The sequence below is a fragment of the Oncorhynchus nerka genome, linkage group LG26 (genome assembly GCF_034236695.1).
Source record: "Oncorhynchus nerka isolate Pitt River linkage group LG26, Oner_Uvic_2.0, whole genome shotgun sequence".
Classification (NCBI taxonomy): domain Eukaryota; kingdom Metazoa; phylum Chordata; class Actinopteri; order Salmoniformes; family Salmonidae; genus Oncorhynchus; species Oncorhynchus nerka.
In genome coordinates, this window is record NC_088421.1 from 19552587 (window position 1) to 19619247 (window position 66661).

At 43.9% G+C, this 66661-nt stretch overlaps 3 protein-coding genes, 2 non-coding genes and 1 pseudogene across 5 annotated transcripts; 3 read left to right on the top strand and 3 right to left on the bottom strand.

The window, feature by feature from the left end:
* Nucleotides 1-4850: 4850 nt before the first annotated feature.
* LOC115110644 (envoplakin-like) lies at nucleotides 4851-17842 on the top strand. Its single transcript, XM_029636468.2, has 21 exons — nucleotides 4851-4984; nucleotides 7288-7387; nucleotides 7701-7855; nucleotides 8014-8137; nucleotides 8443-8574; nucleotides 8671-8712; nucleotides 8901-9170; nucleotides 9312-9407; nucleotides 9501-9611; nucleotides 9714-9860; nucleotides 9981-10135; nucleotides 10227-10324; nucleotides 10475-10647; nucleotides 10757-10935; nucleotides 11084-11222; nucleotides 11370-11563; nucleotides 13127-13277; nucleotides 13392-13475; nucleotides 13594-13701; nucleotides 13822-13914; nucleotides 14027-17842. The coding sequence occupies exons 1-21, from the start codon at nucleotides 4941-4943 to the stop codon at nucleotides 17522-17524; spliced, it is 6093 nt and encodes a 2030-aa protein (XP_029492328.2). The 5' UTR covers nucleotides 4851-4940; the 3' UTR covers nucleotides 17525-17842.
* Nucleotides 17843-25634: 7792 nt separating this feature from the next.
* LOC115110646 (serotonin N-acetyltransferase-like) lies at nucleotides 25635-28231 on the bottom strand. Its single transcript, XM_029636470.2, has 4 exons — nucleotides 28146-28231; nucleotides 27434-27720; nucleotides 26975-27129; nucleotides 25635-26796 (listed from the first exon to the last, which is right to left on the bottom strand). The coding sequence occupies exons 2-4, from the start codon at nucleotides 27582-27584 to the stop codon at nucleotides 26380-26382; spliced, it is 723 nt and encodes a 240-aa protein (XP_029492330.1). The 5' UTR covers nucleotides 27585-27720; nucleotides 28146-28231; the 3' UTR covers nucleotides 25635-26379.
* A 539-nt stretch (nucleotides 28232-28770) lies between these two features.
* Nucleotides 28771-46554, bottom strand: LOC115110645 (sphingosine kinase 1-like). The gene is made up of 5 exons (XM_029636469.2): nucleotides 46079-46554; nucleotides 37039-37188; nucleotides 34043-34137; nucleotides 33769-33884; nucleotides 28771-32451 (listed from the first exon to the last, which is right to left on the bottom strand). The coding sequence occupies exons 1-5, from the start codon at nucleotides 46503-46505 to the stop codon at nucleotides 31581-31583; spliced, it is 1659 nt and encodes a 552-aa protein (XP_029492329.1). The 5' UTR covers nucleotides 46506-46554; the 3' UTR covers nucleotides 28771-31580.
* A 2301-nt stretch (nucleotides 46555-48855) lies between these two features.
* Nucleotides 48856-48927, top strand: LOC115110938 (small nucleolar RNA R38). Its single transcript, XR_003860698.1, has one exon. It is a non-coding gene; the product is annotated as a small nucleolar RNA R38 (small nucleolar RNA).
* A 167-nt stretch (nucleotides 48928-49094) lies between these two features.
* LOC115110939 (small nucleolar RNA SNORD49) lies at nucleotides 49095-49167 on the top strand. The gene has a single exon (XR_003860699.1). It is a non-coding gene; the product is annotated as a small nucleolar RNA SNORD49 (small nucleolar RNA).
* Nucleotides 49168-49639: 472 nt separating this feature from the next.
* LOC115110647 (fas-binding factor 1 homolog) lies at nucleotides 49640-59346 on the bottom strand (annotated as a pseudogene).
* Between the last annotated feature and the right edge of the window lie 7315 nt (nucleotides 59347-66661).

A 66661-nucleotide genomic window follows, 5' to 3' on the forward strand; every position in this document is an offset into this window, starting at 1 on the left:
TTGCTCATTCAAATATTTCTATATTTATTTTGTATTTATTTTTATTTTGGGGATTTGAGTGAATTGTTTTGTATTGTCAGGTATTACTCCACTGTTGGAGCTAGGAACATGAGCATTTCTCTACACCCGCAATAACATCTGCTAAATATGTGTACGCGACCAATAACATTTGATTTGATATTCACTAGACAGTTCCCTAAAATAGGGGCCTGGGCAAACAGGGGACCCTTTTGATGTTTTCAACGATTAAGGGGAAGCCCTTGTTTGCTTTGTTCCCATAACCCTTGTAGTTCAAGCCCTGCTCTTCAGGGTTACATACCTTGACTGAAATGTGTTCTCTCTGTAAATTATTTGTGTGTTCTTGGCTGAGCCTCTCCCAGATGAATGGCAGCCAGGCTTGCACAATGTGCAATTTAACCAGGTATGTGTTCTGCCCTGTGGTGTAGTTGGATAGGGGAGGGGTGGAGAGGGGTCTGGTGGGGTTTCATGTTAAGTCAGTAAATGAGATTGGACATTTACAATGCTATAATATGCAGCCCCGGTAGCTCACACCTTATGACCACATTAGGAAAACCTGAACTTTGAAAGATGCTGCTGCTGCTTTACTCAGAGTGAGTATTTTTTAACTGGGATTATGAAGTGAGATAGGCCTACATCTTTTTTAAATGAATGATAAACGGACTAATCTGGGTTTGGCGGATGCCAGGAGAACGCTACCTGCCCCAATGCATAGTGCAAGCTGTGAAGTTTGATGTAGGATCAATTATGGACTGGGACTGTTTTCATGGTTCGGGCCCCTTAGTTCCAGTGAAGGAAAATCTTAAAGCTACAGCATACAATGACTTTCTAGTCGATTCTGTGCTTCCAACTTTGTGGCAACAGTTTGGGGAATGCCCTTTCCTGTTTCAGCATAACATTTCCTCATGCACAAAGCAAGGTCCTTACAGAAATTGTTTGTCGAGATCGGTGTGGAACAACTTGGCTGGCCTGCACAAAAGTCCTGACCACAACCCCATCAAACACCTTTGGGATGAATCGGAACGCTGACTGCGAGCCAGGCCTAATCGCGCAACATCAGTGCCCGACCTCACTAATGCTGTCATGGCTGAATGGAAGCAAGTCCCCACAGCAATGTTCCAATATCTAGTGGAAAGCCTTCCCAGAAGAGTGGAGGCTGTTGTAGCAGCAAAGGAGGGACCAACTCCATATTAATGCCTATGATTTTGGAATGAGATGTTCGACAAACAGGTGTCCACATACCTTTGGTAATTTAGTTACTGCCAAAATATAGAAAACCAGTATAGAGTCTAAATAGAGGGTTTGGTCACCACGAGCTGCCAGGTTCAATGCGCCTTGGCATAGTTCTACAAGTGTCTGGAACTCTATTGGAGGAATGCGACATCATTCTTACACGAGAAACTCCATTATTTAGTGTTTTGTTGATGGTGGTGGAATCAGGAATCTCTCATAGGTGTTCAATTGTGCTGAGATCTGGTGACTGAGACACACACACCCCCTTTAAACCCCCTATGTATCTTTGAGACCCCTCTTAAAAAGTCATGGTAACCAAAATAATAAACGGGCCTTTTTATACATGACCCTAAGTATGATGGGATGTTAATTGCTTAATTAACTCAGGAACCACATCTGTGTGGAAGCACCTGCTTTCAATATTTACATTTACATTTAAGTCATTTAGCAGACGCTCTTATCCAGAGCGACTTACAAATTGGTGCATTCACCTTATGACATCCAGTGGAAAGGCCACTTTACAATAGTGCATCTAAATATTTTAAGGGGGGTGAGAAGGATTACTTTATCCTATCCTAGGTATTCCTTAAAGAGGTGGGGTTTCAGGTGTCTCCGGAAGGTGGTGATTGACTCCGCTGTCCTGGCGTCGTGAGGGAGTTTGTTCCACCATTGGGGGCCAGAGCAGCGAACAGTTTTGACTGGGCTGAGCGGGAACTGTACTTCCTCAGTGGTAGGGAGGCGAGCAGGCCAGAGGTGGATGAACGCAGTGCCCTTGTTTGGGTGTAGGGCCTGATCAGAGCCTGGAGGTACTGAGGTGCCGTTCCCCTCACAGCTCCGTGGCAAGCACCATGGTCTTGTAGCGGATGCGAGCTTCAACTGGAAGCCAGTGGAGAGAGCGGAGGAGCGGGGTGACGTGAGAGAACTTGGGAAGGTTGAACACCAGACGGGCTGCGGCGTTCTGGATGAGCTGTAGGGGTTTAATGGCACAGGCAGGGAGCCCAGCCAACAGCGAGTTGCAGTAATCCAGACGGGAGATGACAAGTGCCTGGATTAGGACCTGCGCCGCTTCCTGTGTGAGGCAGGGTCGTACTCTGCGGATGTTGTAGAGCATGAACCTACAGGAACGGGCCACCGTGTATCCCTCATTTACTCAGGTGTTTCCTTTATTTTGGCAGTTACCTGTAGTTCCCTCTTCATTCATCACTCTTCACTTTTTGTATCTTTAGTATCTTGCATGTTTCTCTCCTGGCAAGTTGCCGTTGGTCAGGAGAGTACTGTACCCAATATGGAAGTGAGCCAGACACACCTACGTCAAGCCTGATGCTCAACAGCATGCTAAACCACAGCTTTGACTCAGCCATAGACATCACATTATGAGTTAGTAGCGTTAATATAACTCAGACATAAACTCCCACCTCCCACTTTTCTATTAATTGCACATGCTTGTGTAATTATATACCAGGCGGTGTCAGAAGAAGGTCCTAAAAATGGTCAAAGACTCCAGCCACCAAAGTCATAGACTGTTCTCTCTGCTACCGCATGGCAAGAGGTACCGATGCACAAAGTCTGGAGCCAATGGGACCCTGAACAGCTTCTACCCCCAAGCCACAAGACTGCTAAATAGTTAGTTAAATCGTTAACCCGGACTATCTGCATTGACCCTTTTGGCACAAACTTTTTTTTACTCATTGCGTATGCTGCTGCTATTGTTTATTATCTATCCTGTTGCCTTGTCACTTTATTCCTAGTTATGTGCACATGTCTACCTCTAATTACCTCGTACCCCTGCACATCAACTCAGTACTGGTATAGCCAAGTTATCTTTACTCATGGTGTTTATTATAACTTGTATTATTACGTGTTATTATTTTTCTTCTATTATTTCTCTATTTTCTTTCTCTCTGCGTTGTTGGGAAGGGCCTGTAAGTATTTCACTGTTGTTTACAAGCATGTGATGAACACAATTGGATTAGATTCTTTTGATTATGAGGGCACAATGCACATACACTCATAAATGTTTATCTATCTACTGTCAGCAGAGGACCCAGCTCTTCCCTCAGCGGTAAGTGTACACTGCATTCCTCTCTGAGACCTTGACTCCTTATACTAGGGGCGGCAGGTAGCCTAGTGGTTAGAGCTTTGGACTTGTAACCGAAAGGTTGCAAGATCCAATCCCCAAGCTGACAAGGTAAAAAGCGGTCGTTCTGCCCCTGAACAAGCATTTAAGCCACTTTTTCTTGGCTGTCATTTAACATAAGAATTTGTTCTTAACTGACTTGCCTCGTTAAATAAAGGTAAAATATATATATAAATACAAAGAGTGGTAATTCAACAGGGCGTGTGTCTAATAATCACTCAGACTCAGAAGCCTGGGGAACTTTAGCCCACTGTACTGTAGTGTCTGAGGCTGTACCCGATGGCTAAGCAACAAACAGAATACAATGCAAACCAGCACGACCACTCACTTTAGTCTGCACAGTTTTGACTTCCTAAAATTTACATTTACATTTACATTTAAGTCATTTAGCAGACGCTCTTATCCAGAGCGACTTACAAATTGGTGCTTTCACCTTATGACATCCAGTGGAACAGCCACTTTGTCTTTTAAGGGGGGGGGGAAATAAAGGATCAATGGTGATGTCAAATGCTTGTCACGTTTTGTTTATTATCTTAGGTTGTTGTAAGATAGGCCTGTTTTAACTTGTCCAGTTTCACTGCACCCTTTCTGTAGTGGGCTAGCGTGTCAGGCCAAAAACAACATTTAAATAGGTGTCATCACACTACTACAAATAGCTATTACATTTTCCTTGCATATTTTTGTGATATTATTACTACCCACAGATCACACCCCCTTAGTCTGATACTCTCTAAACATTATTGACCTTCACTGTTTGCTTGTTGGGTGGATAGAACAGTTGGGATGTGGTGTGCCCAACCTTCAATAAAGGTGTATGTAGTAGTAACTATTACGATTCTTGTTGGATATGTTTTCATGCAGTGTGAACTTTGGGCATTGTTTGGCATTACACTATAGCCTTTTGGTGTTCTGGCATTTCATCCCAAATATGTCTAGAATCTAGATATTCTGGTTGTAATGACAACTAATCAGTGGTTTAATGTCATTACTAGATCATTTAATCTCCAATGTTTCAAGGTGGGAATGAATTTAGATTGGTTTGATTGAAGTCAGTAAATGTGAGTGAATAGCACCCTGGAATCTAACAGGGGACTGGCCCTGCCACATTCCAGTGTTTCTCAATTGGAAGTCTATCAATGAGGAATCACACTGTTATAATAATGTGTATCTCTTAGTGTTGATTCCCTTGATTTAGAAAAGCAGTGCCCTATTCAACATTGTCTATAACAAAACTATCTTTATTGATTATGCCCAGGTAAGGCAAAGTAAATATATTAAAAGATAGGAATGCAGGTGTGTAGGAATGGAGAGAAAGTGAGAGAGAGACAGAGAGAGCGAGAGAGAGAGTAGGATGGAGAACAGGAGAGAGGAACAGGTCTACCCGGTCTGTTCCTCTGGTCTAGTGCCTTCATGATGACACACCTGTTCATTGGGGTGGAGCTGAGGCAGGTGGCTGCTCTTTAACTAGAGAGAGGAGACACGGCTAGAGAGAGAGGTACAGTGAGGAGTAAGGTCATTTCACTGGGACTGACAGAACGCACAGCCTCCCAGGATGTTCAGCAAGAAGAAGGAGTACGACCTGGTGAAAGTGGCCCAGTGAGTTTGCCTGAACTTTGATGTGTCATGTTTCCTTCTCTTTTCTCTGTCTCTTATTTCTCTTTTTCATTTCATCTCAGCCTGCTTGTATTCCCTGTTGGGCGACCTGGAATCTAGTCCACTGCACATGTGGGCATTTGTTGACTGGTCTTTTCTATGTCCAACTTGGAATGATAGTTTATTTTAAGAGTCTGCAGTTTTCCATGAAAATGCAGGAGATGATTTAGATGAAGTATCAGATTTGATCTATGAGCACTTAGTATACGTAACGCCTCATTGCTACCTTACATAAGCGTAAAATCAATCTTATCTGCCACTGATTGATGATGAGACAAGACAATCATTTCTGTAGTAACTGTCACAATCTGTTAACTTTACTGAGAAAAGAGTAATCTCACTGGTTTTTTGGACTGTGTTGTATGTAACCACTGATGTGTGCCTTTAGCAATAGGGTGTGACATTAAGGTGCATTGATCTTCCACATTGCTCTCAGTATTCAAAGATGGCTGCTCTGACTAATTATGTAGACAGAGCAAAAATAGCTCTGATGGATAATACTATGTTACACAAAGGTGGCCTGGCCCGGTAACAAAGAGCCCAGAGCACATTAAAGCACTGTTTGAAGAAGTGTGATCTCACAGAAGTGAGTGACAGACAGCAGATGTGGAATGTGTTTCGGTACATCGCTGGAAGGCTCAGGATTTATGTTTATGTAGAGAAGAGGGTATGTACTATGTGTTCTGTTGCTTAAACAGGTTCTATCAGATTTGTGTATATACAAAATTGCATAGAGATTAATAGATTATATGTTTTTGTGAAATATGTACTATGTTCCTTTCAAGTGTGCCTTGATAAATCAATAATCTGAGGATTATGTTTCAGTTCCTTTACATCACTGAACACTGTGTCCCTCACCACATGCAGGAACACCCTCCACATCACTCCTACACTGGGGTGTGTCTTGGAGCGACAGGGTGTAGAGTCTGGATCCTTTTCAGCTCTCTATCTTATAGAACCAGCAGGGTGACTTTTAGGTTTCCCTTTAGTGTCTGCCTGTCACACTCCTACTCACCCTGACATGTGTGTGTGCTGTTTGCTTTGGTACGGTAGCTATACATTATCTAACTCCTTTTAACCTTCTTTAGGATGTGACAGGGTATGAAAGGATGTGTCTGCCAAACCTAGATGGCTTCTACAGCTATGTGGACTTTGTCATTTTACCACATATACTAACAGAGATAAGCAGTTGCCTTAATGACTCAGAACTTTCAACAAGGCATGTATGAGATACTGGACACCACAATGTTAAAACAGTAAATCTCTCCCCCCACTATCACTATTCACTTATTGTCCCATTGGAATGTAATTGCATTCATCAGCTATTAACTTAGATCAAAGCAATTCATGGGGACATCAGTAGAATTCCATGTGCTATGTCACCCATTCACGGTACATTCCTGAGGACACTCCTCAATAATCCATCAATGTGAGGGTGTGTATGAATAAATAGCTGACTTTCATAACAGCGACTACGAGTAGGAATGACAGAACAATAAGTACAAGAACATACAGACTTAAAGATGTGTTGATTGCTAGATGAGTGTAGATGATTGACAGTCCTTTGTGGAGTTGGATGGGGGAGGCTGAGGAATACTTTTTGTTCTGCCTGAGTCTGGTTCTCATTTTGATTATTGTACCAAACCTGGAGTCTGGTTCTCATTTTGATTATTGTACCAAACCTGGAGTCTGGTTCTCATTTTGATTATTGTACCAAACCTGGAGTCTGGTTCTCATTTGGATTATTCTACCAAACCTGGAGTCTGGTTCTCATTTTGATTATTCTACCAAACCTGGAGTCTGGTTCTCATTTTGATTATTCTACCAAACCTGGAGTCTGGTTCTCATTTGGATTATTCTACCAAACCTGGAGTCTGGTTCTCATTTGGATTATTCTACCAAACCTGGAGTCTGGTTCTCATTTAGATTATTCTACCAAACCTGGAGTCTGGTTCTCATTTTGATTATTCTACCAAACCTGGAGTCTGGTTCTCATTTTGATTATTCTACCAAACCTGGAGTCTGGTTCTCATTTTGATTATTGTACCAAACCTGGAGTCTGGTTCTCATTTAGATTATTCTACCAAACTTGGAGTCTGGTTCTCATTTAGATTATTCTACCAAACCTGGAGTCTGGTTCCTGAACATTCAGGTTGCTCTACTGATCTCTCTTAGATAGGGCTACTGGTTTCAACAATGTGCCAATTACACTGATGTGAATGGAGGTTTTTCTTTTCTCTTCCCAGGAGCCAAGGTAATGATGTGGCCGTGCTGGTGGCGCGCATGCAGATCAATGCAGACCAGGTGGAGAAGAATGTGCTGTGCTCTGAGGAGCTGATGGCTGTGGTAAGAGGTCCTACCATCCCTACCCACACACTGCCTGTATATGTAATTACACAGTTATACATACACTTTTACCTAACACGTTACAATGCCCAACTTAATGAAATACGCATCCCTTAATTCCAAGCATTTCGCTACACTCGCATTAACATCTGCTAACCATGTGTATGTGACAAATAACATTTGATTTGATTTGATTTGATCCCTTAATTCCACTTGATCAAGTAAAAACTTTTCAATCCCCCCACAGATATTTTATCAATGTGCAATTCAACACAAATGTGTCATGATGAGTGGCTTTCCGTTTCTGTTCCAGGACACAGTGAATGACAAGAAGGACAGGCCCTTACTGCACCAGAAGGAGAATACAGAGATCCTAGCTGAGGCTGAGGGGCTGCTGAAGGATCTGTTCCTGGATGTGGACCGGGCCAAGAAGCTTTCACACCCACAGGCTGGAGAGATAGAGATTGAGTGAGTTCCAGCAAGAACACACACACACACACACACACACACACACACACACACACACACACACACACACACACACACACACACACACACACACACACACACACACTCTTTCCCTCTTTCAATATGCCTCTTATTTCTCCTTTTTATCTGGTCCTCAGTGTGAGAAGCCTCCATGACCGCTGGTCTAAGGACTGTACCATGTACCGGGACCTGTATGAGGCAGTGCAGGAGGTGGAGCTCACTCCCAGGATTGACTGGTCTCAGGTGCTGGAGGAGAAACAGGTGAGCCTGCCATATCCTTGGTAACACTCTATTCAAGACCAGTATGACCGTAGACGGTACTGTCCTGCTATTATATAACAACTTTGGTTGACCACCGCTTTCTGCTGGTGCAACCAAACCTTTGGTATTAGCTCCTAGTTGCTTGGAGGAACATATCTTTCTGAATGTAGTAGTAGTGGTACAAAACTTTATTATCCCCAGGGGGAAAACAGCCAAGCAAAGTTAACAAGACATGTGGTTGAGGTAAACATACAGCTGAACTCTAGAGGATTTACTATACCTGTGTGTTGTGTTGTGTGTTATAGAAGCAGATATGTGCAGAGAGGTACGGGCCCAACCTGTCTGATGTGGAGAAGCAGATTGCCTCTCATAACATCCTGCACCAGGAGATCGAGGCCTACGGCTCCCAAATGAACCGCAGCAGCACTGGCTCTCCGGTAACGACTACAAAGCACTCGGCTGCTTTCTTCATTCTGAATCTCACCAAAACTAGGGATAAACAATGATTATCATGGTTTGTTTTCTGTCCACAGGCAAAGTTGTCTACCATTCAGAGACAGTACACAGATCTCTTGGTGAGTCCAGAAGTTATGTAATACATATGTGTGTGCATTAAAGTATGGCTCTGACATGTCAAAGGGGCTCAGAATGCTACACTGTTGTGGTTGTATTTGAACCTTTGTGCCTGTGCTATCTCTCCATCGTTGACTATAAGATAGTCCAGGTGTGACTGATCTGTCTCTCCCCATGCTGTGTGGTGCAGGAGGCCTCCCTGTGGAGACACAGGTACCTGGCCTCTCTGTATGACTACATGCAGGGCTGCAGTAAGGAGCTGGTCTACCTGAGCGAGTACCAGGAGAGGATCCTCAGGAAGGACTGGAGCGACCGCATGCTGGACCCCCCAGGGGTGCGCATGGAGTACGAGAAGTTCAAAAACAACACTCTGCTAACACATGAGAGCGAGACCAACCAGCTACAGATGGATGGAGATCGTCTCGTTGAAATGAAGCACCCTGCCAGCTCCACAATACGGGTATGTTTATATGGCTACAAAATATAAACCTTTCCCATTGTAATAGCTTAAGTACAGGACATTGAGTTACTCACCACATGTGTTACTCACCACATCATCTACTCTGATCTTCCCTGGGGCAATATGCTTGGTTTGTCTCAGGCACACAGCGACGCATTGCAGAATGAGTGGCAGAGCTTCCTAAACCTGTGTATCTGCCAGGAGGTACACCTTGACAACATAGACAACTACAGGAAGGTAGTCATCTCTTAACCCTGGGAAAGGACGTTTCTTATGGCTCGTTGTCATGGCTCAATGTAACATTGCTCCTATGTGTGTTCCTACCTACAGTACCAGCTGGATGTAGAGACCTTGTCTGAGTCCATGAAGAGACTCAACTCTAATCTGGACCCCAAATCACTGAACAACAAGAACAACCCAGAGATCCTGCTACAGCTTGAGGTGAGATTTGGTTTATTCTTTGTATCTAAGTTCAGTCGTTTCTATGACGTAAAGCATTATTTCAATATGTTCTCTAATATCTTCTGTACCTCATATCCTCAGGGTGATGAGAGAGCGATAGAGAGGAACGAACAGCGCCTCGTAGCCCTGAGGGAGTTCAGCAGCACCATCGCCCCTCTGAAGCTGCGGCGTCTCCGCCCCACCAAACCCACCCCTGTGGTGTCCCTGTGTGAATGGACCAATGGAGAGGTAGAAAATAGCTTCATGGAATAGCATTGTGAGAGTTCTGAGAAGTTAAAGGGCAAGCTAATGTCCTGTCAATTGACAGCTGTAGCACAATATCATGATGCAAACTCCTGTCACCCTTAGGACTCAGTGTCTCAAGCAGAGAAGCTCATGCTAAAGTCCAACTTAGACGATGAGAACTGGGAGGTCCAGACCAGCACTGGGAAGACCAAAACCCTGCCTGGGGCCTGCTTCTTGGTCCCACCGCCAGACACGGAGGCCCTTGAGAAAGTGGAAAGGTAAAGAGAGAGAAAAAAAGACTCCTTATTACAATGACCCAAAACTTAACCACCATCCCAGGCGAACTGTAATGTGTGTTTGTGTGTCCAGTCTGGACAGAGAGCTTTCTAACCTGAAGAGAAAGAGAACTACTCTGATGGCCTCCCTGAGGAGCCCCGGTGTGGAAGTGGTGCGCTCAGTGAGAGCAGGTGAGTGGAACATCACCCCACTTGCTAAGAACTTTAGCAGAAATCACTAAGTTTGAACTCACAGTGGGACCCTAGTCGATACAGGGGACTAGACTAGTGTGGCCCTCTCCTGTTCCCTTATTTCTCACTGTGCCCTCTGCTTGTCCTCAGCCCCTGTGGCTAATGCCCAAGTGGATCCAAAGACCACAGTGCTGGCCAGCCAGCTGGACAAGATCAGCAAGAACCTGGACCACAGTGAGAAGGACATCCTGAGCCGGCTGAGGGCCCCTCTGGATCGCAGTGACCCCACACGTGACCTGGCCAACAGACTGAAGGAGCATGAGGTGAAGGGATTGTTTTTTATTTCAGACCACTGCAGCCTGCTACATAGCATCATTATAATGGACAGTGTGGTTCCAGAGTGTGATATCCATGGTGTGTTTTGCCCTGCAGAGGGCCACCCTGACTGTTAGGAACCTGGAGGCAGAGAAGGCAGTGGTCCAGAGAGATATGGATCCCATCCTAGCCCAGAAGCACCTTGGGCCCACCACCTCCGCCCTGTCCCTCAAACTGAGTGGTCTTAACAACAAGTTTGACGACACCAATGTCCTCTGTGACCTGTACAACAAAAAGTAAGAATTTAGTTTACAATGTGAAATAAATAAAAACCTATGTAAAGGTTGTGTTAGCTATATGTTCAGATTTTTTACTTGTTTTTATTTTATTTACATCCAATTGCTCAAGATTATTCTCACTCACTAATTTTTTTATCTTGACCAGAGCCACAGCTTCCATGTTCTTGGAGAGGCAGATCAATACGGTGGACAACTCAGTCTCTGGCTTTGAGGAGCTGCTGGCTGAAGATGCTGCCATCCCTGATGTTCCCAATGTCCTCCAGACACGCATCCAGAAGCTTCAGGTAACAGTATTTCAGTCATATGACCACTTAAAGTTCATCACACATCATGTCATTATGATGGACTCTTTCAAGTTGCAGTGTGTTTTGTTTCGATTGACCCATCCTCTTTGATCAGTCCCATGTGTTTCTCCCTTGTCCTACAAACAGAACATGCGCAAGGATGTAGCGTTAAAGCAGGACGAGATGCTGAAGCTGAGCAGGGACTTGGAGTCCACAGAGCAGCTGAGCAGCTCCCTGCAGAAGGGCTTCCATGAGTACTGCCCAGACATCCGCCGCCAGCAGACAGAGGTCAAACACCTGAAGAACCGCTATGCCAACGTCAACAGTCAGCTACAGGAGAGGTGAGAACCCAATCTGTTACACAGCCAAACTCAGCAAAAAGAAACGTCCCTTTTTCAGGACCCTGTCTTTCAAAGATAATTAATAAAAATCCAAATAACTTCACAGATCTTCATTGTAAAGGGTTTAAACACTGTTTCCCATGCTTGTTCAATGAACCATAAACAAGTAATGAACATGCACCTGTTGAAGAGTTGTTAAGACACTAACAGCTTACAGATGGTGGGCAATTAAGGTCACAGTTATGAAAACTTAGGACACTAAAGAAGCCTTTCTACTGACTGAAAAACACCAAAAGAAAGTTTCCCAGGGTCCCTGCTCATCTGCATGAACGTGCCTTAGGCATGCTGCAAGGAGGCATTAGGACTGCACGTGTGGCCAGGGCAATAAATTGCTATGTCCGTACTGTGAGATGCCTAAGACAGCGCTACAGGGAGACAGGACAGACAGCTGATCATCCTCGTAGTGGCAGACAACGTGTAACAACACCTGCACAGGATCGGTACATCTGAACATCACACCTGCAGGACAGGTACAGGATGGCAACAACTTCCCGAGTTACACCAGGAATGCACAATCCCTCTATCAGTGCTCAGACTGTCCGCAATAGGCTGAGAGAGGCTGGACTGAGGGCTTGTAGGCCTGTTGTAAGGCAGGTCCTCACCAGACATCACCGGCAACAACATCGCCTATGGGCACAAACCCACCGTCGCTGGACCAGACAGGACTGGCAAAAAGTGCTCTTCACTGACGAGTCGTGGTTTTGTCTCACCAGGGGTGATGGTCGGATTCGCGTTTATCATTGAAGGAATGAGCGTTACACCGAGGCCTTGGAGAATTTGGAGGTGGACGGTCCATCATGGTCTGGGGCGGTGTTTCACAGCAGCGTCGGACTGAGCTTGTTGTCATTGCAGGCAATCTCAACGCTGTGCGTTACTTGGAAGACATCCTCCTCCCTCATGTGGTACCCTTTCTGCAGGCTCATCCTGACATGACCCTCCAGCATGACGATGCCACCAGCCATACTGCTCGTTCTATGCGTGATTTCCTGCAAGACAGGAATGTCAGTGTTCTGCCATGGCCAGTGAGGAGCCCGGATCTCAATCCCATTGAGCACATCTGGGACCTGTTGGATCGGGGGGTGAGGGCTAGGGCCATTTCCCCCAGAAATGTCCGGGAACTTGCAGGTACCTTGGTGGAAGAGTGGGGTAACATATCACAGCAAGAACTGGCAAATCTGGTACAGTCCATGAGGAGGAGATGCACTGCAGTACTTAATTCACCAGATACTGACTGTTACTTTGATTTTGACCCCCACTTTGTTCAGGGACACATTATTCCATTTCTGTTAGTCACATGTCTGTGGAACTTGTTCAGTTTATTTCTCAGTTGTTGAATCTTGTTATGTTCATACAAATATTTACACATAAAATAAACGCAGTTGACAGTGAGAGGACATTTATTTTTTTCTGAGTTTTTATGTCACAGTTATATATGTCTTGTGTCTGTAGTTACTTCTGTGGTCTATGATATACTGATGCTTAATAAAAAATCTATTGTTATAGAACGGTTCTGCTACAAGAGGCAACCAATAAGAATCAAGGCTTCCAGAGCTCTGTCCAATCATTGAACTTATTTTTGACCAACCTGCCTAATAATACGATCAATCCAAGTGATGGACTTTCTCAAATTAACTCCAAGCAGAACTCTCAGAAGGTTTGTGGGTTTATTTTTGTGTTATTTTATCTCAAAAATTGTCCCTGCTATGAACATCGTTAGTTTTCTGCAGTACATTCTCTTGTTCTTATTGTGTGTTTGCTTTCTTTTCAGAGAGTGGTGGAGGATATAAAAAGGAAATCAGATGATGTGGGTTTAGCAGTGAAACAGTCCCGTGACTTGCAGAATGTCCTCAATGTGAGTTTAAAAAAAATACATATAATCAGAGCTACCATTAAAAATGTCCATATCAGTTGAAGGGTTTTGGTCAATGTTGTTCTTAAAAGAGAAAATAAATATTCACCATGTCTCGTAGGAGTATGAGGCCAAATCTGATAAGTACCGGGGTACACTGAAAGATGTGGATGATGAACATAGCAAAAGACGTCACACATCCGCCATGGCTGACGCTGTGCTTAAAAAGGTATTGTGGACCTGAGAGACTGCAACAATCCTCATCCTATAGTTGACTTAATTTGCATTCAAGTTTGGGCATTGATTCAAGATCCATGATCTGACTAGAGGCTGCATGTTTCTGTTTCAGGAAAGAGCTCTACTGAACCTCTACTCAGAGGTGTCTGCAGAGAATGATCAGCTTCTCAACAAGATGGGATTCGCTAAGAACATAATTGCCCAGGTATGACACAATTACTTTGTAAAACATCAACACAGTGGATTCTGTAATTCCTTATAAAAAAAACACTAGTATAGGTTAAACTATATTGTCCACTGTTACCTGCTCTGAACAGAATGAAGAGAAGGTGAGCCAGGTGGAGGTGAAACAGCAGCGGCAGCTGCAGAGCCAGCAGAAAGACCTGGAAGAAACAGACGTTCTAAAGAGAGAGCTGGCGGATGAGACCACCAGGCGCTCCCATGCTGAGAATGACCTAGCAACATACAGAAAGAGGTTTATTTCACTGAAAAGCCGTAGAGGTGTGGAACGAATGGAGGAGAGGGAAGTTGTGCAGTACTACCGTGACCCCAAACTAGAGGGTGACCTGGTGTCCCTGAAGAGTCGAATCCAAGATGAGACTATAAAACACTCTGGCACCCAGACAGAGATAAAGGTTGTCAATGAGAATATCATCCGCCGGGAGACTGAGCTGACAAATGTCACACCTAGGCTGTTGACCAGGGTGTTGACTGAGTTTGAGAGGGACCCCCAGCTTGACAAGGAGGCCACCAAGCTGAGAGAGGAGATGCGCAAGCTGGAGCAGGAGGTCCAGGTGAGAGATACAGAGACGGTCCACATGAAGACTGAGATCACAGTTCTGGCACAGAAGAGACCGACTATCAAAGAGCGAGTAGTGAAAAAGGAGGTGGTGAGACTAGAGAAGGACCCGGAGATGCTGAAAGCAGTTCTGACCTTTCAGACCGAGATCTCAGAGGAGGGGTTAAGATCCAAGTCCCTCAATGATGACATATTCCGCACTAGGAGCCAAATCAACACACTTGAGAGGATCATTCCCACTATCCAGCCTAAGATTGTTACCAAGGTGCTGAAGAGGGTGGAACAGGACCCAAAACTCATTGATGAGGTTAAGACTATCCACACCAGCCTGGAAGAGGAGAACAAGATGAACAGTGATTTGATGAAGGAACTCACCATCCTCCAGATCCGCTACAGTGAAGTGGAGAAGGTGCGGCCCAAGCTTGAGGTCAAGGAGATCGTCAATGAGATCTACAGGGTGGACCCTGAGACAGAGGTGGAGCTGGTGAGGCTAAGGAAAGAGCTGCACGACTCTAATCGAAACCACACTGATCTGGAGAAAGAAATCGACTCAGTTATGGTAGATCTTAAAACTCTGCGTTCCCAGAAACCCAAGTCGGAGTACAAGGAAGTGACCCAGGAAGTGATTAAAGAGGAGAAGAGCCCAGAGGTCATCAGGGAAATCAAGAGGTTGAATGACCAGGTTTCACTTCTGCGGGTCTCATATGACAGCACCCTGGATCTGCTGAGCCGCCTGCGCAAAGAGAGAGATGAATGGAAGGTCGAAAAGTCTAAGTTAGAGACAAAGCTTGTAAACAAAGAGGTAGTCAAATACGAAAATGACCCCCTACTGGAGAAGGAGGCTGACCGTCTGAGGAGAGATGTGAGGGAGGAAATCCAGCAAAGACGCAACATGGAGGAAACTGTCTTTGACCTGCAGAACAAGTACATCATGGTGGAAAGGCAGAAACCAGAGGAGAAGATTGTGATGCAGGAAGTGGTGCGTCTTGAGAAGGATCCAAAACAACTTCTGGAGTATGAAAAGCTGAACAAGAACTTGGATGAAGAGGTTAAATCCCGTAGAATACTGGAATTGGAAGTTCGACAGTTGAGAGTCCTGGTTGAGGAGAAAGAGAGAAACTTGGCACTGATGGACGACCGGCAAAAGAAAATCCAAGTAGAAACAGAGCTTAGACAGATCAAATCTCGCATCCTTGAGCTTGACAATACCCCTCAACCCATTGCGGAGAAGATCATTATTGAGGAAGTCCTCAAAGTGGAGAGAGACCCCAAGCTTGAGAAACTAACCAGTGGCTTACGCACAGACATGGATATGGAGGAAACCAACATCAGTCGGTTGGAAAGGGACATCCGAAACCTGAAGATCAAGTTGGACATCTTGCGCAAGGAAAAGTCCATTGAAAAGACTGTATATAAAGAGGTGATTCGGGTGGAGAAGGACCAGAATGTGGAGGCTGAGAGGGACCATCTCAGAGATCTAGTGTTGCAGGAAAGAAGTTCCAGACGGGATCAAGAAGATGAAATCCAGAGACTTAATACCAAAGTGACCCGGCTCCAGACCACAAAGTCAAGCAACTCTCATGAAGAAACAAGCATCACCCTCAATAGAGATTCCCTGATGAGAGAGAAGGAAAATCTCCTCAAAACACTGAGGACTTTGGAGTCTGAGAAACATGATTTAAGCATATCGTTCCAGCTGCAATCCAAGCTGATGAGTGAGAGAAACCAGACGAACAGGCAAAGGGGCTTCAAGATGGATTCTGAGGTACAACGTCTAGAGAAGGACATCCTGGATGAAAAAGACCGGATACACCAAAAGGAGACCTACATTATGGAGCTGCAGAACAATCTTAAGAAAGATGACCACTCTGAGACACACACCAGAGAGACCAACCTCTCCACTAGAATCAGCATCCTTGACCCCGAGACTGGCAAAGACATGTCCCCATATGATGCCTACTTAGAGGGTCTGATTGACCGCAACCAGTACATCCACCTTCAGGAGCTAGAATGTGACTGGGAGGAGATCACCTCAATGGGTCCAGATGGGGAGACCTCGATTCTGCAGGATCGCAAGAGTGGAAAGCAGTTCTCTGTCAAGAATGCTCTAAAGGATGGCCGCTTGACTCAGTCCGATCTGCACCGCTACAAGGAGGGTAAAATGCCTATCTCAGAATTTGCTCTCCTGGTCGCTGGGGATTCCAGACCAAAGCCTTACATTGGTCCAATCGCAACACCAAGGACACCGACAAATACCACTGCGGCATCTTCTTTGAGCACAATGCCATCATCACTAAGGTCTTCCTACTCAAGTCTCACAAACAATAGATACGGCAGCAGTAGCAACCTGAATATTTCTAGCGGTGATGAGCTCTTCCCAATCTCTGGGGTGCTGGACTCCACCACCAACAGTCGTATGTCTGTACGTAGTGCCCTGACTCGAAACCTTATTGACCCAACCACAGCCCAGAAGCTCCTGGAGGCACAGGCAGCCACGGGTGGCATCGTCGACCTCAACAGAAAGGACAAATTCTCTGTTCACAAAGCAGTTGAGCTGGGTCTCATTGACAAAAGTCACATGCATCTGCTGCTGAATGCTCAGAAGGCCTTCACTGGAGTGGAGGATCCTGTGACTAAGGAGCGTCTCGCAGTAGGGCAAGCGGCTGAGAAAGGCTGGATACCTCAGGATAGTGCCGTGAGGTACATGGAAGCACAGTACCTGACTGGGGGGCTGGTGAACCCCCATAAAGCTGGTCGCATCAGTGTCCAAGATGCTCTTAACACCAAGATAATCAACAGCACAGTAGCCAAGAACCTCCAAGACAAGTCTGCCCACACCAAAGAGTTGATTGACCCCATCACGAAAGAGAAGATCTCATACAAGGAGGCAATGGATCGCTGCAAAAAAGATGTCACTACAGGGCTCTTGCTGCTCCCTGCAGCCTCCAGCGGTGACTCCAAAGATGCACCATCATACTCCAACTATCGATTCCCTGGCTCCTACAGCCAAGTCTAGACATGTGGCTGACACACATGCCAGATCTAGAGAGATGCTACAGTTCCAGGTGCTAAATAGAAATTCACATCACAACAACACAAACACATGTTCTTATGTCTTTATGGTAAAGGTAGAACATTTTTATAGTTCTGATTGTTGAAGTCAGAAAATGTCTAGGTTGTACTGTACACATTTACCTGTTCTTTATTGATGCTATGATTCTCAAGAGTTGCTGTACACATAATTTAAATTAATGTTTGGTGAAGAGCTTTCTTTGATTTGTTTTTCAGTATTGTGAGAGCCATTTCTTCCAATAAACTTCCAAATAAGCACTCATTACATTTTTCAAAACAAGTGTTGGTCTCTGTGTATGATTACTCCTATATGGTGGTAATTGTTGAAGTTCAAGTTGTTTATTTGTCATATGGACAGGAACACATTGTGGTGTACTGTACACAGTACAATGACATTCTTACTTGCATGTTCACCTTTAAACAATGCAACAATAATAGAAAAAGTGAAAAATGAATCAAATCAATTTCACATCTGTGACCCAGCTGAGACCACATGATAACATGAGGATGTCCGTGTTTTGACATTCTCACGAGATGGCAGAACCATACAACAAGGTAGCATGCTAATAAAATACACAGTGGATTTCATCTGGAGAGCTTCTGTGCTGCTGTGTGTCCAACCGGAATGGGCCGCTATGCCAGTAAATAAGGATCTACAGATGTAAATGTCCCTCCCCTTGTCCTGGTGAGAGGTGAAAGGTGTTGTGGGGACTGGTGAGAGTCCCCTCTGATGGGATGTTTAGTAAACAGATTAGTTGGTTACAGACAGGGCTTTATGGGATTACTGGACATGAGCCTGCCTGGGGGAGGAAGTGGCCCCCTCCTGTAAGTGGAGTCTTAAAATGAGGTTGTAAAATTAGTGACCTGGTGCCATAACTGGTTAAAATGATATAGGGATTAAAAACAGAGCGATTACAAAACACAGCCTAGCTATGAGAAGAATGCATTTGACAATGGTGAATTTTTCCATTAGGTCCAAATGTTACATTGTATTTTGCACTGGTTGGTGAAATGACTTACTGTGGTTCCATGCTGTGGTAGATGATCCCTAAATTCCAAAATTGAGAAAAATCCATCCAGCAACAACTTGAATGCCCTGGTTGGCACATTGATCATTGTAATACTGTTCTTTTAAACAGCAGTCAAAGGTCTAAGGGACCACTTTGTTGGTTTGTCCATGCTGTCTGAATAACTGTCATGACTGAAACGACACAAATTATGGTGTACATTATGACGACAACTCACTCATTCACTAGTAGTACGGAAGATGGTGTGGCATGGAATCGTCCGTCCACCTCAATGAATGTACAGTAAGTATCACGACTCAGGAGAAGACCCAGATGCAGACAGTTCGAAGTAACAAAAGTTTATTACAAAAACGGGGCAGGCAAACGACAGGTCAAGCAGAGGTCAGTAATCCAGAGCAGAGTCCGAAACGTACAGAATGGCAGGCAGTGTCAAGATGGAATAAAGGGATCGGGAGACAGTCGTAGGAATGCGTAATAGGGTTTTTGATTGACCCAAATTACAGAGTGCCATGTAAAGGCACGGGGACGAAGACCAAACAAACACATATACAAACACACATACAAAACACAGGGTAGAAACCAAAACAAAAGAGCGAGGAGTACCTTGAATAAATACACCGGGACGGGACCCGTAAATCATCTGTGCAATACAAGCGGAGCGAAAGCCAAAACACAGCACAGGTACTCACACGACCAACGGACATTGGAACAATAATCGACAGCCCAATGGTGTGAACCATTGAGGAGGTGGAGACAAGCATAAAGACAGGTGAAACAGATCAGGGTGTGACAGTAAGTTGTTTTCAGTCATTGTAAACAAAGCATAATGAATGACGAAAGTAATTGCAGGCCCTTTTGTATTACTGTGTGATTATTGCCATAATGCCATACCACGGTCTTTGGCACTGATCCTGTGTCCACTGCACACAAGAGGAAGCATTTGCACCACTCTGTTTCCACTGTTGGGATGAATAGGCGTCACTGACACCTGTCTTTCATTGAATACAATTTAGTGCCGCTCACGCTTCTAACTCTGATGGCTGGGGGAGTCGACCTTCTTTCATTGCTGTGACCTCAGCAAACACATCATACAGCAGCACTCCTCACTAACGGCTAGAAAATATCCCAACACTATTACATCCAGAGCAGCAAGGGGAAATGCACACATTTCTAACCAAAAGGATGGAATTAGGTGATCTGTGGCTAGAATTAGTTCAAACACACCATAGCAGTGTTTACATGGCTTTGTTGACATTTACATTTACATTTAAGTCATTTAGCAGACGCTCTTATCCAGAGCGACTTACAAATTGGTGCATTCACTTTATGACATCCAGTGGAACAGTAGTGCATCTAAATCTTTTAAGGGGGGTGAGAGGGATTACTTTATCCTATCCTAGGTATTCCTTAAAGAGGTGGGGTTTCAGGTGTCTCCGGAAGGTGGTGATTGACTCCGCTGTCCTGGCGTCGTGAGGGAGTTTGTTCCACCATTGGGGGGCCAGAGCAGCGAACAGTTTTGACTGGGCTGAGCGGGAACTGTACTTCCTCAGTGGTAGGGAGGCGAGCAGGCCAGAGGTGGATGAACGCAGTGCCCTTGTTTGGGTGTAGGGCCTGATCAGAGCCTGGAGGTACTGAGGTGCCGTTCCCCTCACAGCTCCGTAGGCAAGCACCATGGTCTTGTAGCGGATGCGAGCTTCAACTGGAAGCCAGTGGAGAGAGCGGAGGAGCGGGGTGACGTGAGAGAACTTGGGAAGGTTGAACACCAGACGGGCTGCGGCGTTCTGGATGAGTTGTAGGGGTTTAATGGCACAGGCAGGGAGCCCAGCCAACAGCGAGTTGCAGTAATCCAGACGGGAGATGACGAGTGCCTGGATTAGGACCTGCGCCGCTTCCTGTGTGAGGCAGGGTCGTACTCTGCGGATGTTGTAGAGCATGAACCTACAGGAACGGGCCACCGCCTTGATGTTAGTTGCCTTACTGGGTTGTTGTTCAAGAGAAATACACTGTTTGTGTCAGCTCAGATGGTAAACAAATTCTACTCAATTACATCATATAGGTGAGGTGGAGATGACATCACACTGTTAAACAAAGGAACTGATGGGCCACGCTCAACGAAGTAGGCCAGTGTTTTTGAGAGATGGGCCCAGATTGCAGAGGGGTCATTCACATAGAGCTCAGTGAGCAAAGTAAAGCAGCATCACCAAAGTGAAATGCCTGGATTTCATTGAATTTACACAGGTAATTCTCTGCAAAGTCTATATGCACGATCGCCTCTTTCTGCAGTTTTTTTTTAATCTCTGAGGATTGGTGTCAACAACAGACACTACAGTAAACACCCACACATTGGGGCGGCAGGGTAGCCTAGTGGTTAGAGCGTTGGACTAGTAACCGGAAGGTTGAAAGTTCAAACCCCCGAGCTGACAAGGTACAAATCTGTCGTTCTGCCCCTGAACAGGCAGTTAACCCGCTGTTCCTAGGCCGTCATTAAAAATAAGAATTTGTTCTTAACTGACTTGCCTGGTTAAATAAAGGTCAAAGAAATAAAAAAAATGTACACTTGTTTCCCCAACTTTTGTCAATCCTTTGAAGAAGTTATCCAGTAGAGTGCAGTGTGCCACCTTTTCTTTTACTGACAAATGTACAGGGACTTTTTTTTTTTTTTCCTATCTTTGTTTTCCACTCAAACCATGTCTTTTCACCAGCATTAAAGGCAGATATTTTATTTGGTTGGCAAAGGGAGCACTCTGTACATGCACTCTTCAGGTTCTCACTGCACAAAGACTCAAGCTACAGCTGATCACTATTGTAGTTTTTCCACCATGAACTAAAGGTTGGTGTGGGTTTTGCAGAGATGTGTCCTTATCATGGACTGTTTCCTTGACAACCCAAAAAGGAAGTATTTTGCAGAATTCCTAGGACATTTTAATCTCTGAATAGTCCCTCTTAAAATTCTGACGGTTCTGAATTGTGCCATTTAAGAGCTTCTGCTGGTTCCTTGTATCCTCTGTCCTTGTTGCTTCTACTGTTCATAGAATCGAGTGATTTTTCTCTTGTGGCTGTTCTAATTTGCCCTCGTTGCTTTTGCTGACAATCCAAATTCACTGTTTGCAGCTTTTCCGTGGCCATCCTTTTTCAGGATGTTGCTTCTAAGCATTTTTGAAGCCACTTGTTTGTCCTCGGCACTGCACATGCTTTGGTACTTTTGCTTAAACTCTGCAATAATGGCATTTTGAAACAAAATCCTCAAGTTATTCAGAGTTCCCTTCATTTGCGGTTTTGAATTTGGAATATTGTCTCCATTTTCATCTGATTATACTTATACTTTTTTTTTTTTGTTGTATTTCTCAGTTTTCAGTGAAGCTTTATCAAGTTTGACATTTGTCATACAAAGAGCCCAATGTTTTTGAGCGACCTCTTCCAACCTTTTTCCTTCCAGCAAGTATTCGACTTCTCCCTGTTGCAGACATCAGGGTGTGCATCAGGGGCAGGTAAGTTAGGGGCATGTATTTTGCCCTCTGGCTGCAAGTCATCTGGTGACTGGCGTGTTCCCTGATGGGTAGGTCTCCAATTTCAACTGTTGTTTAACATCTGCTATTCTGTTGGTTGCATTTCCATGGTCTTTCCTTGCTTCTTTGTTTTCGCTTTTTCAGATTTCCCCCTTTTTTTTAGCATCTCTCCCTGTCTTTTTGCTGATGTTCCTGGTATTGTATAGGATCATTTATTTTTTATTTTGTTTCGATGTCGGTGACCTCTTTTAGATGCCACATAAAACAGCAAATAAATGTTTTCAACTTTTGCACACATTGGAGCATTTCCTAGATTAAATGAATTTGAAATATTAAGGACATGTATGGTGGTGGTTGTCTCCCCTTTGTAGATGGGATTTAAAGAATTTGTCATGATAAAATTTTAGGATGAAAAATCGGATCATGGTATAATTGAGCTTAATTTGTAGATCTGGTTCTAAATAAATGAGTGAGGGGAGTTTATTTCCTTGTGCCAGATTTACCCTTCCGTGTGGGTTCAGTTGTTCACCTGGCAGGTCTGTGGAAGAAGACTGACAGGGTGACAGTATGCCTTAATTGGGGAAAATGTACTCTGGAAGGCTTTGCCTTCTCTCCAATAAATAAATGATCAATTTAAGCAGGTGTAATAATACACTTAATGTAAAAAGACAACACTAATATATGGCAGTCAGTGCTTTATTTCCACTCAATTCCAAAATATTACTATTTCACCCTCACCAAAATGCACAGTCAGGAATTATGACAATCTGTAACTTTCAATTTGAGTCAAAAGTTAGCCCCTGCACTTTACATTTACATTTTTGTAATTTAGCAGACACTCTTTTCCAGAGCGACATACAGTTAGTGCATTCATCTTAAAATAGCTAGGTGGGACAACCACAGAGGTGGAAGAACAGAGCACTCGGGTTGGGGTGTAGGGTTTGAGCATAGTCTGAAGGTAGGGAGAAGCAGTTCCTCTTGCTGCTCTGTAGGTAAGCACCATGGTCTTGTAGTGGATACGAGCTTTGACTGGAAGCCAGTGGAGCCTGCCGAGAAGCGGGGTGACATGGGAGAACTTGGGAAGGTTGAACACAGGCAAATCAAATCAAATCAAATTTATTTATATAGCCCTTCGTACATCAGCTGATATCTCAAAGTGCTGTACAGAAACCCAGCCTAAAACCCCAAACAGCAAGCAATGCAGGTGTAGAAGCACGGCTGTGGCATTCTGGATAAGTTGCAGGGGTTTGATGCAGGGGTTTGATGGCACAAGTGGGGAGCCCAGCCAACAGTGAGTTGCAGTAGTCCAGACGGGAGATGACAAGTGAATGGATTAGGACCTGCGCTGCTTCCTGTGTGTGGTAGGGTCATACTCGATGGATGTTGTAGAGCATGAATCTGCAGGAGCGGGTCACTTATTTGATGTTTGCAGAGAACGACAGGGTGTTGTCCAGGGTCACACCAAGGTTCTTTGCACTATGGGAGGGGGACACCGTAGAGTTGTCAACCATGATGGAGATGTCTTGGAGTGGGCATGCCTTCCTTGGGAGGAAGAGCAGCTTCGTCTTGTCAAGGTTTAGCTTGAGGTGGTGGGCCGACATCCAAGCTGAGATATCTGCCAGGCATGCAAAGATGCGTGTCGCCACCTGGGTGTCAGAAGGGGGAAGGAGAAAAGTAGTTGAGTGTCATCCGCATAACAATGATATGAGAGATCATGTCAGAATATGACGGAGCCGAGTGGCTTGGTGTATAGAGAGAAAAGGAGAGGGCCTGGAACCGAGCCCAGGGGGACACCAGTAGTGAGAGTATGTAGTGCAGACAGAGATTCTCTCCATGTCACCTGGTAGGAGCGGCTTGTCAGGTAGGATGCAATCTAAGAGTGTGCAGAGCCTAAGACGCCCAGCCCTGAGATGGTGGAGAGGAGGATCTGATGCTTCACTGTGTTAAAGGCAGTGGACAGATCTAGGAGGAGGATGAGAACAGAGGAGAGAGAGTCAGCTTTGGCAGTGAGGAGAGCCTCACTGATACAGAAGAGAGCAGTCTCAATTGAGGGACCTGTCTTGAAGCCTGACTGACATTCTGAGAGAGCTAGCGATAGAGTTGGTCAGAGACAGCATGCTAAATTGTATTGGAAAGAAAATAAAGAAGGGATACCAGTCTATAGTTTTTGATGTCAGAGTGGTCAAGTGTTGGTTTCTTGAGGAGGGGAGAGACTCCGGACATTTTTAAGTCAGAGGGGAGGCAGTCAGTGGTCAGGGATGAGTTGATGAGGGAAGTGAGAAGGTCTCCACAGAGATGGTCAGGAGAAGGGGGGATGATCGGGCAGGTTGTCGGGTGGCCGGACCCCACTAGTCTCAGGACCCCACTAGTCTCAGGATTTTATCTGGAGATAGAGGGGAGAAAGAGGTCAATGCGTAGCATAGTTGTTCTGTGTCAGTGAGACCAATAGACTCAATAGGCTGAGTGAATGAGGAGCTGATGTCATCAACCTTATTTTCAAAGTGGTTGACAAAGTAATCTGCAGAGAGGGATGAGGAAGGGGTGGAGGATTAAGGAGGAAGGAGAAGGTGAAAAAGAGTTTCCTAGGGTTAGAGGAAGAAGCTTGAAATTTGAAGTGATAGAAAGTGACTTTCGCAGCGGATACAGAGGAGCAAAATGTAGAGAGGAGGGAATGAAAGGAGGATTGGTCCTCCAGAAGTTTAGCTTTCCTCGATTTTCGCCCTGTTCTGTATGATCGCAATGATTTTCTCAGCAATGGAACTGGAGGGGAGGGCTGAGCCGGCCGGGAGGAAAGTAGACAGTACGAGTCATAAGATACGGAAAGGGAGGAAACTAGGGTTGAAGAGGCAGAATCAGGAGACAGGAGGGAGAAAGATTTAGCAGAAGGGAGAGATGATAGGATAGATGAGGATAGAGTAGTGGAAGAGAGAGAGCGAAGATTGAGACGGCACATGACCATTTGGGTAGGGGCTGAGTCAGAGGAAAAGGAAACAAAATAATGATCTGAGACCTGGAGGGGGGTTGCAGTGAGATTAGTAGGCGAACAGCCTCTAGTAAGGATTAGGTCAAGCGTATTGCCTGCCTTGTGAGTGGGAGGGGTCCGGGAAAGGGTGAAGCCAGAAGAGGCAAGGAGGGGAAGAAAGAGGTGGAAAGAAATTAACCGAAGGTAGACGTAAGTAGGTTGAAGTCGCCTGGAGATATCAGGAGTCCTCTAGCTATAGATTGAAAGCTGCTGTCCAGTCGTCTTTGCTGTCCAGTAGCTGGCCATGTTCACGCAAGCTTTAGTTCTGGGTCGTGAAAAATGGTAGGCTGCGTTTACACAGGTAGCCCAATTCGGATCTTTTCCCACTTATTGGACCAATAATTTTGCAAAAGATCAGAATTGGGCTGCATGTGTAAACACAGCCAAAGTATGCATATGATGTTGTACATTCTTATGAATAAATATAGTTAAATGAATCAACAGTAAATTTAATTATTATACTGAAGTCATGCAAATTGAACATGCTCAGAACGTTAATACATTATCATCTTTATTATATTTTTTAATAACAAAAACAGTACAAAAACATATTTATTAAAGATATGATTGGTTTCAAGGGTAAGACAGGTTCTGGTAGAGTAAGAAAATATATTACATGGTTTGATTAACGCTCTGCACATATGACCCAAAGGGAAATTAATAGACAAACAGTTTCAGTAACAGATTAATCCAAATTGGTGTGGATGTAGCCTACTTTTGTCATTGTGTGAAAATGGGCTTGTTAAGTCACTAGATCTACTGGCAGTCCAATGAAAGGATCCTCTTGTAAATCCTCAGACGTTTACAGTATACCTAATGCCCACTAATAGAGATAAAGAGGCACGGTTGAGCTGCTAAAGCCTGGTAGTCAGTGACGTCAGTCCATATACCGTCAGAGAGGAGGGGGCTTGCAACCCAAACCTTCAGACAAAACTTACAATAAATAAAACGGTAACATTTGCAGTAAAAATATAATCTCACACAGAAGTCACACAATATTTGTTCTAACATTCATTAGCATGTAGCTAGTTAACATTGAAATATTCACATATTAAATTACGTTAGGTATCTGAAATTAAAACATTGTAATAAAGCTTAAAGACTCCCTGCATTGGTCATGCATGTATGGTGTGCACTTTAGACTACCATCTTAGATATAAATGTAAATGTTTACATCACTTTATTTTACATCATAGTTGATATGTACAACAGGAATCTAATATATAACTGAGTAAAAAAAGATTTACACATCAGCAGACTCAGGCTCAGTCCTCTGAGTCTGTTCCTCCAATAACAATGCAGACTTACTCCTCTGAATCGGTTCCTCCAATAATAACACAGTCTGAGGAAAACCAATAGCTTCACTGTTGCGCCGCATCAGGGCATGGCCCCTCACAGGATACTGCATCTCTGTGAAGGTCAGTGATGCCACCGTGATGGAACAGCGGCCCTGCACCTTGAAGCCAGACTTCTGGTAGAAGGGAACCAGGAAGTCCTCGCACATGAGCACTGCACGGCGCACATAGGGCAGGCAGCGTAGGTACTGCAGGTAGCGCCACATCAGGATAGGGCCCTTGCCCTGCTGCCGGAAGGTCCGGTGGACCGCCAGCACATGGATATGAACTGTGGAACCTTTGGGCTTGTGAAGAGTTAGGGCGTCCTGCAGCAAAGGAAAAATGCAAATGTAGCTCAAGTAGAGTTCATTCAAGAATATGTATGGTGATGTAATACTGAGCACCTGATTGAGAAATAATATCAGTGAGCTAATAAAAACACAGTAAGATATAGAGTAAATGACCTATGAATCAATAGTATATAACATCATAGAAGTTTCTTACTAGGGTGAGTCTGTCCTGGTCCCATTGGGACCCAATGATGAAGGCTACTAGTCTCCCCTCCTCAAACCAGCCCATGGACAGCTCTGGACACAGCGTGAGGAAATGACGCACCTCATCAAGGTGGAGCGGGCAGTCTCCTGACACAGATATAAAGGCTGGCGGAGGAAAAGAGAGACACGTTTTCATCATCCTTGAACTCACTGTATTTAAGAGTGCCAAGGCGGATCCGTATCAGTGCATTAAACCTATAACAAGGGATTAATACAAAGTGTTATGGAAAGGAAGAGACAGACTGGCGCGCCCAGTCAACGTGCGTAAAGCCCAAGGAGAGGCTGTTGGCACGAGTTTTACGCGCGATTTGAGTACCCCTGATAACGCTCATACATTGTATATTCGTGCCATTAATTCATAACACATAATACATACAAACATTTATAACTGAATTTATGGACAACTTACCCTCTTTCTCGATTTCGAACACGCTGATGGCATCTTGCGTGTTGAGCGGTCGGAACTCGCTTGCTGGCAATGTGTGTCTTCTTTGGCGCCCAGGAGAAACAGAAGGGGATAGGCGCGGTTTCAGGAAAGGCAAGGCGCCCACTAGAGACATTTTACAACTTTTATAACTCCGGTTGGATTACTTCGATATTCTTCTGTTCCTTCTATTGTTGTTTGTTTGCACAAGTCTTCTCTATTGGCTGTTACACGAAGGCTAATCTTCAGTTTCCTCCTCTTGTTGGGACAGCCTGTGCACAGATGACCAAGAGGGAGTAGAATCCGTATTTATAGGATGTGGTCCATGTACATGTGAGTCATTTGACCATTTAGAATATGAATAGTACGACGTCGGTGCTCATGAACGAAATAATAGCATTTGAAGCGATGGAGAGTGGAGAGCAATTAACTAGAACCAGAAATTAAGCGACCTGAGGTCTGCTGCTTTACGCACAAATGGCAGTGTTGTGACAACCTGTTTATTACTTGCCTAGAGAATTAATGTACCACAAAATAGAGAATTAACACACTGAATGTAATGAATTTACAATATGTTTTTTCCTCTGCCATTCGATATTTGTTTGCCATGATATGCAGATACTCATATGCAGATACTCTGAATTTATATGGTAACCAACAAGAGCACTGTAACTGAAAATAACGTTGCTTTACTTACCTGATGCAATCTCACCCGAACACTCTCTCTACCTGCCTTATTGTCTTATCTCACCCTCTCTTTCTCCTCCCTCCTCTCTCTCTTGCGTGCCCTGAAAGACGTCCACCTCTTCATTATAAAGCCAGTGGCTATTACTATGTCACGTGACAGATTATAGAAGTTGTTTCCACAACTCGGCGTATTAGCTTCTATCGTCATCCCTTGAGTTTGACTGACACATGGCAAAGTGGATATTCTCCTGTATATTTGGGAGATATAGTAGGCATGGGGTAATTGTGGTCAACTCTTGCTCCAGCCAAGTTCTCTATACCGGTCTGCTCAGTATAGGCCTACAAATGATATTATTTAGTGGTTACTCTCTCAACAGGTGGATATTTAGAATGGGTATCCATGGTTAGAGGGAGAGAAGCTATCAGCAGTACTGACATTGGAACACTGCTATCATAAAGATAAGATTAGTCTGGTCCTACAAGCAGAACTTTAATAAACCCTCAAATACACAACACCTGTAATGGACAATATTAAACACTGGATTATCATATTCACTTTATATAAAAACTAAAAAGACAATTAACAGTGTTAATGCTCTCTGGAAAAGATGGTTGCTAATGATGAACAAGACAGATTCTCTTGAAGAATTTGGGAATTTTATTACAATTCAGACAGTCGATACATCATGATTCATGTATTTAGTTGTGGTTCTTACTAAATGAAACCCTGGAAAAATATAGATCTCTCTCCTACACGGGAATGATGACATAAAAAAGGACATGAATGCAATGAGAAGACTACAGCAGTATTTGAATATTAATAACAGTACTATGATGTAGTCACTCCACAGTCCACCCTACCAGCCAAAGGTACAGGACAGAGAAGATAACAGTAGTTCAACACAATTGCAATTACTCCACTCAGATGTGTTGAGACCAGTTTTTTTTTTTATACATATTACATAACAGTCACTAGGGTCAGCAATGGATGTCCGCTTGTCTGTTCGGTTGAGGAGAGATTATATTCGACTGAGGAGAGATGATACTCAGTATACACAGTCTAGCATGAGCTACCGTACCTGAAGTGATTCAAATGGAGGTTTTTGATATTCAGATGGCAATATGATAAGTGATTGTATTTCCATTCAAATGGCTTGTAATTGTTTTCGTAACCTGGATACCAGTATGCTAGTGAATCAATGCAACCAAACATACAAATAATGAAAGTGAGCTATCATAAGATTTTATACAGTACTACTGTTGTACCATATAAACAAATGTGCAAGTACTATGTCAGAACTTCCACCACTTGAACTGCAATGACTGGTTAAGGTAAATCCACTAGGGGGACCCCTCCCACTGCATAAAGAGCAGTGAGGTGTCCCAGAACGGGCCACATTGAAAGAATTTGCATAGCTAATCTCTCAATTTGGATATGTGCTTAAACTTGTGTATGCATGGTCTATGACCTTGTCAACACCACCAGCAGAGCCTGGCAAATGAGGATTAGGTAGGTAGATAGGTATGTATGGGGTAAAAGGTACCATACAGTATGTTTAATATTATAATAACAAATGATTTATCCTGCTTCCAGTCCCTTTCTCTTAATCCCTGCCTACATTTTCCTATCTACCTCAATACTCCAGTGTCTCTGTACGTTGTACATTTGGTACTGGCACTGACGCTGTATATATATAAATATGCTTCCTCTCTTCTTTCTTCTTTCTTGTTTTTTCCCCCTTGTTTTTTTTCTTCTTATGAATTATACTTTTTTAAATATATATACTACTGCACTGTTGGGTAGGGCTTTCAAGTTAAGCATTTCACTGTACTTGTGCATGTGACAAATAAAACAAACTTTTCTTTATCTAAAGGCATATCAAAGTCAGGTACAGGCACAGACATGGAAGATTGAAATCAGAATGGGAGAAGTTATTGTTACATCTGCAGTCAGCATACCTTCAAGTAGAGTCATTTTAAGCATCCTTTTAGATTCATTATACAGTACATTAAAACCCTTCCACCCATATGACATTTTGAGCCAAACCAAACCAAGTGTGTGCTCTAGGATTAGTTAAACCAGTAATTATTATATCTCTGGGATGAACCCGACCTGACATGAACTGGTGCGAGTAGAACTGATGATAATGCTCACATTTGCGCTTGTCTCTGCTCCAGTGCACTAATGCTCATCATCTTCACCCCGACAAGAAAAAGGCCCCAGTAGAGAGCGCAGCACTCTGGCCTGGTCGCTCAAACTCTTATTGATCGAATCAATGTGCAAAACCCACTGACCCATGCAGTGCTGCGTAGTGCAAAACCATGTTTCCCTTCTTAGTGTGTGCTTGGACAGAAAACAACAGAAATATTTATATTATTTTATCTACAATAAAACCGTTCATAAAAATCGACAATGGTGCTGTATCTTCTTCAACTGCTTGTAGTTCTATCAGCTAGTATTTTTCATTCACCCATAAAGCTTCAGAATAAGGACACATTAGGTGCTGATGGCTCCAACATCTTGTGAAGGAGGAGGGAGTACAACCTTAACACAGCCAGAAGGGGTCATATGTAGCAGACGAGACCATCCCCCTCCTTGCTGAGTGCTCCAGATCTGAAAGGGAGTGTCAAGCCTGTGTGTTTGTGTCAGGAAGAAGGTGGTCCAAGAAGCATGTTGGTTTGAGCTGCAGCAGCAGCAGGGTAGGAGACAGGCGAGATATATAAGAAGGTAACCTCAGCTGGCTAGGTTCCTGAACCTCCATGCTGCTTTAACACGACCTCACTAGCACCTAACCCCTTCCACCCCATCCATTAAACACAGAGGTAAAGGAGAGGTTTTCACTGGTGAGAGGGAGAAGAGTAACCTAATATCATTGGTGGAGGTCTACAATGCTGCATTCTCCAACGTTGTGCTTCTCCATAGAGAACCTACACCCATGACTCAAACAGTATATCCTGAGAGGGAAGGCCTACATGTCAGGCCCGTGTCTCATCCTCCACAGAATGATTACCCCGGGGCTAGATAGCGGACGTAGAGCTGGTTGCCTGCCACATCCTCGCGGGACAGAAGAATGTGCTTCTCTTCACTTGTGTCACACTCATTAAGTCAGACAGCGGAGCACACAAGGTACTCCTCAGCAGTGGGCCCCTCCCTACTAAACACACCGCTCACAACACACTATCATACACACACACTCTTAGCTGAGACCAGCCAGCTGCAAGAACATCCATGGCTTTGACCCTGAATGAAGCATGGAGAGGAAAGGGAGGGATCTCTAAACAACAGGACACAGAGATAGATACTGAATGTATCTGTAGAAACAAAGAGGGGGGATTTTCCAAAGGCTGATATAATGTCTTTGGCACTTTGTATATACAGTAGACAGAGTAAGAAAGGGAGCGAGAAGTCAGAGCTGTGGGGAGGACAAACTCTCAGAGTAGATTCTCAGCCTGAGATGAGCCTGGCGATTCCTTCATGAACCTGGGCCTGTACTGGCCCGTACTCCACCATCTCCCCGTCCACAGTGATCGCTCCCTCGGGGGACAGAGGCTCCAGGCGAAAGGCCTTCACCCTCTCATACACAAGGTGTGGGCAGCCAATAGCCAGGTGCCCCCCCTTCTCCATGGTCATGAAGAGTGTGAGCAGAGCTAGCCTGGAGATGCCTGCACGCACATACAACAGGTGGATGAAGCCGTCGTCTGCTGCGGCCCCAGGGGCGGCAAACAGGTCCTCAGCCAAGTGGGACTGGAACATGGCCAATACCAGTACAAAGTCTTCCTCATTCACTACTGTCCAATGATCAGGCACCGGCTGCTCCAGGTCTGCTAGGAGCGAGTCAGGAGGCCCCTTCTGGTTGACTGGTTGGGGCTCGGTCCTCATGGTTGTGATGGGAATGTTGGAGGAGTTGTGGGCGGTGTTGTGGTTGGAGTTTGTGCTGTGGTTGGAGTTTGTGATGTGGTTGTGGCGAGAGTTCTGATTGGGGGAGCTGTTGGGCCCACAGGGTAGAGAGGAGCAGAGGGAGGAGTTCTGGGGTGTGAAGGGAGGAGCAGGCAGGTATGCCAGCCTACCCTGATATACCTTGAGGGAGGCCAGGCGCATCAGCGTACCAACCAGGAATCGCATGGGGCCAACGAGGCGGTACTTCTCGCTCTCGATGTCGACGTCAGCCACGAAGCCCCAGGCCAGGGAGAGGAAGGAGAAGATGCGCTGGCTGGAGGCCAGGTGGACAGAGACCAGGTCGAGCCGAGTCACCAGGCCTTTACACAGCAGGAAGCCACAGCTCAGCAGCAGCTCCTTACCCCAGACCGGGGGAGACCTGCAGGGAGTAGCAGTCAGCTCACAGTAGACTGAGGCAGTTAGGTATCAGTCTGTGGTTCAATTGAGCCGGAGCTACTCCTTCACTTAAAAGTAATGACCCTAACCCTAACTCTAGAATGGTAATACATTGTACTTACAGCAGCAACCCTAACCCTCGCCATAACCCTAACCCTAGGTTCATGTCCACAAGCCGGTTAAACCCTAATCCCATTGTTTTAAAGTAACTGTCCAGTGAAAATCTCACATTTAATTTAATTCATATTCTGCTAGCTCATACCCAAATAATGTTGTTGACTCGTCCTATACTCGTTTCACTGGCCAAAGTATAACTGGGAGAAAAACTCAAACTGACCATTTCAAAAATGCTTGCTATCTCCTCATAGAGTATGATGTCATACTCCTGAGGAGGATGAGCTGGCCAATCAGCAGTCTAGAGGAGGATGAGCTGGCCAATCAGCAGTTTACTCACATTCATATTTTTAATGACCGGTACACTGTACACCCACACCATTCCGTTGTTGGGGTATGCCCACACCATTCCGTTGTTGGGGTATGCCCACACTATTCCGTTGTTGGGGTATGCCCACACCATTCCAACACAGAACAGCTGCTTTTTAACATTCTTAATTACAATTATTTTGGAAGGAACACTACTTAACTCATATAGTAATTAATTATAGGTCATATTTCATAGAGATCTGGAAACACTGGACAGTTACAGTACTTTAAACATAACCATCTGCACTGTCTGACTGTAAGATAATGGGGTTAGGGTTGAACTGGGGTGTGGACATGAAGCTAGGGTAAGGGTTATGGCTAGGATAATGGTTGTGGCTAGGGTTAGCTTGGTTTGAGTTGAACTGGGGTGTTAGGGTTAGGGTTGTTCATAGGCTGCAAAGCTTTATTCAACCGTGATAGGTATCTGATGTTATACAACTCGCTGTGTATTTTGTTGTTGTTTTTCTGTTGATGTTGTAAATGTCGGGGGCTCATATTTCACAAACAGCAGTAATAAAGGAGGTCCAGACACTACCTCAGTAGTAGTCCACTGAATTTCCAGTTGCTCTAGAACCCATTACATCACTCCATTAAAAGTAGCTATCAGCCACCCTCAAATAATGACTCTTCTTGGACTTTATGAAGTGTGAAGCTGAAGCAGACACTATCTCTCTCCTTTGTCTCTGGAGAAATGTGCCTACTCTGCCCAGTCAGCTAATGTGATAATTACATCCATAGAAAAGGGATAAATCACCTTCTTTGTCGCATTCCATTCTACTGTACTCTATGCATTTAAATGTCTCATTAGTGGACTTACTTAGTGTAGTGGTGGACAGAGGCTGCCAGGGCGTTGCCCGAGCCCCCTGGTAAGATGCCCAGTGGGGTCTGGATGGCCTCCTCCCAGTCCTCTCTCTCCAGAAGACCATTCAACACCTGACCGGACAGGCAAACACACACAAACAGCATCAGGCCATGACCCTCCAACTGAGAGTTGTTCCCCACAAACCCCACTGCTTATTCAGTCTTAGGGAAACTTTAGACAAGTTAGCTATGCTGGAAATGTGTTCATGCAGTGTCTATACTTGGCGCACCTCGAACAGCAGGCCGTCCCCTGACAGGATGACCAGAGCGTCCCACTGTGACAGATCAGTCTCTCTCACCAGGTCCCTCGCATGGTTCTGGTGCTCTATGGGGGACAGAGAGAAACGCCATGAGAGAGAGGGACAGGGAGGAGGGAGGAAAGAGAGAAGGAATAAGGTCCGAGAGATGGCCTCCCTTCACCAGAAGCACCCAGGTAGGGATCAGTGGGATGGGAGAGAAAAGGGATTCAATTTCCCTCTATCAGTCCATACATATCACATTAGACCGTGCAGTGGCTATTCAACTGGCCGATGGCAGTCTTCAAAGCAGCCAGGCCTTAGTGTAAACATCTGCCACTGCTGTGATAGTTGATGTGACGACTGGGGCCGACTCTGTTTGTTTAGTGGAGTTTTATTGGAGATGTCCTTGAGACAGTCGCGCTGCAGGGGGTCTTATTGGATCCCCCCTAAGTACACTGTCTAGTACAGTTCTGCCAGCTGAGACTTGTGTTCTGCAGCAAATATCAGCTCTGCTAAAGGCAGTACTGTGTTTGTTTGTTATTGCAATTGTGTGTGTCTATGCCTGTGTCTCTGTGGGTGTGTTGAGGCATTGTCATCACAAGGGCATTACTTTTCTGCTTGAGTTACCGTATGTGTTGAGGTTTGAAAAATGACCAGACACTCCATTACTACATCCACCCCCCCTCCTCCTCCTCTTCTCCTCCTCTCCTAGCATAACATATACCTGTCCCCTAGCCCTCCCTCACCCACTGAGTTCCCTTTAAGTCCATGCTGTTTGGTATGTATGGGGAGACTGAGAGCGGAGTGATGTGGTCCTGTGCTGTCAGGCAAAAGCAGAGGGAGGCTGCTGCGGCTGACTCAGCACTCTATGCTGCTGGTTGGAGGCTGAGGCTGCACTTCCCAGCCCTCTCCTTATCCACGGGGTCACTGCCACACACACACACACATAGACAGGGGCTACCTCACTATCTCTTGACTTTCTGGATTTTATGTAATCCTCTCTTCTGATGAGCTATAGCTTGGTAGCTACTCTCTGTTAATGTGATATGAACCAAGGTCCCTTTTGGGTTAGGATGATACATATCACATTAGATGCCCAATATAACGTTTTTCTGCTCTCAGTTTCTGAATACATACCTACTTGAACAGTGAACTGTTTTCCACATGAGCTCCCGCAGTTTCTGAGGGAGACACACATGCAGGTGCACACAAGCACATGAACACACACCACAGAAAACCCCAGATTTACTCCCTCGCTGAAAGACGATCCTCTCAGAGTGCCTTAGTCCTCTGGCATAGACTAGTAGATGACATGATAGTTCTGCAGGGCTCCATTCTCTAAATGGAGGCAGGCAGGGCAGCGAGGTGGCGCTGGTTAATCCACTCAGACAGGCTAGCTACAGTACCCAGGCAGGGCAGCGAGGTGGCGCCGGTTAATCCACTCAGACAGGCTAGCTACAGTACCCAGGCAGGGCAGCGAGGTGGCGCCGGTTAATCCACTTAGACAGGCTAGCTACAGTACCCAGGCAGGGCAGCGAGGTGGCGCCGGTTAATCCACTCAGACAGGCTAGCTACAGTACCCAGGCAGGGCAGCGAGGTGGCGCCGGTTAATCCACTCAGACAGGCTAGCTACAGTACCCAGGCAGTGGAGGGAAACAGTGCTAGCAGTGCTATTCTCCCAGCCCCAGCTCCCAGCAGTCCCAGGTCGGTATCGTCACGCCGACCATCGGTAATTAGACTGTCTTTTTTCATCACCACCCAGATGCTAACCTGGGGCCTGGGTCCCCTGGGACTGAACTCACACTCTTTCTCCTCTCTCTCTGTTCTCTCCTTTTTCAGTTGTTTCAGAGATTAAGAAGGCATTGAACAACTCATAGGTGTCTTGGTGATGGTTTGTAATGCTGGCAGAGATAGCTTATTGTCAGCTATACTGGGTGATGGTGAAGTATAGGTGGTGGAGTTAATGTGTAGCTGAAGTGATTTCTGAAGTCTTTCTGGCTCCTTGGATTGTTCTTGCTGCTCAAAGATACCTGACTTTTATTCAGTGAAAGGTTATGCAGAGTTCAGTGACTTTGAACTCACTGCTACTGTTAGTGAAAAGCAGTTGAGAGTATATAATACTGGGAGCAGGGGATCCGACAAGGCAGTGCAGAGTCAAACACTGTGTGTGTGTGTGTGTGTGTGTGTGTGTGTGTGTGTGTGTGTGTGTGTGTGTGTGTGTGTGTGTGCGTGCGTGCGTGCGTGCGTGCGCGTGTGCGTGCGTGTGCGCGCGCTCGTGCGCGTGTGTGTACGCAATCAGGACAGTGAGATAATAGGGCTCAAGCAGGTAGGTGTGTAAGGGACTGAGTGTTGACCAGTGTGTGTAGGGGACTGAGTGTTGACCAGTGTGTGTAGGGGACTGAGTGTTGACCAATGTGTGTAGTGGACTAACCAGTGATGACCAGTGTGTGTAGGGGACTGACCAGTGATGACCAGTGTGTAGGGGACTGACCAGTGTGTAGGGGACGGACCAGTGATGACCAATGTGTAGGGGACTGACTAGTGATGACCAGTGTGTGTAGGGGACTGACCAGTGATGACCAGTGTGTAGGGGACGGACCAGTGATGACCAATGTGTAGGGGACTGACTAGTGATGACCAGTGTGTATAGGGGACTGACCAGTGATGACCAATGTGTAGGGGACTGACTAGTGATGACCAGTGTGTGTAGGGGACTGACCAGTGATGACCAGTGTGTAGGGGACTGACCAGTGATGACCAGTGTGTGTAGGGGACTGACCAGTGATGACCAATGTGTAGGGGACTGACCAGTGATGACCAGTGTGTGTAGGGGACTGACCAGTGATGACCAGTGTGTAGGGGACTGACCAGTGATGACCAGTGTGTGTAGGGGACTGACCAGTGATGACCAATGTGTAGGGGACTGACTAGTGATGACCAGTGTGTGTAGGGGACTGACCAGTGATGACCAATGTGTAGGGACTGACCAGTGATGACCAATGTGTAAGGGACTGAAGCCTCGGTGAGCATGGGCTCGATTTGCCCGGAGAAAAGCTGGAGAGCCTGGCCCCGCCCACTCTGGGGGTTCACCAGAACCATGACCCTGCAGGGCCGCCGTACCTCATAGTACTTCACATCTGAGAGAGAGAGAGAGAGAGAGAGAGAGAGAGAGAGAGAGAGAGAGAGAGAGAGAGAGAAGAGAATAGAAAAAGAGAGCAATGGAGTGAAAGATGTAGATAAACAGAAGAGGGAAAAATGAATAGTTTGTGAGTTGGTATTCTCAAGTTGTCATGGGAATAATTGCTTCACTTAATTTTCTAGTATCAAGGAAACATCAATCATGCAACTCTCTATTGTCTTCCAAAATGTTTTTCTGACATCGATCTCAGACATGTCAAAGAGGTTATGAAAGGAGTCTCTACCCTCTCGATCCCTTGGCAGAAAACCAAGGGATCAAAAAGATAGCATTAAACAGTGATACCAAGGGCAGTGACACCATTCACTGACAGATGGTGCTTAATGTTATTGTTTTTGTGATCCACTTATTTTTCCCCAGAAATGTAAGTCTAACAAAGCACATGCCACCTCAACTCATTCGCCTAATGTTGTAGTTGAAGATATGCTCCGGAACTTTTAAACCTCCCGCTTTGGGCTGGATGTGTCAATCTGCAATTTTACCTAAATTAGCCACAAATCCCTAGTTTTAAAGTGACAGTTTTTCTGTGCTGCGCCATTTTCCCTACATTTTCCCCACGTGAGCCAGACACCTAGCAATTTGGGTTTCAGCCAATGAGCTTCAGCCCCCTGCAATATGAGTGAAAGCTAGCAAGATGCACACAGAGCAGAGCAAGAGAGAAAGCAATGACGTGGTGCACATATCTGCACATATGTGAGGTAGTACACCATTTTCGGGGACCACTTTTGGCTCATGAGTGCTACTTTCAGAACTACTGGCTAAAACGTATACACAAGTACCGGAGAATTTCTTTAAGTAATGCTACTCTGTTATGATCTGTGTGGTTATCTTTAGAATTATTACCAGACACCAACGGAATAATTAAAAGCTTGTTCAGATGTTGCAGAGCGCCATGAGAGATAATTTCAGAGACAGTTGTTTTTAACTCAGGATGAACTCCTAGCCTCTGATACTGTAGTTACTGTAGATGCCCTTGTCTTTAAATCATAAGAGAGATCTAGGGCTGTCCCCGACAAAAACAAATCTTAGTCGAGAGTCGTCTGTTCTTTCCACCAATAGATTGTTCCAAATGTAAAAACATGTATTTTTCCATTTATAGACACACCCTATGTTTGAATAAAAACAACTATATGCAGGCTACTTAGCTTGTCTGATGCTTTAAGCACTGCGATTAAAAATGAAGACACACAAATTAAGAGGAAGCCAGAGATCAATAAGCCTAACCTGTTCCTGACCCGACCCTTCTCTTCTCGCTGCTGCTGGGCTTCGCAGATTCTGCCATTATGCTCCTGAAGTTGCCAGTAATAGAATACACCAGCGGTTGGCAGCCTTTTCCATTTGGAGTGCCAAGTTATCATACCATTTCTCCCGATCTGCGTGCCAGTTATGATTTTCATGTGCACATATTCGTGGAAAAGTAATTTATATTGAAGTCCTCGTGTCTCAAAATCAATGTCATGTGGTTAATCACAATTCTATCTAAATGAAAATTAATCAAATAAAAAAATAACTACTATTGCCATTGCCAATATGTAAAAATACCCTGGGCTCCCAAACAGACACAGCTGTAGGCTATTTGCACAAGGGATAAGAAGTAATCAGGCAGGCCTATTTTATGACGTTTCAACCGGATCAGAGCATGAGATTTTTTCACCCTTTCATGCTGAGTGGTTATCAAAAGGGAGCGAATTTCTCAATTAGGCTACGTTAAGGAACTATTGTGATTCTCAATGGATGTAAAAACAGAGTGTTTATTTGCTGTTTGAGGCGAAGGAAAGATGACTTTGAGAAGCTCCACAGTGATTGTGAGTTAAGACAATCAGAAATAGTATCAGATCCCCAAATGGGCACATTTATAGGTCTACATTTGTGTGCAGGCCAGGTAGCCTAGGCCTACTTCTATGTGTAATCAGGTGCATGTCCTTACTCAAGATTGACAGGAGCGCTTCAAACAAAAGACAGTGAATAAATTGACAACTCGGAAATGGAATGAAATAAACCAAAACTTAGGATGTGCATTCTGCCAACAACGTTTCCACTCCTACAATGACAACGGTAAGACTGTAATAATAATATAGTTTTTAGCACCTGTTATTCCCAGGCGATCTCCCGTCCCAGTACTAACCAGGCCCGACAGTCACAAGCATATTTTTTTTACCCCGTTTACTCCCCAAATTAGGTCCCTTGGCTCAGCCCTGCAACTCCTCAATTGGCTCGGGAGAGGCGAAGGTCCTCCGAAACATGACCCGCCTGGCCGCCTACTTCTTATCACACTGCTCACTTAACCCGGATGTCAGCTGCACCAATGTGTCAGAGGAAACCAGAGCACGATGAGCCAAGGGAAGCCGCACCGGTCACCCTCCCATACCCCGGATGGCCAATTGTGAGCAGTCCTATGGGGATCCCGGTCACGGCCGGTTGTGACACAGCCTGGGATCGAACCCCGGGCTGTAGTGATGCCTCAGTACTGCGGTGCAGTGCTTTTTGACCGCTGTGCCACCCAGGACCTGTAATTATGATAAGATATTGAATCTATTAACATAAATTACCATAAACAAACAAACATTCCAAATTAGAAATGATGGTAATTAATACTGTCATCCCTGAGGCCTCAAAATGGATTAGTCCACATAATTTATTTTTTATATATTTTCCACTGCTCGACTAAAACAATCTTGGTCAAGCAACAGCCTATCGACCAAACAATCGACCAATCGACTAATTGGGGTCATCCTTACAGAGATTACACTTGTTTGTGGTTATGAGTAGTACTTCAGACTCAAATGAACCCTGTCAGACATTATCAATACCGGATCAAGGTTGGCAGTTGAGCATTATCCTCTGAACCCTGCATGTGCCACATGCGGAAGCAACTTCTCACCAGTGAGTGTGAGTCCGGTTCTGCTGGGCATTGGGACCGGTCCCATGGGCCTAATTGGACCCCTGGGAGCAGTGAAACAGCCATCGCGCTGCTCTGTGAATTCCATCCTGTAGCCTCATGCCAACAGGACTGGCACCAGTACACCCTTACCCTGCTGTGCCACTGTCCCTCCACACAAGGCCCCTCTGTCTGGTTCATGCCTAGTGCCGTCTGAGCGGAAATGGCCTCCCCTGTCCCTGCCCAGAAATCCAATTACCAGCCGGCTGACCTGGAGTGGCACCTCCTACTCATTTGGCTCATGTGCAGGGACAGCAGAGGTACCGAAATATCTCAAAGTGAAGTGTGAAACCATCAGAAAGAGCATTATTAAGACAGTATCAAAACACAGTCTTGCTAACTCTTCCCCATTCATACAAAGGGTTGACATTGTATTTTTTTCTTCACACTACACAATGTGGCTTCACACTACACAAAAGGCTCTGACTACATGTCTTTCAGACACAGTGGTGGATGCTGCCTTTTGGTACATAACTTTTAGGGTCCGTTTTTCCACTCAAGTGAGGTCAAATGAGCTCTATAAAATGCTCGCAATACAATGAGCCAAATAAAGGCTTCGATAAAACAGTTCAGGGATGACAGAACAATCGCTGCCTCCTCAGGGGTCAAAGCCAATGCTGTAGTCCTTGTGCCTCAAATACAGAGGCGGTTTAACATCCTCCCCTGACAGCTTGTGAGTAGGAATTCAGCACCGTCTTTACCACCACAGAACATGAGATATTTCCATGTAAGCAATATCATGCTCTGCTGTATTCTGCTGTGATTCCTGTCTCCTGACTACTTCAGTCTCCTGTAGCAGTACACTAATGGTTGCTTGGGGCTAAAACTAAAGACGCAATCTAGACGTTGGTCTACTCATTAACTTGGTAACGTTACTTTCAAACATAGGGCCTCCCATTGTTCAAAAGCCTTCAGCTCCCAGGAGCCTCTATGTCGAGGAAGCATTTCCATGGTTCCTGGGTCAATAAGAGGTGGGATCTAACATATGTGCTCACAGGTGATCTAATCAGTCAAAGACCGGTTATCATTATTAGGTCTATCTATGGTAAAATTGGGTATAGAAAACATATCGAGTTGACATTAAAAGAAGTGTACGTTTGTGCACCTATGAACAGCAACTAGAAATACTGTATAGCTCTGTATTTCACTTATCACAGGAAAAAAAATTCCTTCACATGGATACAGCACGAAAGCAAAGCTATCCGAATTGATGTTGGTTATCAGAGCTTGATAGTTACAAAGGATTCAGTAGCAGTCATACAGGGTTCATTATAGCATTGTTTACACCTTGCGCTAACATGTGATCTGATCAATATGATCCAATTACGATGTGATCAAGGTTTGTCGTGTCTACACATTGTATTAAAATGTGTCTCTTATCCGTTCACTGTGTCCGCATTGTGACCAGATTAGCTGGTGCCTCCCTGTAAGCAAATTATTTGACAGATATTCTTTCAAAATAACACAAATGTATTTATTTTAAGACAATTACTGATGCCGTAAATCAATGGTGGTATCTGTCATTGATGTTTGAGGCTGGTATAATGATAATTTAAATAGTTTGACCATTCCAGATCTGTTTACACTTGACTGATATCCAGAAACAATCTGTGCCTGACTACCTCAGGAGGATCCGATTACAATCAAATCACAATGTCTCTTTTCATCGTCTACACCTGTCTAAAAATGTGGGCACAACCAGAATGTTGACAAGATCAGGACAAAAGGCGCATGCTAGAACTAGGTATGAACAGGGCTTCTGTTGCAGGCGGTGATCTTCACCAGTCAAGTTGGTTACAGAAACAGTGTGGACCCTAAATGAGGAGCTAAGTCATATTTTGTAACATGCTGCCCAGAGTCATTTCTGTGGAAACAACCTTTTAGGTCCTGTGTGTGCGTGTGCGTGTGTGTGTGCGTGTTTGTGTGTGTGTGTGTGTGTGTGTGTATGTGGTTAAGTGCCTGTGGGCAGATGTGACCCTGACTCATGCTGAAGGGCTGTCTGACAAGCAAACTAGTGTGTGTGTTTCTCTGAGGAAATGCGTAAACAGAGAGGTGAGGTGGCTGAGTCTGAGTACTAACAAGTACTGAGGCTGGGATCAAATGAATGGAACTGATTAGCTGATCAACTTTGCTGTGTATATTCAATCTATTACTAAAGCAATAAATATAGCATTACTGAACACATGAATTTAGAACATAATATATCTCATTATGTCCACACATTATTGCATTATTGCTATGACACATCACTATAAGTGAAAACTAGCCAGAACACTGAGGAAAACAAAAGACAATGCTGGTAGAAATGGCTTTAAGTGAAAGCTTGCTGTCTCAGGTGTCCCCAAGGTGTAACACTACCTCCATGACTCAGACATAGCTGGCATATCTGCAAACAAGCTTGAGTGAGTCCAAGATTAGGGTTGGGGGTTAGACACCCAGCCCACAGAGGTAGAGCCAGGGGCCCTGACAGCCTGTCACAGGCAGGCCTGTCTGAGGGAGCAGAGCAGGAGATGAGGGCTCCGGGGGACCAGCCTGGCTAGGGTGAGAGGCCACTGATGTAGCAGGGGCACCGTTCAGCTCTTGTCTCCATCACTGAGAGACACTGGGGCGTCAGCAGAGCATTGGGCCGTAGGGCGATATCACAGTGACAGATACATACCCTCTCCGTGGAACACACACAGAGAGACAACATTTTGACGTTTTAAAGCTAATTTCCTGCTATTTTACACATTTTGCCATGGCTTATGTTGTGTTCTTATGCTATCTGAGTGACTCAAACATTATAACAAAATCAATGGGGCCATGACATTTTTTTACATTTTAGATTCTCCCTGAGTTTTTATTTTGGTGATTGTTAGTTCTCAAAGATGATCTTATTTAAAAATATATAGGTCCATTATCTTTTCTATCTGGTTTTAGTCGTATAAGTTCACACTGAAAACATTTTACCTTCCTGAAAGTCAAGACAGACTGAATTTCCTTACAAAAATGCAGACATTCATTTTATGGTACCTCTAAGCATTGCAAATAGCAGGATATTACCTTCCATGGCCTTTGATGTGCAAAGGTACATTACATTGTTTGAGGATTTCATTATTTACACCTCATTCAGTCGGTTATGACCTGGCTGTGACAGGAACTGAATGGTAGACAGCAGATACGTAAACACACACTATGCAGTCCTTACACACTGAAGCTGTGACTGAACCACAAAAAAAAACAGCTGGAAAAGGAATATCTAGCATCTACAGTCTCAACAAATTGATGTGGTATTACGCACTGAAAGTGTCTGATAGCTTTCCCTAAACATTAACCTTATAGGAAAAAAATAAATTACCTTCTTAATCCAACCTATCCAGCTGCATCACCAGATAAAATGAAATGAATTAACATAAATATCCCTTCAGGGATTAGTCGGTCCCTCAGACGTTCATACAACCTCTGACTTTCATACGCCCTCTGTCCCTCATACATTAAGGTCACTAATTAGTAAAGAACTCCCCTCACCTGGTTGTCTAGGGTTTAATTGAAAGGCAAAACAAAAACCTGCAGACACTAGGCACTCCATGGAATGAGTTTGACACCACTGCTCCAGAACAAAAATTAATGTGGCGTATTTTGTTGCATCTATTAGCTTCCCATTACTCATTTAAAATACATAATATATTCTGTTGAATACTGTATTATTGTCTGGCCCGAATCTTGAATGCAAAAAAAAAACATATCAATTAATGATATCATTCCATTATGCAGTAGTCACTGTACTACAGATGGAGAAGCCTTCTTGTACTAGAGCAGGAATCCTGAGTCATGCCACAGTTCATCAATTGTTAGCATTTCAATGGCTTATCATCAGTGGCTATCGATAGACACTTCATTAATATGTGACATTTTAAAAATGTTCAGCAGGCCAGAGAGAATGCTACCAGTTACCTCTCAGGTCAGGTTACCATCTGTCTTCTTGGCAAAGCTCTGAAACTCCAACTCCTGCTGGGTCCAGGCCTAAGGTGCAACTCACACAAAGACCCTTGTCTCAGTTGCCTTGGACACCTAAAGGGCAATTCACGGGGCGACCTCATTCCTTATTCCACCAACACCTGACTCCATTTCTGGCAACCAACATTCCAAATCTGTCACTGCCAAATCAAATATCCGTTTCCTCTAGAACTATGCCACTGAGGGGTCTAGAGAGTGCCCCTAAGCAAGGGCCCCTAAGCAGATAATAGGCAGGCACCCCTGTTTTATGGACAATTATCTTCACTCTGTGTAATGGGAAATATTTAAGATGAAAAAAGTTGCTATTCAGTTAAGATAATTAACACAATGCTTAGCATATGTATATGTTTTCCCGTTCTGTAATACATGATTTCCAGTGCTCTATTTATGATACTCATTTGTGTAGGGGTTGATGGTCACTAGACCTGTCACTGAATGTTATGGATGGTTCTCATTTCGTTCGATAGTGATTGATGCCAGAGCTACTGAAGAAACAAGGACTAGGGACACAAGGACATTATGAACACTGTGTGATTCTGTAGCAGCTGGCAAAGTCACTGTCTTTTATTATGACTTCATACAAGGCTCTCGGGCTGATGTTTAGAGAATATTTGGTACTGTTTGATTAAAATATAAGTGCCTTCTCAGAGAAGTGTTTTATGTTTCTATGTTGGAGGGTGTCTCCTTCTTGCAACTTAAACCGATTAGATTTATGATTGACTAAATCCCCGACAGCTCTCCCTTTTATTCAGATGGAAATTCCCTTACATTCTGCCTATTTAGGCCCATGGCACATGCACTCCTATCTTATTTGTGTGACTGTTCTTGTCTATCAGCGTATCAGTGTTTTGTTCCTTGTCATGTTCTATGTTTTTGTGTGGAGCCCAGGAAGAATAGCTGCTGCTTCGCAAGAGCTAATGGGGATTCGAATAAACTAATAAAACCAATCTAATAATGCAATTTAACGAAGCACACATTAATGTGAGACATTTCATCTTGTAGCAATAACTTGGATAAACTCAATTCAAGATAATGTGCGATATAGTATTTTGCATATGGCTCTCCCTGTGGCAGCTTCATCTACACCAAATGATCTCCTCAGTGAGTGATAACTGGGTAACTAGCATCAGCAGCACTCTGTTTCATGTTCAGAACTGATTCAGTAGGGTCAGTCGGGTCTCTGCACATGGACCTAAGTCTATGACATGGACTGAAGATTTCAAAAGCAGGCATTTGAATACGGTTGTGTTGTAATAAGGGTTTTCCTGATCCAAGACAACCGGCATAAGCACCATTAGATGAAAAACTATGAGTTCAATCACTTGAGTACTTGGGTTCAGCTATGTTGCTTTTGCGATGACTAAATTACCCCTGACAAATTATACAGAAATTTCACAGTTGTAAATCTATGCAAATGATTTCACTCTTGAGAAAGGTAACTGGCAGTCATCCTCCCACAGCAGGTAAAGCTGGTTCTTGGGTGTGAGAGATGAAAGACATTCCATTTCCAGGACATTCCATTTCCTTCTCCAAGCTTACCCAGTCAGTTGGCACTTAAGCCTATCATATTCTATGGAAACCGAGTAAGCAGGTTGTGAATTACTGGACCTTAGGTGCAGTATGGGATAAAGGGGATGGAAAGTTACCCTCACATTTTGAACTGAATTTATAAGCCCCATTTCTCTGGGCAAAGTATACAATTCCTCCGAAATAAATGAGGAAACATATAGACCCACAGTATATCGCAATGATGACAGACTTTTCAGGTTATTCATATAAATAGCCTAGAGTTTGATGCCATTTGGCAAAATTAAATTAGAACCTACGCCCTCATCAAACATAACTATACCAGAAAGAAACAACTGTTTTATTTAAACTATGCATCCTTGCTTCTCACCATGTCGTCGGGGTATCTGGCGGATAGAAGCCTCTCTGATGGCACGCGCCCATCTCTCTGCCTCTTGAAGATTAGTGAGAGGGTCCTGGACCAGTGCGACCCGAAAGCACTGCTCTACTTTCTGCCGGGCCATGCCTGTGCTTATCCATCGCCTCTTGAACGGGTAGAAATAGGCTGTAAAGAACGCCCCAACGTCCGCTTCGTCCTCCACTTTATAAGCCCGGCAGCCAAGACAGTCAGCTAAATGGAAAACCACCTCATCCTGTTCAAGTGACGATGATATCTTTTGTATAGTGAGAGCACTCTCAGTCAAGCTCACAGAATATCTGACCTTTGAATTGAGCGAGTCCGTGAATTCTCCATAAAGCCCTTCCACGACACCATTGCGCTGACGGGATGGGTCCGTTTCGGCCATGTCGTTATCCATCCCGTGGACTATGTGATCCGCAGATCGGCGTGCGGTTGATGAGGATGACTGCGGCTGGCTGCCCCTGCCTGTTTGACTGCTGTTGGACCCGGAGTCAACCAGCTGTTTTCCTTGTTGAAAGGTCTCTCCCTAGTGACTAAAAGGGGAATCACACACTGAGAAATTAAAGTTGGACAAGGTGCCCCATGTCAGGAATCTACCTCTTCTCATGGAATATAATACATGTTTAGCATCTTGAGCAAATATTAGCAAAGCGGTAAATAACCAATTTTGCTGCAGGCTAATTGTTACATTGTTGATCAGTTAGGCCTATTTACCGCTTTGCTATTTACCTCGTGGAAAATGAATAGGCTAGGTTACTTCAAGGCCCTATTTCACCAGTAGCAAATAATATGATCTATTGATGTTAGAATATTATTTGTAAAGACGAGAGATTGCAATGCTTTAGATTGATTACTCTCTTATAGCCTCACCAAATGCAATGAGGTATTTTCAAACCAAGGCACTCATTTGTCTATTTGTAGGTTATATGGTCAGAATATCCCATGTTGTTCAATCATTTAGGTCTAGACTACCGGTATATATATTTCCATTATTATTTCACAAAGTCGGATATATGCCTGCTATGTCCTGGAGTTTATGCCCCCCAGTGTGCCAAACGTGCATAAATGTGCACCAAGGGACACTGGCTTGCAACAGAGGGCAAAGAAAGAAGAAAAATATGAAAATGAAATCACAAATATGTATTAATAGGTGCATTCACTGAGACAGATTGCAACCACTGATTAAAACATTAAGTCACCTAACCCAACGGCTGACTGAGTAGCCTTCCTGATATGTGCTACACTTGAGGTCTGCCCCTGGAAATTCAAACCCCCCTCCCTACTGGTCCAAGATTGGTCACATGGGGGGTATGACGTTTAAAATGTATAAATACCTACCCTAAGCACAATTTCAGTCTTTCGAACGTATGTAGTGTAGAGAATATGTGGCGGGCTGAATTATTATTAATTTTTTTGGGGGTGTAACTATCTGCACGAACTCATAGCAAAATGCTTAGAAGACACTACGAACTCCAGTGTCAACCAGCCACCATGAGTGTAAATTGTAAGTAACCACTGTTAGCCATGTGCAAAAGGAGGTAGTTTGCTAACTGCTAGCCACATGGCTAGCTAACTTTCTGACAAAGTCTAGGCCTGGCCTGTTTAAATAACATTCAGAACCCTGGTGTTTCTGTAGATCAGGTTCGAACATACGTTACCTGATTTTCCTTATCACTTAAGGGGTTTTAGTTTAGTTTCGTTTTTAGTAATTTTTTTTTAGTTTAGTTTTTAGTTAGTTTTTAGTTTTTTTTTTGTAATCACTGGTGCAGGTCGCCTGAGGTGCGGGAACGTGGTCTGCGTCAACATTTGCGGCAGACTTATGATTAATTTACTAGCGCGGAAACATTGTTTCCACTAGATTGTATGTGGTTAGTTATGTATCCGTCTGATCTTTGTCTGCACCTTTCAGAGCCGTTTGAACGGTCTCCCATCTTAACTCATGTGGATGGAAGTCCTATGGGCTGTGTCAACTCAAGCGGTAAAACAATATCCATGATTTACGTTTGATCAGTTTTAAATTGGGCTGTCTGACAGTCAGATTTGAGCAGGTCTGAAGTGTCTGCCTAGCTTAATTAACAAGTTATCTCTGTCTGAACAACAGTGTTGACTTACTGAAACCCCTGAGGTTTGATGGAAAACTCATATGATTTGAATGGGTACGTTTTTGGCAGTAGTCAGTTGAGTGACCGTATTGTGTGGCGTAGTTTCTCAGGGTTATATGTAGCCATGTTGCATAGTAAGATCATTAATTGAACTCGTGCCGTAATGGACTAATTGATACCCTGTGTTGTGGCCTCGGAGGGTGAATGGACAGTTGCTTGGTAGGTACTTATCTAGAACCTCTATGGTCTCTTGTGACTCAAATGGAGACATGGATTAGTTTTACTTTGCACTGAAGATGCTCTGAAATGCAGTCTGCCCCTGGAAATTCAAATATTGGTCACATGGGGGGGTATGACATTTGAAATGTATAAATACCTACCCTAAGGACAATTTCAGTCTTTCGAACGTATGTAGTGTAGAGAATATGTGGCGGGACGTTTTTTTTTGGGGGGGGGGGGGGGCGGCTTTTGACAGTTGTGCTAATTCGAACCAAACATGGTAATTTCTTTACAGGTCTACCAACCTGGGTGTGATCCCATAAATGTTCCAATGAAGTCACTCCCATGTGAGCAGGTAACTACTACTTTTGACATTAAGTGGTCAGATTGTTAAGTAATGGTGTTCAATCTGTGGGGGGTGTAATAACAAGTCTGTGATGAAACAAGTTATCCCTGTCTGAACAACAGTGTTGACCTATAGAAACCCCTGAGACTTGATGGGAGATTCATATTGTGGGATAATGATTCATTAAAGTATTACCATGATGAACATGTATTAATATTTCAAATGTTTATAGTGCCGGTGGGTCAAGAGGACAGTTAATTGGTAAGTGCTCAGCTAGGTTTTAGGTTTACTTTACAGTGGATATAATGGTGACTGTGGTTTCAGAGATGAAAATGCTGCATAGGAAGTGCCGTCTGATGCGATAACTGACGCTGGATAAAGCTGCTCTGAGAAATTCACAGCCGTGAATGTCACCATGCTTTTGGCAATTGTAGCATTGAACCAAATTAATGTAACTCCTTTACAGGTCTGCCAACCTGGATGTGAACCCCTAAAAATACATCAAGTAATGCCATTGGGATCAGGTAACTACATGAACTGAATTAGTCTTATGGCTGATAATTAAATGGTATGCGTAATGGTGGCGCAGATGTGAAGAGGGTAACAAGCCTGTGATGAAACATGTTATCCCTGTCTGAACAGCAGTGTTGACTTACAGAAACCCCTGAGGCTTGATGGGAGATCCATATGTACTCACTTTCTGGTTTTATAAGGTAACAGTTGCCTGTTGGAGCCCTTGGCTTACTAGATGTTTTTCATTTTAGGTAATGGGGTCAGATGTTGTGCCAAGGACCGGACTAAGAACTGAAATTCACCAAATGAATTATCAGTGACTGACTAAAAGAAACTAGTTCAATGCAAACATTAGAAAATGTCAAGTTTTAATGGCGTACTTAAAACCAGAAAGTCACAGGGCTCTAAGCCCCACAGTTAATCAGTGTGAAAGGCTGAATTGTAAGGTGCTTTCTTGAGTGTGTCCAGGAAGAACTGCTCGTCCTGCAGAAAGTCACGATCCTAAGAAGATAAAACAAGTACATTTATCTACAATAAAGATTTGAAACTAATCTGCTTCCATCTTTACTAGACCATCAACAGTAATATTCAAAGCTGACTTCTGTTGTAAACTGCTTTGGCCCTCAGAAATTGGCTCAAACTGTCCAACTTGAAACTGATTGTAATGTAAGCACTCGATTTGGTTAGTAATGTATTAGTTACCTTCTCTGCTGTGTGCCTGAGCAGGGCCAACCTGGCCTGGAGCTCTGTAGAATCCAGACTAGAGAACAGGGGTGAGGGCTGGCAAATAGCCTTGGTGGAGGCCATTTGAGGTACTGCCAACAATGGTCTGAAGTCTACAGTATTGAAAATATGCTGTTCTGTGTTAATTTGACAAATTAACAACTATTTGTTTTGTAAAAGGCTCAGCCCACCTGTGAATATAGGGGCCATAGATTGAGGGAAAGAAGTGATTGGGAGGCTGTGCTTGAGTCTCTACGCTGCGCAGTCATCTTCACTCCTGCAGAAGGGGAAATGGTTAGTTGATACACTAACATTTCCATGAGTCTGGATATGAATTGTACACAATTCAAAGGTGCTATAGGAGGGCTGGCTGGAATGGAACCATTCCAACCATAATGCGCCATTCCTGATGTGTACCAGCAGAGGCTGGTGGGAGATTGGCTGGTATACCCCACACACACTTAATGACCTGACAGAGGTGCTGTTCCTGCTGTCTCGGTCTCCATCTGGGAGTGGATGCTCCTCGGCCTGGTCTGGTGCTCAGTCTCCACCTGTTTGGACTCCTGTAGGGTCTTCTCCCCCTCATATTTTTCTGATGCCAGCTGCAAATACCGACGCAGGGCACCCAGTCACATTGTGCTACCTCCACTATCGCATACAACAACCAATGATTTATATACATTACTGTCAACCCAATAGCTAGCTAACAGTGATGAGGTTGTGGTCCAGACCTGGCTGAAGGCCTCTACCTCCTGGGCACGTGTCTTCAGCTGCAGGCCTGTACCACTCAGCCTCCTTTTCCCTGTCCAGTTCCTTCCTCTGTATCTCCAGAGCCTCCCTCTCCTGTGCTACAGCCGCTGCTTTAGCTCCCCAGCGTGCAGCTTCAGGTCCACCTCTTCTTGGTGATTACAGAAGACTGTTTCAAAACTGCAAATCTCAATTGCTTGAGATCAAGTGAGTGAAATGTAATGACGATTGGGTTAGGTGAACTCCATTGCCTGAACATGGTAAAACTCTGGCATTTTGCATACGACAATGCTAGACATACAAGCCTCGTCCTATCCTAGCCCCTAGTCTGCAGTACCTGTGCCATGCTGATGATGGAGCCCTCTGGGCATCCCTCTCCAGTGCCCGGCTGGCCTCCTGCTCTGCTCGATCCTGCCTCTGCTTCTCCTGGGTGTGGAACTGGGTCCACTCAGCCGCCAGCTTCCTTCTCTCCTCTGCACAGCACTGCATTACCTGCTGCTGCTCCTCCAACACGGCACTCTAGACATGGAGGGGAGTAGGGGTCTTCGAAGTCAGTGTTTCTCAACCCTGGTCCTCAAGTACCCCCAACCTGACACCTCATTCAGGGCTTGATGATTAGTTGAATCAGGTGTACTGTAGGGGGTACTTGAGGACCAGGGTTGGGAAACACTCTCCCTCAGTATATGTCTCACTTTTGCCCTCTCCAGCTCCTCTGTCTCCATGCTGATGTGTTGAGTTAAAGAGAGTCTCTCCTCGTCCAGGCCTCGCTGAGATGAGTCAGCCTTAGCCTGCTCTGCATTCACTCCAGCGCTCCTACAACACAATCGTCATATTTAACATTCTGGAGAAATGGAAGGAAACGCCAACTATTTATGCAACTCAAGACAACCTTTCGTGAATATAATATTGATTTGGCTGTACAAGTACATCTTTTATTGGTGGCACTGGTGCGAGCTGCACATTCTACCTGGTCACCTCAATCAAAACATTCAATTTTGGGGTGGATAAAACCATGAAGTTGTTCAACAGTGAAGTGCATTAACCTCATGTCTGTGCCACTGTACCTGCCTGTTTCAATGGTGCTGGATGCTGTAATGAGCGAGCCTCATGCATTTGCGGTGAAAATCACTTTGGAAGCAAGCTAGTTATGTTAAATGGAGGGGTCTCTGCTTTCTGTAGGTATAACACATTTCTTAATGATCATTACTGAGCTCAAAGTGAACTGTTTTTTTAGGACGTTACCTTTACTGTTAGATGAATGCATGCTTCTAGCAATAGGTGTTTAGGGTTTCCATTTCCTCAGGTGGTGAATTAGCGCCTACATAATATTGGCGCACATAAGGATGACGGTACATTCATGTCTATATTCTGGAGCCCTATTTTGACTTGTGAACCAACAATTCATGACATTCACTGGATTAGGTTGCATATCATTTTTAAAAATCCTGCTTAGACATGTAACTTATTGAATAACATTGTCTGTTACACTTAGTTATCACATGCGCAGAATACAACAGGTGTACAGTCATGGCATTCATTTTCAAAGTCTGCTGCCTCAGTTTGTACGATGGCAATTTGCCTATACCCCAGAATGTTATGAAAAGTCAGATGAATTACAAAGTCCCTTTTTGCCTTAAATGAACTGAATCCCCCAAAAACATTTCCACTGCATTTCAGCCCTGCCACAAAGGGACCAGCTGACATGTCAGTGATTCTCTTGTTAACACAGGTGAGTGTTGATGAGGACAAGGCTGGAGATCACGACGATTGAGTTCAAATAAGACTGGAAGCTTCAAAAGGAGGGTGGTGCTTAGAATCATTGTTCTTCCTCTGTCAAACATGGTTGTTTCTCAGCCAAGGGAGTGGGCTCACTCACAATTTTGCGTAAGAACACAGCCATGAATAAAGAATGGTACCAAAACATCCTCAGAGAGCAACTTCTCCCAACCATCCAAGAACAGTTTGGTGACAAATAATGCCTTTTCCAGCATGATGGAGCAACTTGCAATAAGGCAAAAGTGATAACTAAGTGTCTCAGGGAACAAAACATACAGCTATTTTGGGTCCATGGCCAGGAAACTCCCCAGACCTTAATCCCATTGAGAATTTGTGGTCAATCCTCAAGAGGCGGGTGGACAAACAAAAACCCACAAACTCATTGATTATGCAAGAATGGGCTGCCATCAGTCAAGATGCTAGGGCGGATTGCAGAGGTCTTAAAAAGGGTCAACACTAAATATTGACTCTGCATCAACTTAATAAAAGCCTTTGACACTTATAAAATGCTTGTAATTATTCTTCAGTATTCCATAGTAACATCTGACAAAAATATCTAGACACTGAAGCAGCAAACTTTGTGGAAAATAATATTTGTGTCATTCTCAACTTTTGGCCACGACTGTAGACCTTAGTGAAATGCTTACTTACAGGCTCTAACCAATAGTGCAAAACTGTATTAGGTGAATAATAGGTAAGTAAAGAAAGGCTATAAAAGTAGCGAGGCTATATACAGACACCGGTTAGTCAGGCTGAGGTTGTATGTACATATGGTTAAAGTGACTATGCATACATGAGTAGCAGTAGCTTAATAGAGGGGTTTGGTGGGTGGGACACAATGCAGATAGCCCAGTTAGCCAATGTGCGGGAGCACTGGTTGGCCAGCCCAATTGAGGAAGTATGTACATGGATGTATAGTTTAAAGTGACTGCATATATGATAAAGCATTGTGAATGATTTTATAAGATGGTGCCAAATTTTTAAAAATTAGGGGTGTGGTGCCACCAACAGAAAACATTGGTCTGGAGCCCTGTGTTGACACACACAAAACCTCAAATGAAGTCACTCAAGACACGTTTTCCTTTACAATCCCATTTTCTTCCAGAGTGACATGGCAACATTTTTATTTATACAAGTAAGTCAATTAAGAATCATATTTACAATGACGACCTGTCACAGAAGCACAGTCAACAAAGACCTAACCTGACTCCTGACCTTCTCTAGTTGCCTCTGCTGCTCAGCCAACTGGGTGTCCATCTTGGCGATGACTTCTTTGAGCCTTGTTCCCTCTTCTGCCATGGCCCTCTGCTGCTGGCCCAGACGGTCTTGCATCACTGAAACGAGTAGACAAGCTGACTTTCACATAATGTCATTCTCACTGAAGGGAAAATAAATAGAAACTACTGTATTATGAAAATCATTGTTTTCTTTTCATAAAACTGAGTAGTAGTATGATACCTCGGAGCTGTTCGTCTCTCTGCCGTGCCCCCTGCTCCACCCCCTGGGCAGTGTTCTCATGGGTGCTCTCCACCCGACACGAAAGGTCTCCCAGCCTGTGGGAGAAATGCTCCATCTGCTCAATCACCACTGTCAGGGACCTACAACAACAATACACAGAATGAGAGAGACTATATGATGTCAACTGTAGTAAGTTACAAGTTTGGTTACATGTAGCATGTCCTTTGTATAATTCTAAGTCGGAGATTAAGCAGAGTATGGTTAAAAATTAGTATTGAGTAGAAATGCATGTGTAGTTAGGGAGCAGCTCTGCTCGACTTGGCCATCCTGGCTCCCTGTGATCCTGCAGGGCTGGTGGATGGTACTGCGGGGGCAGGGGGAAGCTAATGGTAGCAGAGGTTGGCAGGGGAGAGGGGTCTGGTCAGGATAGAAGCCTACTCTAGCAGATACAGCTGTGGATAGAAAGGGGGAGACTAGTTGAGAGGAAGAGAAAGGTTGAGGTTTGGTGGGCGGATGTTGGATGACTATTGTGGGGGATTGTGGAAGAGATGAGTGGACTGCTCGACTGGTATCTGTGGGGAGTGGAGAGCTGATGTGTGCCTTTGACAGGACTGTGGGTTGTGGATGTGAGACAAGCTCAGTACGGGTCTTAGGTGTTGGTGAGTGAGGGGTGTGGTCTGTGTGCGAATTCTGCCTGATAGTTTCTTCGGCAGTGGAATGAGCTGGTCGGGGCTGGGCATGACTCTTTGTCCCTATTGGCTCAGCTGGGTCACTAGTGAATGTGTGATTGGTTTCCTGTATCTGCTCAGGAGGGTTAGTTGGGATAGGGGTAGACATTCTAGTAGGCTTTGGGTCAGCCAAATGACTAGAAAGGGACTTGGCTTGGAAAAACAAAACGTTTGTTATAAAAGATGCTTCCCGTGTGGTAGAAGTTGAATAGCACAACGTAGAGGGAAAAGGGACATGGTTAGCTGGGTCCTCTAAGATGGGAGTGAGTAACATACCTGAACTGGCCTGAACTGGTCCTCTCTCACTGGGGTAGAATGAGCAGTAGGGCTGGGCTGTCTGTGGGAGGGCTCCCTGGTCAGAGGAGAATCTCTTGAAGAGAAGGAACATAATCCTGACCTCAATGTCCAAAAGCACTAGAACTCAAATAGCACATTGGAGCAATATTGCAGTGGTAGATATTATACATCACAGCTATTTAGATTAAGGTTGATCATACCCTGGTTCCTTGTTGGGGGTGGATGCATCTTTCCTCCTGGAAGCTGGTGAAGAACCACGTTTGCTGAGGAAGTAACAGACAACCAATGTCAACATACTGAGATGTAAGCAGTTGCTTCTAATGTAGGTGTTTCTCTAGAACTGTAGTAGTATGACGCAGCCTTCAATGTAGAGTACCCTAGTCCTATAGCCTTACCTGAGAAACGACTCCAGATCCACCTCGTCTCCAAACCCCAGAAAGTCTTCCTGGGTTGTCCTCTTTTCCTCTGACCGTGTGGATGATTGAGTCTTCTTCCTGCTGATAGCCAATCATCTACGTCCTTTTGGCTTGCAGAGACCTCTACACTGGGTCCTACTGGTTTGGGGGATTTGAAGGAGGTGTTTCTGTCGATGGCTGTGGAATGAGGTTGCCAGACGAAGAGGGTTTGCTTCCCACTGACGAAGAGGGGGTCTTCAAGGGTTCTGGTACAGGCGGGGGCTCTTCCTTCTCCTCATCATCTACCTGCGAGAGCCCCAGCCAGTCTGCAGCAGGCCGGGGGAAGGTAGGGGTGATGGGTTTGGGTTTCTTCTCAGGAGAAGAGGCACTGTTGTCCTCAGTGGAGAATCTGAAAAGGAGTGGCTAATCTTAGATGGTGGCCATTTCCTTTGACATACACTGGTCCATTAATTTACATAGATAATCTTCAGGAACTCAGATTATATCTAAATATGATGGACTTTTTATTGACCCAACCTTGGTTGATCCAGGCTTTGACCAAAACAAACTATGAGGAGGGCTTCTGCTAGAGCTCTGACTTACCTGACCGACTGTCTGCATGAGTGGCGTCCCTCAGGTGTAGTGACCAGTGTAGGTTGATAGGAACCAAACGTCAGCTCTTCTTCTAGGAAGGGGTCTGACAAAGGGAAACATCAACTCTCATTTCATTCAAGAATATCATATCACACTTTAAATACAAAAACATGGAGTGTTAGCTACCTTTGGTAGTGGGGGTCTCCTGATGATGCTTCTGCTTTTCCTGCTCCCGCGGAGGGTCCTTCGTCTCCCCTGTTAGAGGGCGCTCCAGAAGGCGAGGGGACGTCCCACGCCCCAGAATCTCATCTAGCCTGGTGCGTGCTCTTTGAGGGAGCTCACTGCTGCTACAGACAGTCAGCGCAAAGGAACAGGGAGGGTGCATTTCCAATGAACTTTTTGTTGGGTTTAGTCCATAGGTTTTGTGATAGCCTTGGTTGGAACTGATGATGTTGACTGAGGCATTTGAGACCCTACCTCTCGTTCTTTGGTATGAGCACGGTCTCATTCTTCTCAGGGCTTTCTTTGGGACTCTCCCCAAACCATCCATTAGGTCATCCTCGTCATCATCAAACGTAAGCTCGTCCCGCTTCTTTGGAACTGGAGCTGGTGAGGCTATAGGAGAAATATATGCATTTGATACATTCTGGCTCGCTCTTCCTTTGGGTATGTTACAATGTATAAATTCACAAATAAAACACACAAAAAGGTTCACCAACCTGTTTCTTTTTTCTTTATGATAGGGGAGTCTGGGGGCAGCACTGATCTCTCTGGAGGAGCTTTTTTGATGATTTTTGGCTCATTTTTGTCTTCTATGGGTAGATCATCTAAGAGGTCAGCCAAAGGGTCATCAAAGTCTGTAGACAATAGATATGATACCAGAGCTGGGGATTCTGTTTTGATATTAATATGCTTTATGGTGTTAAGAACTCTACACTTAGGGCCACTCTAATGGATTTTACAGTTGACCTGATATTTTGTGGTCTATACATGGGTCCAACTGTTAGCTTTGGTACCTTTTGTGTCTGTTGTTGGGGCAAGACTATCATCATCTGAAGCAATGCAGCAATAGGAAGAAATAATGTACAATTATGTATATTTGCATTGTATTAATACTAATTTGGTGGCCCGGGTCATTGATAACCAATGGTGTAGCCAGACTAGCCAAAGACCCAGACAGGACAGTCACCTCACCAGTGAAGCTGAACCTCTTGTAGCCACGTGCTGTCGATGCAGGAGCAGAACTTGGCTTCTTCTCCTCAATGTGTAGCTAATCTGAGATTCCTCCTCCTTTTAACTTGTTTCCTGATTTAGGAGGATTTTTCGTAGGTCCTCCAATGCCGGAGCCTTTACTCTGAGCTGGGGCTGAACTGGGCTTTTTCTTTGATCCAAAGAGATCAGCGTCCATATCATCTATGTCCTATGTAAGGATAGAACAGACACAGCTGGGTTATGAATGTTCATAAAGCCTGGAGTCTTACTCCCTGGGGAGGCGTCATTAGAACAAGGCATCATTACCTTCATGCTCTCCAGTAAGGCTGTGGGATCAGCCTCAGAAACATCAGAGCCCTGGATTGGAAGTGAATATAAAAGATGTATATGGAAAACAGTCAACAGCCTCCCTGCTATACTTAATGTATGACCTGCCAACTCACCTCATTTTCAGCTTCCTCAGCCAGTTTGCTGAAGAAGTCATCGCCCAATAGTGAGCTGGAGAACCAAAACGCATAGAATTAGCAAGCAGACTGACAGTATCCTCTGTCTAAATGGTCAAGAAAGAAAGAGTTGAGACTACTCTCTGATCTGGCAGTACATTTTTTCAGTCCCAGTTAACTCACTGTTTTCCACTGCGTGATGGTAGAGGAGGTCCTAGTCTGCCTGCTTCACGGGCCGGAGCTTTGGCCTTCACTGGGAAATCTGTACAAATAACAGGAAAACTTTACCATCACTACACAGTGTGTACTTGCAGTATATTATACTAATGATTTGTCATTTTGAATTGTCATAAATCTGTTGTAGGGATGTAATCAAATACCATCATCTCCCAACAGGTCTCCTAACATATCATCAATTGAACCTGTAGTACAAAAACATCATATTGAATGAATCTGTGAGCTCCATTCAAGTTGTATTGTGCAGGATTTAAATAGGTAAATAACAACATCAGAGGGACTTACTCTTCTGTCCTTTCTTCTGTTTAGCCTGTATCGATTAGGAACACATAGGATAGGGGGTGGGTTTAATTTGTGGAATTTTTCAACAGGAATCTGTTCCAAAAACTTCGTACACGATTGCCAAACAACGCATACAAAGTAGCACGATAAAGTCACCTTGCTAACTAGCTGTCGAATAGGCATCAACTCACCACATAGCTTATTCTTAATGTTTGTCCATAGGCTACCAGAGTGAGGACAAACATTTTTCGGATTAAACGTGATGAGTGAAAAACTTAATGACATAGCCCACTCCCTACCGGGTATCTTATATACAACTTTGTATGCGTTGTTTGTTGGCAACCTTGTTATTTACGAAGTTTCTGGAACATATTCCTGTTGGAACGTTCAATAAATTATACCCACCCAAGTTAGGGTCACTTGAATAAACTAAGCTTTAACTGGAAGCTATCTTGTTGTGGGGAATTATCTAGCTCTCAACAACCTATACTGAGCACTATTACATCTTAAAATGGTTAATCTTGCAGAATGACCAATAATGTATTAGGAGACTTGTGATAAAATACTCGTATCTTGATTTAGATAGTATACGATACTTACCATGATGGTTCTCTTACTGCAGCAGCGTTATATCTGAGCAAATTTAATAGCTAATGTTAGCTAGCTAGATAAAGTAACGCGTCAAGGTTACTAATGGTAACCACAGCGAAGGGAAATCCCAACAAGTCTGCAAATGTGCTTTGGCTAGACGACTAGAAGCTACTGTCTGTAGCTATTCGTTCACAAACTTAGCTAGTATATTTGGTCACTAGCTACCTTTTTAAACATTTGAAAACAACGGACAAATAATGATGAGTGTGGTCTCAGCCTGGTGTTGTAACGTTACCACCAGCACTAGCTACATTCAAATGACATGGAAAGGCGGTTGTCTCATCATGAAGGCATTTAACGTTAACTGTGTAGCTAACGTTAGCTAGAAAATCAAAACATACTCCCTCTGATTGACCAGGTTGAATGACTGAATACTAACTTAGATATTTAGAGTAAATCTAACCATCCCTCAATTTAAGTTAATATAATACCAATCCATGTGCTTTTATCAGTGTTTTACCCGCAGGTTCCTCTGTTGTAGCATTTTCAACGTACACTCCCTGTTTACCAGTGAATTATTGGTAAACATTATGTTTGGTCACCACCAGGTGGCGTTTCAGGTTAGAACATTTCAAAATATCAGTTGTTATTGTACATAATAGCAGGATATAGAACAACAAATATTGCTTTTATCTAGCTAAATACTTTTTGTTTAATTGCAGGTCAGTATTGGTGTACATAAGCGAAGTAAATGATTATATAACAACATTGTTAATGGGTCTACATAGCTAATCATTCAGTCAGTGGTGGTGATGGACTATACCCAACAAAATCTCAGTGGCACGAACAGATGAATTAAAGGAAAACTCCACCTAAAAACTATCTTTTGGTATTTGTTTCTCTAGTCCATTGTTGATTTAGGCCCTGATCTGGCTATGCAATATGACTGTAGGCTACACTAGTTCATTTAGCGGACAAGATTTGCTTATAATTCCTATGGCATTATTTTATATTATTTTATAGTAAGAGGAATACAATTGAATTGAATATAGCTGAATAAAATAGAAAATATATTTTTCCAAAACGGTTTCAGAGGGAGTGCGCACATGCAGTTATTCTGTATTGAGCACAGTTAACAAAGTGATCATTAGAAACAGGTCCTCCTATATGCTTAATTATTTATGCAACTTTAGTTGTGATACAAATCTTAAGCTATATGTTTGGATTTCTAATACATTTTAAGGCTGCATGATGTGACTCCAATATTCAGAACAGGTCAATAATTACTTTAAATGTTTTTAATTTTTTAGTTGGGACCCCGCAGGTAGCATATGAACACGTCATAAGCAATGGCAAAATGTAGGAAATTAACTTTAAAGGTTGACTTTGGGCACAAAAAGCAGTCAAACTCCTCTTTCTCAATTTTCAAACATTCATTTATAATTTAAAACAAAAAATGTTAATTAAGTATGTTAAAAGCAGCTTTTCCGTCTCGCTTTTTTAAAGGTTGCTAGATTGAATCCCTGAGCTGACAAGGTAAAAATCTGTCATTCTGCCCCTGAACAAGGCAGTTAACCCACTGTTCCTAGGCCGTCACTGTAAATAAGAATTTGTTCTCAACTGACTTGCCTAGTTAAATAAAGACCGCTGATTGGCCAGTGTATCCTCAGGAGAATGACATCATCCTCTGAGGAAATAGCAAGCATTTTTTAAATGGTCTGTTTGAGATACAAGTTTGAGGTGGGGTGTTTTTTCTCAAATTCATGCTCTGGTCACCAATATGAGTATAGGATGAGTCAACAACATTATCTGGGTTTGAGTTTACAGAATATGAACTTTTAAAAGTGAGATTTTCACTTTAAAACTGCAACATTTTCTCTCAGCATCATGGCAAAATGTGAAGAGTAGCAGAAAATTAACTTAACTGTACATTTTTCTCAGACTCATTAAAAGATGTGTAGAATAGCATTAGAAAACTGCAGATCTCTCTGCCCCATGGCAAAACGTGTTGAAATGCAGGAAGTTAGCTGTTTTCCTAAAACATATAACATAATTAGTGGCCAGTCAAAACTCTGTTTTCAGATGAGATTGCGCAATGACTGGGTTTATAAGAATACAAGTTTCACCAAGCTCTGTAGGCTATGGGCTCTCCAACCCTGTTCAGGGGTTATTTGGACACTTTAGGTGTGATACAAACATTATCAAAACATATATGGGCTAAGATACAAGTCGCAAATAAATGCATGCACTGTTTCTTTAGACTGCACACCAGGGCGGTTGCCAGAATTAATCCGTTGGACGGACCTTTGATTTTCATAGGTGGGCACGTTTTTTCACGGGACATCCTGTGTGTGCGCGTGCATGTGCTTGCGCGTTCATAATTTTTTTATGGGTGTTATAGTAAAGACCATTGGCAGCTCCTGAGTTTCAAGTTTGGGGAAGCTTACAATTTATCCTACCATTTCTACCGATCTGCGTGACAGTTATGATGATTTTTATATGCGCATTTTTGTGGAACAGTTTCATTTCAATAATAACGTTTTATTTATTCAAACCCATTCTCACGTGGTTAATCATCAAATCTGAAGTAAAATGATAAAAATCTAAAAGTTCAAATATGGGCAAATTGATACACTGTGGTCCACTGGCGGCTAGAGAAATTAGTGCATAGAACTCAGAGATAGCCTATAGCCCAACGCAGCAGTAGACCTATGTCTATGTCCATGTCAACTAAGTAAAACACAACTAAGTAAAATACAGAGGCCTAAAGCCAACAAATAAAGACAGCAGAAAATATCTTGTTGAAAATTCTGTTTCTTTCAATCACATTCATCTCTCTATTCCGACTGTCTGCCTCCCTTTCTATATATCTTACTAGTGAAGTGCCACGTTGTATCAAAACATCAACTTGGTGTGGCCAGAAGCTGTAGCTAACTTGCAACATTTTATCAACTAGCCTGTTCCAGGGCCTCAGAGTTTCCAACACGCCAGTGAGCTCGGGACATACAGCTGTTTTAATGACTCTTCCACTGGATACAGTGCATTCGGAAAGTATTCAGACCCCTTGACTTTTTCCATATTTTGTTACATTACAGCCTTATTCTAAAATGGATTAAATACAAAAAAAATCCTCATCATTCTACACACAATACCGCATAATGACAACGGGTCCCTTTGCTATGAGACTCAAAATGGGGCTCAGGTACATCCTGTTTCCATTGATCATCCTTGAGATGCTTCTACAACTGGACTGGAGTCCACCTCTGGTAAATTCAATTGATTGGACATGATTTGGAAATTCACACACCTGTCTATATAAAGGTCCCACAATTGACAGTGCATGTCACAGCAAAAACCAAGTCATGTGGTCGAAGGAATTGTCCGAGACAGGATTGTGTCAAAGCACAGATCTGGGGAAGGGCACCAAAACATTATTCTGCAGCATTGATGGTCCCGAAGAACACAGTGGCTTCCATCATTCTTAAATGGAAGACGTTTGAAACCACTAAAACTATTCCTAGAACTGGCCTCCCGGCCAAACCGAGCAATCGGGAGAAAATGCCTTGGTGATGGAGGTGATCAAATACCCGATGGTCACTCTGACAGAGCATGAGAGTTCCTCTGTGGAGATGGGAGAAACTTCCAGAAGGATAACCATCTCTGCAGCACTCCACCAATCAGGCCTTTATGGTAGAGTGTCCAGACGGAAGCCATTCCTCAGTAAAAGGCACATGACAGCCCACTTGGAGTTTGCTGAAAGGCACCTAAAGACTCTCAGACCATGAGAAACAAGATTCTCTGGTCTGATGAAGTGAATGCCAAGCGTCATGTCTGGAGGAAACCTGGCACCATCCCTGCGGTGAAGCATGGTGGTGTGAGCATCATGCTGTGGGGATGTTTTTCAGCTGCAGGGACTGGGAGACTAGTCAGGATCGAGGGAAAGATTAACAGAGCAAAGTACAAAGAGATCCTTGATGAAAACCTGCTCCAGAGCGCTCAGGACCTCAGGGTGAATGTTCACCTTCCAACAAGACAACAACCCTAAGCCCACAGCCAAGCCAATGCAGGAGTGGCTTCGGGACAAGTCTCTGAATGTCCTTGAGGGGCCACACAAGAGCCTGGACTTGAACCTGGTCAACCATCTCTGGAGAGACCTGAAAATAGCTGTGCAGCTATGTTCCTCATCCAACCTGACAGAGCTTAAGAAGATCTGTAGAGAAGAATGGGAGAAACTCCCCAAATACAGATGTGCCAAGCTTGTAGCGTCATACCCAAGAAGACTCAAGGCTGTAATTGCTGCCAAAGGAGCTTCAACAAAGTACTGAGTAAAGGTTCTAAATACTTATGTAAATGTGTTATTTCCATTTTTTCCAAAAACCTTTTTTTGCTTTGTCATTATGGGGTATTGTGTGTAGATTGATGAGGAAAAAAATGATTTTAATCTATTTTAGAATAAGGCTGCAACGTAACAAATTGTGGAAAAAGTCAAAGGGTCTGAATACTTTCCGAATCCACTGTATATGGTATCATCAGATCATGATATTATGGTCTTTCACACCAAGGTTCGGTGATTATGGAGGCTGGAGGTGTTGGAATGATGTTTCAACAAAAACATTTCATTCACAATGGATGTTACTGTGTGAGGTGAAGAAAAAATTACTGAGAATTTCATTTTATTTGTGGGTCGAAGTGGTGAGTTAAGACAATCAGAAATCAGACATTGCCAAATGGGCACTTTCCTACATTAACTTGTTTCTCACAAGTGTAGGAGGTTGTGAACTTTGCAAACAACGTTTCCATTCCGAGAATGAGAACTGTAAATTACTGTAATTAATACATGCACTAACATAAATGTATATAACAAAATGACTGGAGATTAACAGTAATTTTTTTGGCCTACTGGGGACATATAGTTTAAGTCGGGAAGTTTACATACACTTAGGTTGGAGTCATTAAAACTTGTTTTTCAACCACTCCACAAATTTCTGGTTAACAAACTATAGTTTTGGCAAGTCGGTTAGGACATCTACTTTGTGCATGACTCAAGTAATTTTTCCAACAATTGTTTACAGACAGATTATTTCACTTATAATTCACTGTATCGCAATTCCAGTGGGTCAGAAGTCTACTTACACTAAGTTGACTGTGCCTTTAAACAGCTTGGAAAATTCCTGAAAAGTATGTCATGGCTTTAGAAGCTTCTGATAGGCTAATTGACATAATTTGAATCAATTGTAGGTGTACCTGTGGATTTATTTCAATGCCTACCTTCAAACTCAGTGCCTCTTTGCTTGACATCATAGGAAAATCTAAAGAAATCAGCCAAGACCTCTGGATCTTTGTTTGTTTGACCTCCACAAGTCTGGTTCACCCTTGGGAGCAATTTCCAAACGCCTGAAGGTACCACGTTCATCTGTACAAACAATAGTATGCCAGTATAACACCAAGGGACCATGCAGCCTTCATACCGCTCAGGAAGGAGACACATTCTGTCTCCTAGAGATGGACGTACTTTGGTGCGAAAAGTGCAAATCAATCCCAGAACAACAGCAAAGGACCTTGTGAAGATGCTGGAGGAAACAGGTACAAAAGTATCTATATGCACAGTAAAACGAGTCCTATATCAACATAACCTGAAAGGCCTCTCAGGAAGGAAGAAGCCACTGCTCCAAAACAGCCATAAAACTGGTTTGCAACTGCACATGGGGACAAAATGTCCTCTGGTCTGATGAAACAAAAATAGAACTGTTTGGCCATAATGACCATCATTATGTTAGGAGGAAAAAGGGGGAGGATTGCAAACTGAAGAACACCATCCCAACCGTAAAGCAGCATCATGTTGTGGGGGTGCTTTGCTACAGGAGGGACTCGTGCACTTCACAAAATAGATGTTATCATGATTAAGTAAAATGATGTGGATATATTGAAGCAACATCTCAAGACATCAGTCAGGAAGTTAAAGCTTGGTCGCAAATGGGTCTTCCAAATGGACAATGACCCCAAGCATACTTCCAAAGTTGTGGCAAAATGGCTGAAGGACAACAAAGTCAAGGTATTGGAGTGGCCATCACAAAGCCCTGATCTCAATCCTATAGCAAATGTGTGGGCAGAACTGAAAAAGCGTGTGCGAGAAAGGAGGCCTACAAACCTGACTCAGTTACACCAGCTCTGTCATGAGGAATGGGCCAAAATTCACCCAAATTATCGAGGGAAGCTTGTGGAAGGCTACCCAAAACATTTGTCCCAAGTTAAACAATTTAAAGGCAATGCTACCAAATACTAATTGAGTGTATGTAAACTTCTGACCCACTGGGAATGTGATGAAAGAAATAAAGGCTGAAATAAATAATTCTCTCTACTAATTATTCTGACATTTCACATTCTTAAAATAAAGTGGTGATCCTAACTGACCTAAGACAGGGAATTTTTACTAGGATTAAATGTCAGGAATTGTGAAAAATGGAATTTAAATGTATTTGTCTGAGGTGTATGTAAACTTCCGACTTCAACTGTATGTAGCGGGGAATTGCTAAAAAAATGAACAATCAAAGGGCAAACAATTCACGTAATGAAACAATGAATGCGCAATAATTGTTAGGAGACCACTGAGCGCATTCTAGAGAGCTCAGTGCATGCATTCTAGAGAGCTGAGTGCATGCATTCTGGAGAGAGACATGTCCTCTCCACCCACCCTTCCCCTCCTTGTTGCAACATTTTAAATTACACTCAAGACATATTATCTTCACACATATTTCAGATGCTTGTCACTGACAGACGCAACTCAATCAGCTAGACATATTGCCGTTCATGTTGCCCAATTCCGTGATTCTCAAATAAGCATAGGCTTACACACTTGTCATTTGAAACTATCCATAGCTATTTTTTAAAACAAGCTAATGATCCTATGTTGCTAAGTCATGCTCTCTGGTGAAGTATTTAGAATATTTTTTATTTAGACAGTAGTAATTATTTACAGAGCAAAAATATAAACACAACATGCAGAGCATCCCAAACATGCTCAATAGGTGACATGTCTGGTGAGTATGCAGGCCATGGAAGAACTGGGACATTTTCAGTTTCCAGGAATTGTGTTCAAATCCTTGCGACATGGGGCCATGCATTATCATGCTGAAACATGAGGTGATGGCGGCAGATGAATGGCATGACAATAGGCCTCAGGCTCTCATCACGGTACAGTATCTCTGTGCATTCAAATGCCATCAATAAAATGCAATTGTATTCGTCGTCTGTAGCTTATGCCTGCCCATACCATAACCCCACCATGGGGCACTCTGTTCACAACGTTGACATCGGCAAACCACTTGCCCACACGACACCATGCACGTGGTCTACAGTTGTGGGGCCAGTTGGACGTACAGCCAAATTCTCTAAAACGACATTGGAGGCAGCTTATGGTAGAGAAATTATCATTCAATTCTCTGGCAAGGGCTCTTGTGGATATTCCTGCAGTTAGTATGCCAATTGCACGTTCCTGGAAAACTTGAGACATTTGTGGCATTCTGTTGTGTGGCAAAACTGCACATTTTAGAGTGTCCTTTTATTGTCCCAGGCATAAGGTGCACCTGTGTAATGATCATGCTGTTTAATCAGCTTCCAGATATGCCACACCTGTCAGATGGATGGATTATCTTGGCCAATGAGAAATGCTCACTAACAGAGATGTAAACAAATTTGTTCACAACATTTGAGAGAAATACGCTTTTTGTGAATATGGAACATTTCTGGGATCTTTTATTTCAGCTCATGAGACATGGGACCAAAACATTTGTTATATTTATATTTTTGTACAGTGTAGTAGGCCTCGCCTATAGAAAGCGTATGGGATCCTCCTCTTTTTAATATAGGCCATCAAAACTCTTTTTTCAAAGC

Coding starts and splice junctions, on each gene's coding strand:
- LOC115110645 (XM_029636469.2), bottom strand. CDS start 46,505: ATGGATAACGACATGGCCGAAACGGACCCATCCCGTCAGCGCAATGGT. Junction 33,885..34,042: donor GGGACGGCCTGCTGTTCGAG/GTGCGCCAAGTA, acceptor CTGTCCGGTCAG/GTGTTGAATGGTCTTCTGGA. Junction 32,452..33,768: donor TCTGTCCACCACTACACTAA/GTAAGTCCACTA, acceptor TACTCCCTGCAG/GTCTCCCCCGGTCTGGGGTA.
- LOC115110644 (XM_029636468.2), top strand. CDS start 4,941: ATGTTCAGCAAGAAGAAGGAGTACGACCTGGTGAAAGTGGCCCA. Junction 10,648..10,756: donor ACAGACTGAAGGAGCATGAG/GTGAAGGGATTG, acceptor TTTGCCCTGCAG/AGGGCCACCCTGACTGTTAG. Junction 13,476..13,593: donor ACTTGCAGAATGTCCTCAAT/GTGAGTTTAAAA, acceptor CATGTCTCGTAG/GAGTATGAGGCCAAATCTGA.
- LOC115110646 (XM_029636470.2), bottom strand. CDS start 27,584: ATGTCTCTAGTGGGCGCCTTGCCTTTCCTGAAACCGCGCCTATCCCCT. Junction 27,130..27,433: donor GTTCGAAATCGAGAAAGAGG/GTAAGTTGTCCA, acceptor TTCCTCCGCCAG/CCTTTATATCTGTGTCAGGA. Junction 26,797..26,974: donor ACCAGGACAGACTCACCCTA/GTAAGAAACTTC, acceptor CCTTTGCTGCAG/GACGCCCTAACTCTTCACAA.